Source organism: Citrus sinensis, chromosome 2, assembly GCF_022201045.2.
Source record: "Citrus sinensis cultivar Valencia sweet orange chromosome 2, DVS_A1.0, whole genome shotgun sequence".
In the NCBI taxonomy this organism is placed as follows: domain Eukaryota; kingdom Viridiplantae; phylum Streptophyta; class Magnoliopsida; order Sapindales; family Rutaceae; genus Citrus; species Citrus sinensis.
Window position 1 is genome coordinate 8,031,899 of NC_068557.1, and position 72,089 is coordinate 8,103,987.

Below are 72,089 nucleotides of genomic sequence, written 5' to 3' on the forward strand. Positions count from 1 at the left end.
TCCCTTTTCTATTTTCAATGTTTTCGGGATAATCAGTGGGATTTCAAGATATAATTCAAATCCTTTAAAACAACTCCAAAACTGGTTCTTCCTATTATAAGTTTTTCTGGGCATAATCAGTGGGATTTCAAGATTTAATTCAGGTCCCTCAAAACAACTCCAAAACAGGTTCACACTTTCTAATATTTATAACTTCACACACAGTTATCAGTTAAGTATTCTTCTCTAATTATGGGATCGCAGATTTTAATAGTATTTATAGAATTTATAGGTATTCATGTTAAAATACTAGTCTATTGAGTGGAGTGGCCTATCATTCTTATAAATTCAAGTAACTCCATTTTATTAGTCAACACATTTTAGTTACTTATAAATTTAAGTCCCTTTTATTAGCTAAGTCTTTTGTCACCATATTTTAGCTATTTATAAATTTAAGTAACTCTCTTTTACTAATTAAGTCTTTTGTCCCACACACCTAAACTGTTCTACTACCACATTCTGACTATTTATAAATTTAAGTAACTCTTTTTTACTAGTCAAGCCTTTTGTCCCACACACTTGAACTGTTCTACTAGCACATTATGGCTACTAACCTTTTGTCCAACACACTTGAATTGTTCTAATACTATATTCCAGCTACTACGGTCTGACTTTAATACCATTTGTTGACGGAGCATTCGTCTAGGATTTCTAAGTATTTATCTCAAAAGACTAATTTATTGGATAGAGTGACATATCCTACTTATAGCCTCAAATAACTCTCCTTTACTATTTAATATAGGACAACTCAACATGTTTATCTTCACCGTGACCTAAATTTATCTCTGTACTTAGTCTTGATTCTCTAAGTTCGTAGCCTGTTTAATCTTCCATAAAGAAACCCAATTCAAACATCGAAAGTGGTCTTTGTGTTCAATTTTCCAATGAAAAAAGTAACTTGAGGATTGTGCATGGTGTGTGCGCACCGTGCACGTGTTTGGATCTCCCTTTTCCGGGAATTTGGTAGCTCTGTCCCCTTGTTTCTCCTGCAACTAGTGAGCGTAACTTGATCAAATTCTCTAGCAAGCCTATAATTTGCTAGCCAAGCTTGAGGCTCGCCCATGGTTTGCATGCCATTTGCAGTCACACAGTAATTTCAACAAAGGTGCTGCAGTTATTCAGTTAATAATCTGCTACATTCCTGGAATTGTGATTCGAAAATGCTTTGCTGAGCAGTGCATTTTGCAAGCAATGAATTGATAATACAAAAAGAAAATAAGAAATTAATAGAGCCAGCAGAATCGAAATGAAGAGAATTTCACTGAAGGGCATGTTTATAATGTTTGTGCTTTCTATTTTTAATCTTGAAAGCACTGTACAGCTAAAATGTTTAATAAACAGCTAATGTTTATCAACTACCAATCACTTATATTTGATAGCTAGTGATTCTATTTCACAGCACTTGTGGATTCAAATGCACATCATCTCAATCCCAAACAAAACATACCCTAAATCTTTGAAAGGCGAAGTACATAGAAACCGGTATTACACTTCACAATTTCTTGTTCCCAAAACTGGAAGGCATTACCAGACTCGAAGAATAACATCTAGAGCCTACTGCATACACTGTATAATCGCGACACGAGATCAATTATCATGTCAATGGTAACCTCTTGAGAATTTGCCAATGGAATGGGATTATAGCGCTAATGCCGTGATGTTGGCTGCTTGTGGTTGTTACACAGTAATTTGAAGATACTATTTGACATTCTGCTATAACATCTGGTACTGGCTTGGGAAGAGGTTCCACTATTTCTTCTGTGATCTCTACTTTTCGCTCCTCTGACATAACTTTCATAAACTTCTCCAATGCCTCACGCATCCATTCATACCGGCACAGTTGAAAGGCATCTTGTATGTTTAACTGCAGAGTAAGATTGTCAGAAATATTGACATGCCTAAAGAATGAAATAGGAAGAGCCAGAAACTTGATGAAAAATTGTTAAATTTTCAGATGCTATAATTTGAAAAAGAAAAACAGTATGTACATCAATTTTTTGCATGGTTTCTAAGCAATTTATAAAACTGACCCATTTCCTGTAGCGGTTTTCCTGCTCTGGCCAGATTTCAAGCTCCTCAGTTACTTCTAATGAAAACATGTACCCCCTGCAGCCTCCTTCCAGGCTATGTAGGTCCTGTTTGCTCTTGCTTCTAAACTCCCAAATTCCCAATGGCTTTTCCTAAACAAAGATCAAATTTAGCCTATTATGACAACAGGTAAGCATAAGATGAATGATCTTTTCTTTCGGGGAGTACTCTCATCAGACTGTTATATTAATGACAAACGGTAATCATAAGATGAAGAGCTAGCTCTGAAGTCTTAATTGAACTACCAAGCAGCAGAAATTAAGAACCTACATTCAGTTTTCCTCTAACTCCTGCTTCCTCTAAGGCTTCACGACAAGCAGCTTCCATAACAGTTTCATCATTTTCCCATCCACCCTAAGAACAATCAGAACAAAACAATGTAAATTGATGGTTCAACTTTCATATGCAGGAAAAACAGAAATTTCTTACATGCGAGTCTCATATCAAGAGAAAAATATGTACCTTTGGGAACACTAAATCACTTCGATTAGGTGAAGAAACCATAAGGACTTCTATTCTGGTTTGTGTATCTTCATTTTCATCCTCAGCATCCTTTGTTAGCCTATAGGGAATACATCTGTTGTATGGAAAATATCAGTATACTATGCAACAATACACGATACATGGTGTGCTAATAAGCATCAAATATTGAGCATGTGGTGTTTGAATTTATGCAGAAAAAATGAAAGAACTTGATTCTAAAAAATTTCCCCATTGATCATTATCATGTTTTAGACATTTGAATACTGATTATTGAACTCAAGATCAAAAGATGATCATATTTCAGGTTTCTTAACTCAATATATCTGTACGCGGCATTAGTTTTCCGAATTGTCTTATCATTTTACAATCACACATCAAACATATAGAGGTGAAGCTAGAAACAATCTACAAAACATTTGTGCATATTACAAAAAGACATTGAAACGAAATTGGGTCAATTGTTGATTAAAACAATCTAGAACAGAACAGCCATTTAAGCCTTGAAAATAACATGCACCATCATGTTTCACGCCGGATCAAAGTTCAGATACTTCCCCATTTTTCCACCTACACCTGGCCCCCGCCTACCAAAGGAAACGCCAAAATAATAATTCATTCCAGCAAATTTTATAATGATTTAGGGAAGACAATTTCACATATAGGACAAAATATACCACCAGATTAAATTATAAAATTATATGTTTGCACGAAGTCAATGTCAATGATAAAGCCCACAGATAAGAGATAAACTATTGCAATGCAAATACTTTAAACACAACAAATAAGACAAATTTCTCATAGAACTAAATATTCTTCCCCTTGTCTAGAAACCATACGAGTTACTGATAAGGATTCCTCATTGGTCCAAAATTTCACAAACAATTTAGATTAAAATTTCCCCTACGTTCTCAGGATTTTGTTCTGAAAACTGTTTTTGGGAAACATCCTAATTAATTGTGTACAATCACAAGAATCCAATGAAGAATTAAACCCGAATGAAAACCAACATAAAAAAAAAAAAAAAAAAATTCAAGATTAAATACCCAGAAACAAGCCGAAAATTGTTATCATAACGTTGCCGGAGCCGGCCGGTTCTTGCTTCCACAGACATGGAATCTGCAGCAAGAACAAGAAATGATGAGAACCCAATTACAATAATAAATCAAATAATTCAGCAAAATGGTAACAACAGTTTAAAGGTAACAGATACCTACCAAAATATAGTTTAAACTTCAGGGGGAAAAACGAAAAAAAAAAGAAAAAAAAAGCTACAGGTTTTTTTGTTGGGTATAAAGAAAGTCTAGAAGATGAAAGGTTCAGAGTTCTGGCCTCGCTTCTCTAAAACTAAAAACTGGAAAGCATTGAACAGAAATTTTTGTGGTTGTATGAGAATGAATCAAGCAAAAGAAAGAAGGGAAAAGAAGACAACAAATGAAGAAGACAAAAACAATAACCAAGTCTTGCCTAAAAGCAAGGAAACCGAGAGTTTTGCGCGGGGCCGGTAATTAACGGCACCCCCTTTCATTCACTTTAATAGGGGACATCATTATTAATTTTTTAACCAATTTATTTATTTATTAATATTATTTTTAAAAAAATTGTTTTATTGATTGTTGGGAAAATTATGGAAACGACCAAAATCCAGGTCAACTTACAAAATAACCCACTTATTACATATATTACTTTTGCAGTAAAAGTTGCCATTTTTCGTACGATAATACCCTTAAGTAAGGTGAGAATTGAGTGGCCAATTCTTTATATTTGTTGTCGTGGAAAGCGTGGTCATTCTTAACACCTTCTCAAAGAAACAATTTTATCTTGTCAACACTATTGAGTTGATTTTCATACACAAATATATGTTGGACGATACCGACACTGTTTCAGTTATTTATTATTATTGACACTGTTCATCGTAATAGACAACATTTATATTCGTAATACGCTGTTAATATTATCTGCATATTTATTATTATTGACGTTGTTAATTCTATTAGACAGTGTTTGTTGAATGTTTGTTAATTGTATTAGATAATGTCAACACTGTTTCATCTATTTATTATTATTGACACTATTGATTGAAATAGACAGCATCTATATTCGTGTAAATTACGCTATTAATATTGGCTTGTATATTTATTACTACCAACACTGATAATCGTGATAGTTAATGTTTGTTGAATGTAGTGAATAATATTAACACCGTCTTGTCTATTTATTTATATCAAAGAAGCAATTTTATCTTGTCAACACTATTGAGTTGATTTTCATACACAAATATCTGTTGGGCGATATCGACACTGTTTTACTTATTTATTATTATTGACACTGTTCATTGTAATAGACAACATTTATATTCCTGATAGACTGTTAATATTATTTGCATATTTATTACTACTAACGTTGTTAATCGTGGTAGACAATATTTGTTGAATGTTTGTTAATTGTATTAAATAATGTCGACATTGTTTCATCTATTTATTATTATTGACACTGTTGATCGGAATAGACAGCATTTATATTCGTATAAATTACGCTATTAATATTGGCTTGCGTATTTATTACTACCAATACTGTTAATCATGATAATTAATGTTTGTTGAATGTAGTGAATAATATTAACCCTGGCTTGCTTATCTATTTCTATCAACATTGTTCATCGCAATAGAAAGTGTTTGATTGATCAAGTAGACTGTAGATAACTTTGACATTATCTTACATAAAAAAACACTTATTTAATGGCAACTAAAGTAGGAGGAAATGATAATTAAATTATTTTTGTAAATAAACCATACTTGTAGGTCCTAACTCTAATTTTCTCCAAATTTTTATTTTTGGGAATATGATTTTTAAGAAACGACGCATCGTGGATTGCCGGATCCGATTATTAATTTACTCCCTTGTGGGGTCATAATGATTTTCAACAAATCAAAGTCAACTTAAGGGGTGAATCTTATTGGGAGCTTCCAATGGTTTTGTTGTACTTAATATTTATTATTTTATTTTATGTTAAATTATAGTAGTTAGTTTCTGTCTTCAGATGCCTTCCAAGAAATTGTGCATTTATAAAAATCTTTTTACTGTTATTATTAGGGCTAGTTAATGTTCTTAAATTTAAATGTGTTTTCAGGTTTCTTCTTCTTTTTCATATTTTTTTTTTTGGACTATGGGTCAAGGGAAAGATTACGTGATTTGATTAGGAAATTAACAGCCTGCGGCTCCATATTGTTTTTAACTTATTTTAAACAATTTTTCTATTTTTATGTTTTTTTTTTCCTTTCTTTTGTCATATCTTCTAGAAAACAAATCCTCAAATTTTTCTCTTTGTCTTATTGTCAATTAGAATTGATTCTGAAGCAGATACGTTGAAAAATGACTTTACAAATATTTTAAAAATTTTTGATCATTCGCTATTAACAATTCATAAATTAAATTTACAACACAGTTAAACACATAAATGTGTTCTAACTGCGTAAATATATCATTATTTTTTTTATGGCAACATTTTTTTAATATCAGAGATTGTATAATTATATTTTTAGTTGTCCATCCCACACATAAATATAACCTATGATGTTTTAAAATTTTTCACAATAGTGACTTTCCGTATTAGTTATTGAAATTATTTTTCTACACTGAAAATCTAAACATATATAAAAAGAAAAGCACTATGATTATTCGTAAGAAACAGAACTTGAAAACGATAAAATCAAAGCTTTAGTTTTAATCTTTTGCTACATACCCATCAACCAACTGACTTATCCATTAAAAAGTAAAAACATATGAGAAACATTTTTGTAATCTTACTATCAAATTAACATCAATAATTAAATAATTATTTGTGTGATGAATTTACATTGGTATTATATTAGTTGAGATATAAATTTTATATTCAAATTTTATATGTGCATTGTTAAAAAATGATAAAAAAATTTAAACTCATTTTTAAATAAAGCAGTGACTCAAACAAAGGTTCTCTCATCCGAATATTTATATATTTTAAGATATGAATTTGAGATTAAAAAAACGTTACTCGATTATCAGTTACAATATAACAGTGTAGCTATGCTTTCAAGTAGTAATCCGCCTTTTCAAAAGTCGAACAATAATTAATAAAAGGAGACCGAAAAACGACATAATTTAAGCATATCTTCCGTTTTAATATATAATACTATATACCATATCAAAAGAGAAAAAGTAAAGAAAAAAAGTAGATAAAAAGGATTGGAATTATTAATCCATGAAGCTTCCTTGAAGTTCAATATGTCAAATGGTTCTCACTTTTCGTATCCCTACCCAAATTTTATGATAAATTGTCTCTTGAATATACATATTTATCATTGAAAGTCACAGTTTTAGCTCATTGGGATTAAGCGATTACTTTGTTATTTGCCCTTTCTTCTTTCGGCGGGGCCGGGGGGGGGGGGGGGGGGGGGGGGGGGGGAAGGATCATCAAGTGATTAATTTAGTGCACAGAAGTTAGTTAGTTACACTTTTTTACACAGATTCTCAATCATTTATTTTATCTAAAGCTATGGTGCTGGTTTAGCACGCAATTAGTCGCAACGATATATAACATTTTAACTATCTATACGTTTCCAAAAATACAAATATCAGTAGTATTGACAATATTATCTTCATTAATGGCGGAACAATGAAGAACGCGGCTAAACAAAAGGAGATTGAATTTCCTGCACTAAAGGTGGAACAATGAAGAAAACAGGCAGACAAAAGGAGATTGAATAAACTCATCAGATGAAGGTTACTCGAAATTTAATCCACCATAAAAAGTTTTACTTTTTTCATAACTTATTTGAGATCTGATATACCACCACCACATCACTTACATATAATTATCATCAACTGTCCTCGAATGAAACTTTTTGGAAGTTCTTTTTTTTTTTTTAATATTGTTATACTCAAATATTACAATTAATATTTACAAATAGATTATATAATTGGGACCTTTATCGTAGCATGTACTCATCTGAAGCACTGCCCAAATTCTTTAAATCCTCTTTAATATTTGAAGGGTGTCGAGACTGTCTCCACTCAATTATTTGATAATTGAAGGACTAAAACTAACCCGCATAATGTTTCCAAATTCTTTAAACCATCCACTCAATTATTTAATAATTAAAGAATTAAAACTAACCCCCATAATATTGCCCATATTCTTTAATTCCTCTCTAATATTCGAGGGGTGTCGAAACTGTCTCTACTCCCTCTCTAATATTTGAGGGGTGTCGAGACTGTCTCTACTCAATTATTTAATAATTGAATAAGGACTGAAACTAACTTCTATAATACTTTTATAGAGACTAAAACTATTATTCTTAATATTATAAGTGTAAGGACTCTCCCACTAGACCAAAGACCTATTAGTAAATTTTCTCAAAGTTTAATTAACTATAAAATTCTTCATTTTTCATTACTTGTGTACATTTTTATATAAAGAGTCTTTAAGTGATACTGACATGCATCACCGTTTCACCGCACAACATTATTATCAAATGAAGCTACCTCGAAGTTTAAACTAACTTAAATGTTCTTCTTTTTCATAACCTACATAAAAATTATGGAGAAAGTCTTTAATATTTGGTAATGCGGGTACCACTACATCACTGTATGCTATTATCATCATCAATGAAACTTCTTCAAATTTTAATCTACCATAAAAATTCTCTCCCATGTATGCAATGTGGCATACCACCAATTGTTTGGTAAACATTTATGTCGGTGGATTGACTATTATTTGAAAGAATAATTGTTTAAAAATAAATATAATATTTAATGGGAATTTTTTTTTTATTATAGACACGTTGTATATAATTTTTTAGTCTAAAATTTAAAAGTTTAAAAAAATTTGAAAAAACTTTAAAATTATGAAGTTTAACAACATTGCGAAATTAAAATTTAAGCTGCACAGATTAAAATTTTTTTTTTGAACTTACCTCCGCTATAAAATTTTGAATTAGAAAATGTTTATATATATTTTGACGTCTGGGGAACAATAAATCTGACAATAAATGTGAAAATGACTTGATGGGATACCCACGTGCATGCCGACATGCATGTCTTTATGGACAAATGTATCACATGCTCAAGACTTGTCGAACCAGGCCAAATTGATACGTTATACGTACATGCATACGTATATATTCTTGGTTGAGATCTTCAGTTAGAACTCATAGATTTTAAACATCATTTCTGAATTAAATGTGAACTTCATATACATAATAAAAAAATATAATTCCCCAGAAATATATATATTTATGCTCAAACTTGAAAGAAAAGTTAAATTAATAATCAGTTTTGTTGATCGACTGTGTACACATATTTCGCTGCGTCTAAACTGTTGACCAACAGCCACCATATTTGCAGTGTTCATAATGGCAATGAATTAATAACGTCAAGCCCATGTGAGAGCTTTCGGTTGGTTGGATGCTATCACCGGCCTATTAATTTCTTCCTCTCTACTTCATTCATTCTCAAAATATTATATTGAATTTAACAATTTTATATACCAAGACCAAGTCAAGATTCTACTGTTACAAGTCTTTGATAGGATCCATTTGCAAGTAATCATTCATAAGTTTTCTCTATTTCTGAAAGACTTTATGCCGTATGCTTTGCTTTGGCATCGATTCTTTTGTCTATGAATTCATGGAGCATTTCCATTTGGCATCTTTTTGTGGGACAAGTACTTATATTCAATTCTTCTTTACGTTATAATTTGGTCGATCAAGCACGGCTTTCAAAGGGATATATTCATGTTCTTCAATTTAATGTTCTTTTTTTCCTTCTTTTCAAATGACAATATATAATAAATTAAAAATATGCAAGAACCTTGATGATGCAGTCGAGATATCATGACTCACAATAAATTTCATGTACTTCTAAACATCTGAAAGAAAATTTACTCCCAATTTTACATACACGAGGACTTGATCCAAGCAAGAGGCAAATTGGATGATTCCCTTCTCTCAAAAGTTTTTTCATCGAAATATAACTATTGTACATGAATTTCGTACGCTTGTTTCGATTAAATTCTATGAAATGATTGTGTTATTTAATGAAATGATACGATGGTTTTATCGAAATCTTTTTGTAGTCTCGCTAAAATAGGGTTTAACAAAACCAAGCGTTAAAGCAGTTAGGGTTTCGAGTTGTATGGCTATGGCAATTAATTATGAAAAGAGATAGCTTAAAGAGGCAGCAAAGGCCTCAAAAAGCAGGCACGAGAGAAGCTAACTCACAAGGACAAAAGAGCGTGGTTCATCAATCATCACATCAAAACCTAAGAGTACTATTAGAACCACGCCTGCGGAGGGTATTTGAATGTGTTGAATTTTTTACTAACTTTTTAAAAAGATACAATTAGTAGTTACTAAATAAAAATATAAACTTAATTAAATTTTATTTATATATTATTATAGGAAAATTATCAATCATATATTCTTAAATGACACTCGTATCAAACATGTGTGAACACTTTTCAAGTGTATCACTCGTATACCCTAAGTTGACAAAATATTTTTGCCGTCCATCAATCTGTTAACTTCCGTTAGAAAGTTAACAGAATTATGGCAAATTGACTATTTTGCTCTTAAAACTCAAAATGAGGTAAAAAATAAATTTACTCTAAAAATTAACGTAAATTTTCAATACACAATTTTTTTTTTATTTTTTTATTAATAATACATTTTTTTATTAAAAAAATGAATTATTAATGGTACATATTATTAACAATTATCTATAAAAAAATATCTATATTATACCATAAAAAATTATTAACAACATATTATTTACAATTATACATATTGCACCATAAAAATTTTCAGTTGGAGTTTGGAGGAGTAGATCTTCAAAAATGTAGGTTAAATTTTGGAGGAGTAGATTTGGTTGTAAAGTATTTTTTTTAGCAATTATTAATAATTATCGGATAAATGGGATGATATGTCATTTTTATCAATATATATCATATGTCATGTCATTTTTTACTAGGCAAATGGGATGACATGTCATTTTTTTAATAAAAATTTCGTCAATCTTAAAAGACTAGATTACCCTTATGATGTCAGCACTTGCAAACGGAAGTTAACGGATTGGTGGACGGCATAAGTGTTTTGTCAACTTAGGGCATACGAGTGATACACTTGAAAAGTGCTCACACACGTTTGATACGGGTGTCATTTAAGGGTATAAGGCTGAAAATTTCCTATTATTATATATGTACGTATTATAAACAATTGATCACAATTCAGCTCAACATTAAATTCAAGAGAAATTATCAATCGTATACCCTTAGTTTACTTCTTATCAAATTTATCACAACACTTTCAGGGCATATCAGTTGTCCACCTTAAGTTGACAAAATGTATATGATGTCCACCAAACCGTTAGTTGCCGTTTAAATATGATGACGTTAGAGGGGTAATTTGGTCTTTTCATATGATACAAGTGATAATTTTAGGGTATATAAGTGATAATAAAAGATTTTAAAGGTATATAAGTGATAATTTTTAAGTGTAAAATCATCAATTCGCTACAACTCTGTTAACTTTCAAATGACAGCTAACAGTTTAGTGGTCGGCATATAACTTTTGTCAATTTACGGTAGACGATTGATGCACTCTTAAAAGTGTTATAATATTTTTAATAAAAGAATAAATTTAGCGTAAACCAATGATAATTTTCCTAAATTAAATCCATAATTGATATACATGATTGTTCAAGATAGCAAGTGATTCTAGATCGGTTTAATTAGTCTGGTGTACCTTTCCAAACCGGAATTTTGGGTTGGGTTGCATTAACTTTCTTGATGAAGAAACCAATTGGCACGTGACAGTTGATACTCGGCCAATAAACAAGTAGTAATTAACGGTTTGGTTTGGTTGGTACTGTGATTTGATGTGAGATCGTTGGTGCAAAATTATGATTTTGCCCCATATTTGAATTATAAAGAGTTAGAGCTATCAAAACAAGTCATCGGGTCGTGTTCATATCGTATTAAATTTAGGTCGACCCAAATCTGACCCATTTAATAATCGTGTCAAAATATTAAGACCCAAATCTGATACGGAAAAATAATCAAGTTACCCAATAACCCGCTTAATATATATACATTAAATAAAATTTATATCAAATATTTATATACTGTCATACATACATAATTTATCGATATTATAAAATGTACATATCTATCAAAATATTATACATTTACACTATTGAAGTTTTAATTACATATATTATATTATATTATATTATATTATATATCAATATTATAAAATATACATGTCTAACAATATTTTACACATTTACAGTATTGAAGCTCTAATTGTATATAAAATTTTATAAATAAAATACTATGTTTATGTTCATCTTTTCAAAAAATAAAAATAAAAGAGAGAATCATCTCTAATAGTTGAGTTTTGATAATAAGAACCTACAAATTATTTTAAAATAGAAAATATAATCAGGTCATTGATCGGGTAAATGGGTTAAGAACTTTAACCCTAACTCGACACGGAAAAAAATCGTGTCGATCCGGACCTAACTCATTTAATAATCGTGTTAAATTTGACAACCCATACCCATTTATTCGTGTCGGGTAATCGGGTCGTGTCAAATTTTTCTAGCTCTATAGGTAACAAACACATGATCGTCACGAATGATAACCCTAAAATTAATGAATTTGGATTTAGTTGTGTGTTGAGTTATGCTTTTTTTTTTAATCATCTTTTATCATACATTTCTTTATAATAATTTATGGCTAAGATATCATGTCATCAGGATATCAATTTAATAGTCTGATAAATTTTATATATAGAATAATAAATTTAGTATAAAATAAAAACCGTTTTGAAGTTTTTATTAGTGATTTGATATTTTTACCTTATAAAAATAAAATTGTCAAATTAAACTGATGTTAAAACAAATTTTAGTCCCTATTTGGTATTGAGATACGGTAACATTTAAGCTACATGTGCTCTAGGGAAAATTTTATGGGTATAAAACAAAAATTAATAATATGGAGCGAATACTATTTTTAAGTAATAATTTTAACAAAATTATTAAAAATAGCATAATTTTTTTATGATACAAATGTAAAATTAAATTAACTTAACTTTTAAATTATAGTAGTTAGTATTTATCAAATACTTTGATGTTATAGCTTTAAAGCTATAGATACCTAATATCAATTCCAGACAAAGACGTTAGTGATCAAATAGTTGAAAACCTAAGTCATTAGTGAAAAGAAAAAAAAAATTAAGAATGATTCAATTGATTATTTCTCCAAATTTTCTTCTTAATTTATTATTTTATAATTATTTTTTTAAAAGTGGGTGTGTGCTAAATGAAGCCTCATACGTGGTTGGGATGACAACTGGGCCCAGTGATTTTACTTATTAGTATTAGAGTTCAGATATTTGCGTAACTGTGGCCAACTTTTCTTCTCCATTTTTGTTTCCCCTCCCAAATCGTGGGCCACAAAAACGGCAACATTCTGCTTCCGCTGCAGTTTCTGTGGCTCCAGTAGGTCCTTTATGGATAAATATCATTATTCTTTTTAATAATCATTTTTGAGTATTGATCTCTTTATTTTTTTTAATACGAATATGTTTTTAAGTTATAAAATTTAATAAATTTATTTTTTAATAAAATATAAAATTATATAATTTAATAATATTACAAATTAACTTTTTAAAATTAAATATTTTAAAAATATATCCGTATAAAAAATAATATTATCATCCACTTCCACTATATCAAAAGACTTCCAAGATAAAAAGATAAACTTTAGTTCATATTTCAATTACATGATGATTAAGCAGTCAATTAGTTCATGAAATTATCAACATGATGGTGACGTTGTATCAAATTATTGGTTTCAATGGACACGTCTTCTCACTTCTTTAATAGTGTAAATAGGCATCACGAACGGATTCGGAGCATATTATTATTAGTGGTAGCCCAATCATTTACAAGTTACAGGAGAAAATGGGGTCATTTGGAATATCACCAATACATAAAACTCAGAAAAAAAAAAAAAACAGTGAGTCCAAATTTAAAATGTGTTTTCCCGAAACATTTTCATATAAAATTAAAAGACAAACTCATGGTATGGAATAATATTTCCCACTACAAGAAGCCAATTAAAGTTTCTGAACTTGGAACATTATAGCTTTTATAAAACTAGTATATTTGGTAAACATTTACAGCTGTTATTTGTAAACTAAATTAATTTGATGAAAGAGAAATATCTTTAATATCATGATTGTTTTTATCAAAATTATTATTAAAAAATAATATATTCATATTTAAATTTTATTTCATTACTCCAACTTTCTTAATTTAAAACTTCGACAACAAAAGGACCCTAAAAAGATCCTCATCCCTTGTCCCTACTTGGAAATGCAACAACCCCCATTCTCGCCTCCCCTGGGCACGCCTGGGTTAGCAAACAGTCACCAACTGGTGAACCAAATACAACTGCAGATGGAAATAGTGCTGCGGGGCTTCAGGCTACGATTCTATCATTGGAACAGGCAGAGGAACAAATCCAAAAGAAGACATTTTGATTCCAAACTAATTCTACTCATCCCGTAATTGACTTATATTGACCCAGTTGACCCCTTAATTTTAATTTTGCAGATTTGAAAGAATAAAGATTTTTGAGGACTAGAATAACATTGAACTAAAGGCATTAAGACATTTGACAGTCATAAATTCAATGCAATCAAATTTGTTTCATCCACGTTGGTTATCATTAAAGGAATTACCACTTACCAGTGCCCGGACAATCACATAAATTCAAAGGTAACCTGAGTGACGGCCACAACACAACACAGGTTTGTAATTCACAAAACCCAAAATTAATACAGAATGCGCATTGCTAATTACACTGGGCACTAGTTAAAAGATGCAAGCTGGTCCAACACTGTCAACAGAGATCCTAAAACTCATTCATAAACTTCAGCACAGATGGCGTTTCCTAAAGGGTTGGGTAACTTATGTTTACCTTTGCATATACGGACACGACATAGTCCATGAATAGTTGTATCCTCAATCAAGGTGTAAAAAATCAAAGATGGCATGATTAAAAAACATTCACTTAAAAATATTTTCTTCCAAACATAAGATCATCCACTACATCGAGTAAATTAAATTTGAAACAAAAGGTTAAAACACTGTCTAACCTTAAAACTTCTACCAAAATTAATACATCATAACCAAAATGAAAAGATCTATCATTTAGGCAACACTTAGTCACCCTTTCTTCTGAACGAGCATCCCTCAGTGAGTCTGGCACGACCACCAGTGGGCTGGCACAGAACGGATTGGCAGTTGCCACAAACCACAACAGTTTGAGAGTGGCTGAAAACAGTTGTTCTGCATTTACAGACAAACCAAAAAGTGAGAGTCGATATCTATTTATAAATTTAAATGAAAATATAAATAAAAACTCAAGATATTTACATGTTGAAACAACCCTGACATTTCACATCCTGCATCAATAATGTGAAAAAGGAAAAAAGCAGTCAGTCCGGCAAATAGTATAAATATGAAAAAGAATAAACCAACCAAACTCAGCTGAAAGAAAAAAGGCTCCACAGGTTATGACTTAAAGATAGAATTCACACCCATAACAAACATTTAATCTTAAAACAAATACTATATTGTTAAAATCTAATTGTTATCATCGTCACTCTATGAACAATTTGTTTATGAACAAGAAATTTGAGATTTTGTCCTTCCGGAAATAAAAATTTTAGAATTACAATATCACAACCTTTGCAAGAATTGGAAAATAAACCTATTACTATTTTAACAGAAGATACTAACACAGTAACAACAACAACAACAAATAGAACATTAAAAGAAGGCACATTACCATGAAAAAGGAATTGGGGGATTGAACAAGCCGCTTAAGCTTGTGCTTCTTCTTCTCAAGCTCAGCAGGAGGATTCAACAAATCAATATCGTTTTGGAGAACCTATTCACACATTCACAAACAAAAAGACAAAGAAGCAACATTATTACCCACCAAAAAAGAAAGAAAAATATCAACACTAAAACCAAATTATATTTGCAAGTTAATTTTTGGTTATAATGATCATAATAATCTAGTGCTTCTATTGGTATTATATATGTATGGTAGTAGCTAAACTCTTTGCAGAGAACTGGAAAGTCTAGAAAATAGCCACTGTAAGCTAAGTGCAACAATACTCATTTTGTATGACGGTACACACAATTCACATTTTTGTCCTCACAAATATTATACTCCACTCACATTCTTGTAGATATAGTTACCTCGATTCAGTTCTGAAATTGAGAGGGAAATGGAGTAACAACCAATGACAACACAACTAGAAAATCTTTTATAAATTTATTCTTTTACAAAGAGATGTGGTTTAAATTCATTGATTGGATAAAAATACAAAATAATAAAAATAAGTCTTTTAAGATGAGATTTATCTAATCCAATCAATTAAATTATGATATATTAATTTGTATAAGAATTTATAACTCTTATCTTGTTATAATCACTAACATGTTCTGAGACTTTAACTCCCACCATAAAGTTGTTTAAGGGCATGAGTTAACAACAGAGCCCATTAGCTAAGTTATAAACTTAACCATGAGTCAAAGATAAGTCGACATAATTCAAACATCCCGACTGCGAAACAGCGAAAGGCTGGGGTTGAACCTTCTAGGAACATGAATATGATAGTGTTACTGGAACACTATCTACAAAATGGGCGGTTCCAGCATTTCAACCGAAAATATATCGTAAACATCAAACGAGACACGGCCTCAAACTGATCCTTTTTTCAATTTTTATTTTTTTCCCTTTCCAGAGTTTTCTAGAAAGAGAAGTTAGAAGATAGAGAGATGAAAACGCAAGAGGCAAACATCCATGGCTGAATGGTTAAAGCGCCCAGCCTATAGCAACCTAATAAAGAGGCAAATTCGCCGATATCGATATGCTCTGCCGGAATATACAGATGGAACAGAATATGGATCGGATAAATCAGAACTAGATTTTATCAATTCCCAAAACTAGTTGATTTACATGAATCAATAGGAAAAAAAAAAAAAACAAAACAAAACACATACAAAATAGTAGCCTCGTAATAAAACAAGCACACAAGCATCATAAAATATGAAATATGAACTCACCATGCTTGCTAATTGCTATTGCCAGACGAGATTCAGGAGGAAACCCTAGAAATTCCTAGCAGAGAGTAACTCAGGAGGCTGAGAGGCTTGCAACGAAATTAAGATGGTTATATAAAAATAGGAATTGCGCTCTTCTTCACCGTTGGATTAATCAGTTGTGGATCCTGACCGTTCGCTGGGTTTTATTGCCTTGTTCTGGGGCCGGGCCTCTTGGGGCATCTTATGGGCTTCGTAAAAAATTGTACACCGAATATGTTTAAAACACACGTTAAAAGCATGCACTTATTCAGTCTGAAAGGTATTCTGTCTGCATCTTATTCATAATTTTATATAATTATCAATGTTCTTAAAAGAGTTTGGTGCATGGAAATCACCCGGCCATGGGGTATAGACTAACAAAAAAGTTCAAGTCCCCAGCTATGGGAGAATTAAAATTTTCTCTTGTTAATTACTATCTTTATATAGCGTATATTTTTCAGCTAAAAATATATTTAGTGCATGTTTGGTATGACTCGTTTATTAGATATAAGTACTCATTTAATGCCATAAGTTCTTTTCAATTTTTTTGTTGTTACTTGATTAATTTTTTAATAGAGTTTTTAAAAATTAGATAAATTATTTTACCTCTAACATTTCGAAACTCAAATTTTAAAATTTTAGTGATAGACGTTGAAAAGCATTTTTAAAATGTTAAATTATCTAAAAGTATCATTTTTATTTGACAATTTTATTTTATTTTATTGTTTTAATAACATAATGTTATAAAATTTACTTGTTAAATTCATTTTACAATTTTTAGTAAAAGTTTTCATTGACTATCAAACAACTAAAATATTTTTGGTGAAAATTCTACTCGTAAAAACTTTATTAACAAAGGCTCTATTTAAATAAATTTTATTCAGAAAACTACACTAAATAAAACCTTAGTAGTACGAGTGACTAATTATGTTATAATTGTATGAAATTAATCTCTCATAACTCGCTGATTGTAACGCCAACAGATTTTAAGTAATAAACAATTTGATGAAGAATTGAAGTGGAATCTTTTGCCATCATTGACAGAAATGATCTTCATACATCTTCACAGTAATAATTGATGCACAGAAAGGAGACAAGCATCACTTTCATGGCCACCCCACCCAGCATAAAAATATAAAAGAAGCAAGATAAATGAACATCAATGAGGGCCTAAAGATCAAATAGGAATCCACTTTAAATATTCCATTGAACAAAGTTGGCGGGGGCAGCCTGCTAGTTTAGAAAACAGGCACGACAGGTAAACCAGATAACTCCAGAAATGAAACTGATGCTGCAGAGTGCAGGCTACGATTATAGTATTGGAACAGACAAAGATTAACTTCTAAACTAGTTCCAAAGTAAACCTGCATCTCACTCCTTTAATTCCCACCCTTCAACAGAAGGAACAAATAAAATGAAAACATTTTAATTCCAAATTGAGTTATACTGATTCTGCTGACATCTTGAATTAAATTTTGCACATTCCAAATAATAAATAATTTGAGGACTACAAGCTATCCCAAATATAGTGTTACTAGTGCATGGACAATAATTCATTCTCATTCAATATAACCGGGGTAAATGTATCAGAACACAATAAAAGTACGTTATTCACAAAACTCAAATTCGTCAAAGCATATAACTAATTATATTGGAAACTGCTCACAAAACACAATTCCACCCTGTCTACAAGCACACATTGGTCATTCCCAAAGGGTTTGATGGCTTATTAAAGCACCTTTTCATATGTGGTCATCACGAAATCTATAAAGTAAAATCTGAACACATCAAAGGAATGGATAATAGATTAATTAATTACTTAAGTGGAGAAATTTATTCTAATATACTTTACAATTTTGTAGATTAACGATAAGAGAATGACCTTCATTTATATTAGTCTACCAACATTCGTAAAAGGGACTAATTTATCTTTCAAGCCTCTACCTTGTGGTAAGATAGATGCATCACAACATTGTCTTCTAGACAACATCTGGAATGTAAAGGGTGATAGTAGTAAGATCTTAGCAGCCTTAAATGCATTAACATTTTATTTTTCAAAAATTCAAAGCAAACCTTTGAGCAAGGATTTCAGTTTTTATGAGATCTACACCAGGTATCTATCTACTCAGTGGCGGATCCAGCTTGGGACCAGTTGGGACTTAAGTCCCCACTGAAAAAAAAAAAATCCTTTATTAACTAATTTAATTTATCAAAAATTTCTAATAAATTTTTTCCTAAGCCCCCACTAATTTATATTCAAACCCCTAACACATAAACATAATTACATACTTTAAGTTTTTAAAACAAATAAAAAGATATGAGCTTTACAAACTAAAATTAAGCCCACAAATATTAATATTAATCAAATTTTTAAATAACCCACAAACCCATTAATAATATTTTATTATTCTTTACCTTTCTCCAATTCCACTGCCTGCACCAATACGCAAATCTGAAACCCCTAAATCATCTTCTTGTTTCGGCATCTCCAAAAGCAAAACAGCAGTGACAGACAGTGGAATTTGCGTAAATCATCTTCTTCTTGTTTCGGCATCTCCAAAAGCAAAGTGGAAAGTGATTTCTCCTCCAAATTTCAAACAACCCCTTGTTTCTTCATTCAATAAAATTAAGGTACAAATTAATATTTTATTTGCTTTTTATTTTATTGTTTATAAATCATATATAATTATTTGTTGAATTGATGTAGTTGTTTTTCTTCCCCATTAGTTAGTGTATCATCGGGCTATTGGTGTATTTGAAAAATATAATGTGAATTATGTGATTGAGTGTAGATTTCATAAAAAAGAACACATATTATTAATTAAGAAAATAACAATTGCAATTAAGCATTTGCTTGTTTAGCTTTATTGTCTTGTAATGTTTGTTAATTAATTTATAGCATTAATATAATTATATAATAGGGGAATATGCTAAAAGTGCTACTAGCCTAAGTAAACTACTCAATATTCATAATCTTTATTTATATTTTGAAATAGGTATGGAAAGGTTTTACAAAAGAAAGGAGCCACAATTTTTAGAAAAAAATGATGATGCTTCAACAAGCAGAAGCATCCAAATGAGTTCTCTACAATTGATATCATGGTACTTGAGATTCAACTTGATACATATATTTTGGATATGGACACTAGTGGTGAGTTTTCACAATTAAAGGATATTGGTGATCTTGCAAAGCGGATGGTCGAGACTAAGAGACATAATGTATATCTATTAGTTTACTTGTTAATAACATTGGCATTGACTTTACCTGTTGCCACTGCGAGTGTAGAGAGAGCATTTTCAGCCATGAACATTTTGAAGAATCGGTTATGAAACCGAATGGGAGAGCAATGGATGAATGATAGTTTAGTTGTTTACATAGAAAAAGACTTATTTAATAATATTGATAATGAAGTTGTAATGCAACGTTATCAATGTATGAAAACTCGTAAAGGACAATTATAAACATATATTGAAGTATGATAAATCTTTCAAATTTATATATTTATTACTCTTTAAATTTTTTTATCGTCGTTGGGTAAGCCCCCAGTCAATCAACATGCTGTCTCCGCCCCTGTATCTACTTAACCTAAAGTTTTAAGAAAAAATATAAATTTTTACAAGCCTGACTATTAAGGATTTTATGATTTCAAATCAACCTTTGATGTTGCAAAACAACAAATTGGCTTGAACTTTTTCGTAACTCCTTTAGCAAGAGACATAGCTGCAATTTACTATATTTGTCTCAGCACCCATCACAATGTGTTTAAAATAGTGGATTTTTTTTTTAATGAAAATAGTGGATTTGTTTCATCTTTTGCTAACACTTTATATTTTTGCAATCATTTTGAAATAATGGTTAAAAAATTTTAAATATTAAATGACAGATGCTGAGATTTGTATGAAGAAAGAGATTTTCTAAAGGATAAACTCAAGATTTATCAACGCCAATAGCAGGCAAAGAAAAAAAACCTTTAACTCTACTGATTAAAGCAGACAATGAGCGCAGAACACTTAAACACAAGTGAGTTATAAATGAGAGAAAACAAAATCTTTTTCTTTACGAGTACTGAACTTTTAGGATCATTAAAGAACATCTAGCTAGAATGCAAAATGACAAAATAGAGTTCATTTAGAGTTTTCTCAAAGACCTCGTCAAACATAGCTATGAAACCCCAAGATTTGCCCACCAAACACCTGAACTTCTTATCACAGGGGAGACTCAACATGGCAATACTTAAAAGGTTTGCCCAAGAAGTAAAAAAGTGCCTCTAAAATATATAGAGACTGTAAGTGTCGTCTCACTTATAGTATTACAAAAGTTAGCATTGATATGGGATTATACAAACCAATAGAATTAAATTTCACAGATAAACCACTAATATTAACTTCGCAATTATTATTAGATTTTGATTTTCTTAATCAAGTTATTGTTCGAGACCTAAACCAAACAAATGCATTTGAAAGAAAGTTGGCATCAACGATGCTTAACTTAATGGTAATGGGAAAACGGTTCGTGGTGGCTGATTTCCAATCAAATGAACCGAAATTGAGATTCAAGTATGAAGTGTATTATGAATTTCAAGCACAACATTCTATTTTTCTCCAGGGATCTAACACCATTTGAGAACTTGGTAACTTAGAAAGATCAAATATACCTTAGATCTACACCACTAATTCCTTAACCAAGTAGATTAGACATTAGAGAAGCAAAATGATAGCAAGGGAATTTGAGATTAGAGAATTCACAGATCATCCAAAATTGATGCTGAAGCCTTCAATAAAAAAATATATTATCGCTAGAATATACCTGAAGTCTCTTTTATCTCGAAGACCACAAATAATCAACTCATGGATTTCTACCGAGGGCAGTATGAAGGAGATATCAAGGCATAAGATCTCTTATGGAAGATCAATAAAGCAAAGATGAAGATAATCGTAGAGATTTTTACAACAATCTAGATGATATTGAGGCCCACAATATTGACAATAAGTGATTAACACTACAAAGTGTACCTTTAATAAATGTTAAGAGTATCATTCTTTTACTTACAATGTTGATTTATGTGCTTATAACTTATGAATTATCCTAATGCTCCTTTAATATAATTTTTTATTAAATTAAATTGTGGTATGTTAATTTTACTTTAATTTTATATTGTAGTTATGTTTCAAGAATAAAGAAAAATCAAAGCCGAATGCCGAAGACAAAAAAGATAGATTGAATTGAAATAAAAAATAAAAAATAAAAAATAAAAAATGAGGAGCCACTTTGTTAATTGATAGTAAAGTGGCAGGTGGTTTCCATTTGACTATTAATAATTTAAAAGAATAATAAAATATTTAATTTAATAATAAAATAAAGACAAGGAATAGGCAGCTCCTGCCTGTAAAAAGAAGGGAAAGCAAGAATTGAGGAGACAGAGAAATGAGAAGATAAAAGGTAGAAAATAGAATTGGAGGATGAGTTAAAAAAAGGTAGAAAATAGAATTGGAGGATGAGTAAATAAAGAGCAGAATCAGAGAGAAAGCGAAGAAGTGCAGAAGAGGGGTGAGAAACGGAAGGTTTAGTTTTCAAAATTTTTTCTCTTTTCTTTTTCATTCAATTTTTTTGTAATTTATTTTGGAAGTTCGAATTTTAATTCATAAATAAATTTAGTTTTATCTTCAATCTTAGTTTCTTAATTATATGTAAATTAATTTTAACAATTATTTTTATTTCAATTATGCTTAGCTAAATAATAATAGTTAGGGTAAGATGAAACTCTTGGTAGAACAAATATGATTTAATCAAATTTTATTTTTGTTATACAAATTAAATTATTTTCTATCTAATTTTATTCATATTACATATATTGAAATTTTAATTTATTGTAAACAAATAAGGGAGTTTGGCACAATATATTCTTAATATCTTAGTATAAAATATAATAAAATGGTATTTTAACTTATTGTAAACAAAATGAATTACGACACATTAAGTATTTACTCCATAATAAAATTAATGGGAAAATAATAATAATTTATACAATTAATCTTTTTGGCGGTAAGCAAAATAAAAAAAAAATAATTTATTAAATTATATCTATTAATAGTGTATCCATATCCCTAACTAATTTATTTTTATAGTTTCTCTTAAATTAAATAGCGTGTATTTAAGATATATATTTAGTTCTCAGATAATTTAAAAGAAATTAACAAATTAAATCTTTTTTTATGGATCGATCGTAAACCCACTTAATTATATTATAATTAAACACTCTTACATTTAAGAATAATGAATACTTTTAAATTGTGTCAAGAGCAGGACTCAACAATGATCCAGCAAAGTGTCACCCTTCACTTACTACCTCTTTTAAAGCACAACTTTCAAAAAGGAAAAGTTATAGTGATTATTTTACTGACACTGCCTTTCGTCACGGGAAGATTAAAGAAGTATTTTGGTCCACACATGTGGAAAGTAAAAGATAAAGAAGCAACTAGGAAGAGCACAATAAATAAGAGTCTAGGGAAGATCGAGAAGACTGATTAGAGCCAAAAAAAGAAAAAAAAAGAGAGAAAGAAATCAAATCAAATCAAAATATAGAAAAATATCTTATAACAAGTTTCAATTTGCAAAAGCTCTTGTTCAATTTCTCATTTTATTTAAAAGTTAGTTCAAGTAAGTTATTTTATTCAACTAATATATTATAGCTAAGCTATCTTTTTTTTTTTTAAGTCTGTTATACACAGATATTACTGACGTTACACCAGACATTACTATTAATATTTACAATCATACTATATAACTGGGACCACCACCATACATTGACACACTGAAGTATATGTTCAGATATTTTAAACCCTTTCTAATATTCGAGGGGTGCCTGCTCCACTCACATTTCGTAAGGGAGAGACTGTCTCCACTCAATTAATTGATAATTGAGGAAGAACTGAAACTAACCTCCATAATACTCTTATGGAGGCTCGAACCCTTACACTCAATATTTTAAGTATAAGGCTTCTCCCATTGAACCAAAGGCCCATTAGTGTAGCTAAGCTACTTAGTTCTTCTTTAATAGAGAAACCCAGTCCTTTGCAAATTTCTATGTGCTTATAAATGAATGAATTTCATGTTATAGATCTTTCATTAAAGGTCAAGTATCCTTTTATTTGCTTATGACGAATGTTTCCTTTCTACGAAGAATAAAATCAGACTTTGTAACAAATCTTGGGTTTCTAGGAAAACCTAAATCCTTGAAGAAGGACCTCTGAGTGCCCAATTTTACTCCTAAGTATTGTTTTAGCTAAAGGAAAAGTATTTTGGGAAAGAAATGAGGTTTTGTGTTGGGATTTCCATGCCTCTTAAGAGAAGAAGGTTTTACGAAAAGTTTTGAGTTTTAATAGAAAAATTTTGATTTTATATTTTAAATTTTAGAAAGAAAGAGGAGGGGGAGAGAGGGTTACTATTTTTGTTAGTATTTGTAACAAAACACGTGATTTTCCAATCAATTTGACCTAGATTTGCAAAAGAATCGTGAGTATTTAATAGAGAAGAACAACTGTTTATAAGATCTTTTTTAAATCTAAAATCTAACTTGCATGCCTTTTAGATAATTATATTTGATTTACTTTACAAAATTGTTTTGTTGAAATGTTTCGTGAGTACATTAAACAAGCTGATAATTTAGGAATATTAGCTGTAATACAAAGCCATATAGATTGTAATATTAAGCTGAGGATATAATATAGGAAATAGAATAGGAAACATCAATTCTAAATGATTAATTTAGAAGAAATTATAATAGAAATATTATAAATAACTAGTCTTTAGCATTGTTTACATTTCGTTATTCCCAACTTAGAAACCTGAATTAGAAAAAATATTAGAATATCTTAAAAATACACATAAAATAACGCATGGAGAATCCCAATTACTGGAATCCAAATTCAAGCAGTTAGAGGGTTATTAGGAGAAATTTAGAAGTATAAGTCACTTAAGTTTATTAAATTTTTGTGCAATTTGTTAAGAAGTTTAGCAACTATAGCAAACTCGTTGTACCAAGAGTGGTATTAAGTAAGGTATGAATACCACTATTGTTACTCAAATACTCATGCAACTCACATCATATCAACTACACCCAAAGACCAAAATGGCGAGTAACAATTTTCCAATTATAGTGATACACATCTTGCCCTTCAAAATTGATACCATACTACCTTCTCTGCAACATAATATTTGGTCAAACAAATCAAGTTCATTCCGGTAAAATGAAGCCCATTTTCAAGCCTGACAACATTATGAATAACAACAAATGGCACAAGAAAGTCATCTTTGGTGAAAATAACAAATGACAACATTATGAATCAAAATGTAGCACAAATACGCCAGGGAATTTTGAGTGAATAAATTAAAACAAATAACGGGTTTTTGTAATCTCAAGGATAGTTCCTTTAAACAAATGATATTGTGACCTCAAGGACAGATCCTCTAAATAATGGCATCATTTCAAATTGCCATCAATTCGTATGCAGTTAAGAGAATAAAAATAACACTTTCTATTTGTACAAATTAAAAAAAAACTTGTTTTAGAAGAACAATTTCATATAAAATTGGAAGGAAAACTCAAGATGGGGACTAACATCTCTAGCTGTGAAAGAATAAATCATAATATGTTCACCAATCGATAATAAAAATGAACTAGAATTAAAATTAACTATACTCCTATAATGTGTTTACTTTTCTCTTAAAATTAAAATGAACAAAAAATGACCTTAGTTTATTATTATCATTTTTATTATTTGTTATAATAATTGTGATTATTATTTTAAAAAACTTATTGTTGTTAATAATAATAATAATAATAATAATAATATCACCACCACCATTGTTGTCATCGTCCAAAGTACATAACTCTGGAAATAAAAACAATGCTACAGGGTGCGGGCTATGACTATAGTATTGGAACAAACAAAGATTAACTTCTAAACTAGTTCCAAAGTAAACCTGCATCTCACTCCTTTCATTCCCACCCTTTAACAGATGGATTAAATAAAAATGAAAACATTTTAACTCCAAATCGAACTGTATTGATTCTGTTGACATCTTGAATTAAATTTTATACATTCCAAATAATAAAGAATTTGAGGACCACAGGTTATCCCAAATATAGAGTTACTAGTGCATGGACAATCATACATTCTCATTCAATATAACCTGGGTAAATGTATCAGAACACAATAAAAGTATGTTATTCACAAAACTCAAATTCTTCAATGCATCTAACCAATTATATTGGAAACAACTCGCAAAACATGATCCCACCTTGTCTACAAGCACACATTGGTCATTCCCAAAGGGTTTGATGACTTATTAAAGCACATTTTCATATGTGGTCATCACGTAATCTATAAAGATGAGTATCCTCATTTAAGAGTGCAAAAATCAAGAAGCCGGCATGCAAAACATTCGCTTAAAAATATAATCTTTTAAACATAAGAACATCAACCACACCACAAGTTCTATCAAAATTAATACATCATAACAAAAGAGGAAAAATGAGAGAAAAGAAAAAAAAAGGATGTGACAAAATTCTGCCATCATTAAGTAACACTTAGTCACCCTTTTTCCGGAAATAACATCCCTCAGTGAGTCTGGCACGTCCACCAGTGGGCTGCCGTAGAACGGACTGGCAGTTGCCACAAACCACGACAGTTTGAGAGTGGCTGAAAATAGTGGTTCTGAAATTTACCGACAAACCAAATAGTGAGAATCAATATGTATTTATATATTTAAATGAAAATATAAATAAAAACTCAAGAAACTTACATGTTGAAGCAACCTTGACATTTCGCATCCTACATCAATAATGTGAAAAGGAAAAAGCAGTTAGTGTCACTCCAAAAAATTGTATAATATGAAGAAGAACTAAAAAAACCAAACTCAGCCAGATGCATTGGCACTAATTTAGTAGCATTTTACTTAAGAAGAAAAAAGAGTTAATGACAAGTTATGACTCAAAGATGGAATTCAAACTTATAACAAACATTTAATTTTAAAACAAATACTATTTCATAGAAGTTTACTTCTTATCATCATTATTCTATGAGCAAGACATTTGAGATTTTGTACTTCCAGAAATAAAAACTTTAGAATTACAATATCCCAACCTTTGGAAGAATTGGAAAATAAGCCTATTATCATTCTAACAGAAGATACTCACACAGTAACAACATCAACAATAAAACATTAATAGAAGGCACATTACCATGAAAAAGGAATTGGGTGACTGAATAAGATGCTTAAGCTTGTACTTCTTCTTCTCAAGCTCAACCGGAGGATTCAACAAATCAATATCATTTTGGAGAACCTATTCCCACATTCACAAATAAAAAGAAAGGAGCAACATTATTGAATGGAAAATATAAATATATAAATACAAAAACAAAATTATATTTACAAATTAATTTTTGGTTATATTGATCCCAATAATCTTGTACTTCAATCAACATTATGTATGTATGGTAGTAGCTAAATATTTTACAGATAACTGGGGAGTGTAGGAAATAGTCGAACAATCCTCATTATTTGTCACAAATCTCAAATTCTCAGTTAGGCCTCCATGTCTTCTGTTGCTGACTTTTAAATTTGTGTTGTACATACAAATACAATCATATATCATATCACACACAAAAGCTACGGATATGTACACAAGATTTTAAGATGTAACAGAAAGTTCTAGATTACCTACAACTAATGCATATCTAAAAGAAAATCAAAAGTTAACAAGTTAAGATATAGCACTACAAAAAAATCTATATGGACATTTTATTTTTGCTAGAACTAGATTTTATCAATTCCCAAAAACCTACAAAAACTAGTTGATTTACATGAATCAATAGAAAAACAAAACACATACGAACTAGTAGCCTCGTAAAAAAAAAAAAAAACACACGAGCATCATAAAATATAACAAATAAAACAAAAAAAAATTGCTTTTTTTTAAAAGAATAATATATAGATCAATTTTAAATGACAAACACCCAGAAGATGTAAAGCCGAAAACGCAAAAGGGCTAGTAGTAGAAGAACGATATGAACTCACCATGTTTGCAAATGCTACAGGAGAACCAGAAGGAAACCCTAGAAAACCCTAGCAGCAGAGAGTAGCTCAGCAGGCGGTGAGGTTTGAAACAAAACTAAGACGATTATATAAAAATGGGAATTGCGTTGTTCGTCACTGTTGGATGAGTCAGTTGTGGATCTTGGCCGTTAGTTGGGTTTTAATGTTCTGTTCTCGGGCAGGGTCTTTCGGGTCATCATATGGCCTTTATATAAAATGTGTTTCACCGACTTTTTAAGTTTCATTTCTTGAAGTATCGCAATTAAATTTATAAAATACACAAGCCATGCGTTAAAATTAACCATGTTTCCATCAAATTTCACTTTTAAAATTTTATTTTTCTTAAATTTTTTATCTCGATAAATCTGAACTCTATTAAATTTTAAATGGTACTACAAAAACGAACATAAGACTTACTTGCACGGGTTTTTCACATGGTGGGATTCGCCTTCATTGGCCTCACAAACATGAGATCAGCCATAAGAACAAATTGGCTTCATAGCATATCTTCTTTATTGTAACATTGCTCTCACTTTTTCACTCCTTTTTCTTCTTAACAAAGTTCAAGTTGGATACTCATATAAAAGAATATTGGAAATAAATTTATATTTTTCAGTTATTTTAAGATATATTATTTGCAAAATATATATAAAATGATTTTTACGCTTGACTCTATTTGCTACTGGTTGTAATGCATTGGTTTGATAAGTTCAGCCTTCTTTCCCACTTATTTCAGATAACAATGTCAAGATTCTTACAGAAAGAACCTTCACTAATTACTCATAAGCACTTCTTATAAGAAAGCTTCGTTTTACAAACAAAACTCTATATGTAACCTACAATCTTTCCTTCCTAGCAGGCATTAGTTTTATCACCACTGTCGTAATGCTTGTTACTCGAATGCTCATGCAACTCACAGCATATCAGCTACAACCAAATGACAAAATGTCTAGCATAACAATTTTCCAAGTACGTGGATATACATATTGACCTTCAACATACATCTTGTCCTTCAACGTAAATAGCACACTAGCCTCTCTGCAACAAAATATTTGCTCAAACAAATCAAGTTCATGCTGGTAAAGTGAACCCCATTTTCAAAATTCTAAAACCCTTCTAAAACTACATAGTTACACATCTTATACTGTCACTTACCAAATGGCATAGGAAAGTAACATTTGGTGAAAATAACAAATGACAACATCATGAACCAGAATTTAGCACTAATACACAAGGGAATTGGAATTATTAATCAATGAAGCTTCCTTGAAGTTCAATCTATCAAATGGTTCTCACTTTTCGTATCCCTACCCAAATTTTATGATAAATTGTCTCCTGAATATACATATTTATCATTGAAAGTCATAGTTTTAGCTCATTGGGATTAAGCGATTACTTTGTTATTTGCCCTTTTTTTTCAGCGGGACCGGGGGTGGTGGTGGAAGGATCATCAAGTGATTAATTTAGTGCACAGAAGTTATGTTGAAAAGAAAAATATCATCGTCTAATTTTAAAAAGATAAAACATTGCTTCAAACATTTTTTAACTCTATAACACTGCTTCTGATTTGCTTATTCCAATGTCTAACATATGTGTAAAAGAAAATTTTTAGTTAGTTACACTTTTTTACACAGATACTCAATCATTTATTTTATCTAAAGCAATGGTGCTAGTTTAGCACGCAATTAGCCACAAAGGTATATTACATTTTAACTATCTATACGTTTCCAAATATACAAATATTAGTAGTATTGACAATAATATCTCCATTAATGGCGGAACAATGAAGAACATGGCTAAACAAAAGGAGATTGAATTTCCTTCACTAAAGGTGGAACAATATTGAAGAAAATGGGCAGACAAAAAGGAGATTGAATAAACTCATCAGATAAAGGTTACTCGAAATTTAATCTACCATAAAAGTTTTACTTTTTCATAACTTATTTGAGATCTGATATCCCACCACCACATCACTTACATATAATTAATTATCATCAATTTTCCTCGAAAGAAGCTCTCTCGAAGTTTAGTTTACTATAGAAGTTGTTCTTTTTTTCATTACCTGTGTACATTTCTACAGAAAGAGTCTTTAAGTGATGCTGACATGCATCACCCTGTCACCGCACAACATTATTATCAAATGAAGCTACCTCCAAGTTTAAACTAACTTAAATGTTCTTCCTTTTTATAACCTATATAAAAACTGGGGATAGCTAATTTGTGTCCGGGGTTTGGTACCCCAGTCCTTTGTCTTATAGTAAATGAGCCTTTGGATATAATCCCACGGCTACAGAAGTGACACAGAGACAATTGGAGGTAACTGGAAAAAAAAGGTAATGGGCCGGTAACGTAGAGGGGAAAGAAGAATTTGATAATGGGTCCAAGGTGAGTTAAGAAGACATGTATTGAAACAAACAGCAAACAGGTGGATGCAACTATTGGTTGAAAACAATTTGGTGGAAGCGTGCAACTCTGGGTTGAGCTAAGATGGAAGTGAAATTTTCAAAAAAAGTGACGGCAAATTTTTGGAAGAGACGAGGCAATGCATTGCGAAAGTAGGAAAGTAATTGGTGGGGAAAAAAGGGAAAAATTCCCTAACCCTGAGGTTTGAAGTAATAATTAATTTTAATTTTATCCATGTAGTTTAAATAGTAGGCCATGACACTCCCATAATAATAATAATAATAATAATAATAATAATAATAATAATAATAATAATAATGCTTAATATTATAATTATGACGATGATGATGGTGGTGGCTATGATAAATTGTGTAATAAAGAAAATTAAAAAAAAGTAAATCATCAACCAAGAAATGGAGGGTCTATTGAAATGAAGGATAAATTAAAAGAGGAAAAAAGGATGAGAAAAATATCATCGACACTGTATTTTAACAAGTTTCTTTGACAGTCCCTATTGATTATTGTAAGTAATAGAAACTATGAGTTGTTTAGTCCATTACAAAATAAGCCCCAATTAAACTGTAATAATTAAAAAATTAATGAAATTATATGACATGTTATTCAGAAGTCCTTATTTGTTTCGGTAAAGTGTTTAAAGTAATAAGTGCAAAATAAAAAATAATAGTTTTAGTAGACGGAGAAAATTGTGTTGTATATATGCATCCGTTTTTGGTGAGTCTGTTCTATTGTAAATCCTAATTTGTTAAGTATAAAACATATAATTCTCCTAATATAGTAACAAACGGAAGGTCTTGTAGCATGAATTAACCATTTTTCTCACTTTAAAACCACCAGCTAGGGGTGTTCAGAATCAAATCTAATCCGCTCAATCCGTCCGATCCTCAAAAATCCGATCCGTGCATTGGTGGATGAGATTGAATTGAAAATTTAAAAATCCACAATTAATGGATTGGATATGGATTTGTCTTTGTAAATATGCAAAAATCCGTAAAATCGGGAAAAAATATTTATTTAATTAAAAAAGAAAATTCGTAAATATAGCAATGCTACTTACTAATAAAAAAAATAAATTAAAGTATAGCTAAATTAACACAATATTATATCTTATTCGATAACAATATAAATAAAAAATAATTAAATAAGCAAATATAGCTTCGTAACATTAAAAAGTATAAAGTAAAACAAAAACTCTAAGGCAAACAAAATATTTTGGCATATAACACCAAATCTCTACCCCACCGCATGCACAAGCCATAAGTGTTTCACTTCAGCACTTGAGGTAAATAAGTTTAATTGCTTGCTTTCTTTTCAATCTCTTGAAGTTTCTTAATTTTTTCATGTTACATCAAAGCTCTCAAGTTTCAACATTTAAATTGATAATTTTAGTTAATGTTCATGTGTTGATCTGAACAAATGAATTTTTTTTCGGTGTGTTGTAATTTGAAAATTTGAATGTATTATCGTAGCTTTATTTTTATTTAAATCTTGTTCAATTTTGAATTTAATTGAAAGTAAAATTATTTTTGCATTAGATTTTTTAATTTAATAAATTAATTTTATATTATATTTTTTAAAATTTAATAACTTCGTAGATTGGATAACATAAAAAATTTTTAATTTGCAAATCAATCTAGCAAATAGCGAATTTGATATGGATTGAGTTAAATCCGCATATGATCCGTAGACAAATGAATTAGATTGGATTTGGATTTAGTTTCACTAATCCGTGATTGGATTTGATAGAAAATTTATAATTCACAAAATCGTGGATGAGATATGGGTTGATGTCCAATCTACAAAATCCGATCCGCGAACACCCCTACCACCAACACCAGATAGGTGGAGGAATAGGCATGGACCCCCACTGATAATCAAAGGTAAGTAAAAGATAAGCATCATGTGACGGGGGACGTGGAACAACATATGCAAATTAAATGAACAAGAACATCCAGTAAAGAACAAAGATTAACGATATATTTCGACCAATGACAAGAATGAAGCCCTCACTCTCGTCTAATGACAACTGCCCCCCGGAAAGTGATAAACAGTACCCATCAGACATCGAGATGTGATAGGAACGAAAGTCGACATCAATATGAAAATTGTAATATTTTCAAAACAGTAAATATGTGTTTGGTAGTGTCATTTTCGAAAACAACTTTACTAAATACTTAAATCATACTTATAATTAAAGAATAATTGTTTAACTAATACATACACAAACATATCATAAATAATTTAAACAAAATAATTATAAAAATTTAAATGATAATAAAATTTAATTATTAACATGAATTGAAAATAGTTTCATATTATCTTTATTTTTATACTATAATTAAAATATTACAATATCTATGATTTAAACAAAATAATTATAAAAATTACATGATGGGTATCATGCATTACCCAAGTAATCATGTTGCATGAAATTACAATTTTATCTCTTATATCATTCATCTCTACAATTTAGATTTCAAATCAAATCATTCATACAAAAGAATTAAAATAGAATAATAGTTTAATTTACAATATTCACTTTTAATCAATCAGGAATACAACAACAATCAGTTATTTACAAAATTAATTAATACAATGGAATCAACCCAATGAAAACATAGTGGCACAAGAGGAAAAAAAAGGACATCGGACAAACACGTATCTTAGTGAAAAGGTGATGACAAGAATCATTCATAAAAATGATCTAACAGGAAGTGTTTCCTGTGCAATAAATAAATGGCTGAGATTGAATGTATTGCCACAAAAATTGCCATGAGCACATGCTTTCGGTTATGATGCCCTACATCTTGCAATCTCAAGGTCTAGAGTTTGGGACCATGCCCTTAATATTGCCTACTGTGATGGAAGGTCCTGTTTCAATCTCACATGTCGTTGCAACTTCACGAAATTCATCCTTCTGATTCAAGGCATGAAATGGAAGATATAGTTTAGAAATTAAAACAGAATTATCATCATCAGCAAGGAAATGGGAGAATATATTGATCAATGATCGATCATAGAACCACTGAAACTACATTTGGGATTCAGGTACTTTGTCGAATGCAATAACTACCCATGAAGTGAGGATGGTTGATAGACATAAGCCATCAAGTAAAAAGTGCTTGTTCAACAAACAAGATGCAAAAACACAGCAGTTACAAACATAACTTGAAGCCAACATCAAAACAAAATTGTGCAAAACACAGAGCTGAAAATAATATATGGTATATATGTATACATAAGTTCCCAGTGTATTTCATATCCAATCACAACCATTTTGTTGTAATTTTAATGCATTTAGCAGAAATTAAAATGAAAAATGCAAATCATCAGATAATAACAAACTACATGTTCCTAGTGTATTATTTATACAATAAACCTCTAAAGCTTATGCAAGTACCTCGAAAAATAAACTTGTGATCGTGAAGACATAATGAGAATCAATATTATCATCATCATTACGATCACTTTTTAAAAAAACTCAGGATATGCAAAACCCCTAGTTGTAAAAAAAAGATTAATTCAAATGAGTATCTGTCCCTTAAATTAATCAAGCATGTTTGATAGAAGTCATTCTTTCTCTCCCCAGCCAATTCTATTTCAACTTTCAGCTATTTATCTGCCATTGCACTATTTTTTATAATCATCATCCCTCGTTCATCCAAATTCTTTGCAACCCAAGTGAATTAATGCGCTTATCTCTTATTCTCAATAACAAGACTTTCCAAATTGTCATTGCCAATATGTTAATTGCTTCTGAGTATGATATAATAAAACAAACGAATCATATGAGCTAACAAACAAATACCAATTTCTTTAATGATGGCTTCACTGATATTGCAGGCAAAGAAATTCCAGCTATTCCAATTGCAAGACACAAACAAGAAAGCAACTTGTAATACAACGTCTGTATCTCATACAGCTAAATTTAATATTTTATTTTTAAAAAAGGCAACCGTTAGATAGAGGTAGATACATCCAATGGTTAATATGCGTGATTACTAATTTTGGCTACCGGATATGCAGTTATTATTTCATCAATTAACTTATCTAAAAAATCACTGTCGTTGGATTGTGATGCCCCTCTCTCTCATAATATCAGCCTTTGTGTTTTCTCTCTGTTATTGTTCTCTCCTACATCCGAAATTTTGGATGAATGAAATTGGTATTCAAGAATATTCACCACCCATCACAGCAAAGAGCAAAGATATAGTTGAAGGAGTGCCATTTATTCGATCTGTCACTCTCGCTTCAATTCGTCGCTCAATTTCTCGCGCTCAGCTTCAATCTATCACTCTCAGCTTGAATTTTTCACTATCATGAATCATCTCTCTTGCTGTATCTCTCTCTTTGTCTTCCAATAATTTCGGTGAGCTCTTTCTCTCTCTCTAATTTAATATATGATTAAAATCTTATCATGTCATTAAATATGCTTGAATGTTCAGTTTAGCTTATGAATATTACTTGAAATTTCAGTTTCAATAATTTGATTTTACAATTGAGAAATTATTACTTGAAATATTGGGATGATTTCTAGGGATTGATAATTGAATGATAATTGCTAGGGATTGTCATTTTTTTCTTTTGAATAGATAGAGTTATAATTAAGTCATACTGCAATATTTCATCTTGAGATTCTGTTGTTCACAAAGAGGAAAAAAATCAGAAATAAAAAAAAAAAGAGTAATGATACAGTCACAAACTCTTGTACAAACTGACGTGGCATTAATTCATTGGTTGAATGAAAATATAAATTAATAAAAACAAATCATGTGGGCCAAGTGATATTTAATTCAACCAATTTTATCATGCCACATCAGTTTGTACAAAATAAATTTGTACAAGAGTTTGTGGCTGTATCATTACAAAAAAAAAAAAGGTTACATTATCGAGCATCAAGCAAATGAAAGTAATGGGGTTTGTTTTGATGAGCTGCGAATTGGGGCTTGTCATTTTATTGAATTATCTTCAATATAAGTGGAAAGTGATTTCTTCTCTCCAAAAAATTATTGTATATTTCCTTTTAAATTCTAGATTTGCATGTAGCTGATTTTTTATATTTGAATGATTTTATTAAATAATGTGCTGCTGCCAGTGGCATGAATTAATGTAGTCTCGCTAGTATTCGTGATTTGGGGTAATGATCTAATTGAACAATTATATTTCTATTATTCTTATATTTGAGTCCAATGATATTATGGTGGTTTTATGACAATATTCTATTGTTTTGTGCCGCAAATTGGCTAATGAGTTGTGTATGTGCTGGGTATATGCTATATGGGCTTGTTGTTGAATTTGCTTGACTTTGGATGTGATTCTTGTCATGTTTATAAGAAATAGACGCAGGTCTTTGTGTGGTAATGGAATTTTCTAAGTTGCCTTACGATAAATCTAGAGTCTTAAGTAACTATACTTTGTAACCTTAAACCTTTATGTGTAAGACTTGGTGTACTTGGTTGTGAAAGAATGTTAAATGTTGACCTATCTTCATTGGTGAAGATAAATGAAGTTACGATAGGTTTCTAATCGCTATAATCCTGACAATTTCTCTGGTGGACTTGTAATAATTTTATTCATGGCATGTAATTTGTTTTTATCAGGAGGCCCAGTTTGCTTGTGGTCTCAAATCTAGGGTAATATTTTAAATAAGTTTTGCAATATATGTGCTGCTATTTTTTTTCTTTTTATTTTAATTGGTTTTAATATTATTTGGAGGGGTATTATGATCTGCTGAAGCTTATCAAGCTGGTGCAGCAAGCAGGCCTTTATCTTAATCTTAGGATTGGTCCTTACGATTGTGCTTAGTAGAATTTTGTGTAGGTTACAATGAATATTTTTTTTGAAAAAGACCTGAGAAGACGCTCTATTTTTTTGCGTGTTTTTGAAATGAGTAAAACTTTTCTTTCTTATTTTCAGGGGTCCTAGTTTGCTGAAGTACATGCCAGGTATCAATCCCTCTAATATACTAACCCTTTATTAGGTGTAAAACATGATTTAAAACAATTCATAGCATGAGTTCTGTCATTATTGGTTTCAGTGCGTTGATTTTGATCTTGGTTACAACCCCATCAGCCCCTAGTCCTCATTCCCAGCAGCCTGTAATGCCTTTTTTTTTTTTTAAAGCACTGTACTTTGTTTTATGATGAAATTTGTTTGTATGACGCAAAATTGAGGAGATGGTAATAGTCATGATTTTAATGTATGCAGCAAAGGTCATTATGTTGAAATTAGTATGGGAGTTAGCATTTATACTTTGAATGTATTATATATTAGATCCAATTATTTGATTCAACTGAACCTTGTTTAAAAGTGCTTCTAAATTTTCTCATTACAAAGACTTAAGATACTGCGGCTTGCATGTTAAAACAGTGAAAGTGTTTCATGGATTTGATTAATTATGATCTTTGTTAGCATTGGTGATATACATATAGCATATGGAAGGAAATTAGAATTTTTTTTTCTTGTTTATGAATGCAAAGCTTCTTTTAGAATTTTGTAGATAAGACACTTTAAGATTATCTCTACTTTGTAGGTTATTATTCTTGTCAATTGCTTTGTTTGCCACACTACCAGGCTTTGCAGAGTACTTGTTGGTTTGTATGGATTGAGGTCTAGTGATTTTTTGTGATATTTCTTAAATTGTTAAGCATAAACATTTTGTTTGCTTCCTCAAACGGTATGAATGTTCTGCGTTCAACTTCCCTGTTCAATCATTCGTGTTACCTCTCTAGTTTTTCATTATTTTTCCTTTTGTTTCTTGAGTTTCCGTAGTCTTTAACTTTTCATTTGAAAGGATTTTGACCTGCTTGTTACAGCGTTCTTTAATCACGGTAGAAAATAAAAATACGACTTGAAGCAATAATTTATAGCGGGAATGGAAATGGTGGAAAATTAGAGATTGAAATTTTGTTATTTTAATTTGTTTATCTTTGTGGTTTTACTCTATCTTAGGAATTGTGAAGTTTTCTACTTTAATTTTCATATTATTTTTAACCAATTCTGTTCGTCTAAAGGTTCAATTATGTTTAAGTGGTAATATTAATGGGAACTTCTTTTAGAGTTTCGGCTTGTGTAAAGAAGATTTAGTTTAATTGAATATTTTTTCCCATGTAATTGAATAGCTTTTTATTTTAGTTAGGGGATATTTTAATGATCTAAAACTCACATAATCTTTAATATTTCAGTTGAATTATAGTTATTTGATTGTTAGATTTAATTTTGTTTGTTTTATTGTTTATTGGATTTTTCTGCTTGTCTTAATTCCTTGGATTGTAGTTGTAACATGTAATATAATTCTTTTGGGATTGATCTTGTTCGGTTATTTTGTTTATTGATGAGCTTCTTCTATTTTCACCATGAAAATATTATAGATAAACAATTTCATTAGTTGAGTTTTTAGGCCTGCGTAGATCCAACGAGGTTTAAATGGAGACTAGGATGTTGTTTGTGCATTATAATTGTGAGAGAACCTAAGGTTAAATGAGCTTTCAATTTTGTCAATTATGAACTCAATTAATGTTTCCATTTGTTCAACTATGTTTTTCTTTTGGGTTAAGCATAAAAATGACATGAAATGGTTAGATAATTTTCTTGTTGATTTTCCTAGCTGAGAGTGCTGATTACAATGTTATAAGGTATGATTTATTATTTTTGTATATTTCAACACTACTGGAATGATAGGCTTTCTCATTTTAGCTTGAAATTGTATTTGTGGATTTGTAAATTTGATTAAACAACGGATGGATTTGTTCAATATTCATTTGGATCGTACTCTTGTGCACATGTGTTGGTTTATATGGATTGAGATATGGTGTTGTTTATTTGCATTAGTTGTGTGATGACTTTGTTTTTTGGTTTCTTAATATTTTTGATTTGTCAAGCACAAACATTTTGTTTGGTTCCACAAATGATATGAATGTTTAGAGTTGATCAAGGCATCTGTTTAGTCGCTTTGCTCTTGCCTTTCCAATTTTTCATTATTTTTCCTTTTATTTCTTGAGTTGCTATCTTTAGTTTTTCATTTGGAGGATTTTGATTTGCTTGCTACCTTGTTGTTTGTTGCAGGAGTAAATGAAAATATTACATGAAGCAATAATTTGAAGCAAGAATGTAAATACAGAAAAATAGAGATTGAACTCTTGTTACTTGTAATTTCAATTTTTTTTTTGGGTACTCTAATCTTAGGGATTGTTGATTATTTTACTCCTATTATTTGTATTATTTTCCTTTGTCCAAATTTTCAATTATACTCCGGTGATTCTATTAGTAGTCCGGCATTTGTAAATGAAGATTCAGTTTAATTGAGTACTTTTACCAATGTGATACATTTTTCTTTAGTTACAGCTGATATTTTTCTTGGTCTAAAACCTGATTTTCCATTTTTTTTATTTGAAATAGAATTTTATTTTTCAAATTAGAATTTTTTTCAGAGAAAAACAAGAACAGGTCAATCTCTATGATTGTAATTCATAAATAATAACAATTGAAAGTGCTGATTATTTATATTGTTAAATTTTGATTCAAATTTGTGAAGTCTAATAAGTTTATGAAGTTTTGAAAAGTAAAGAGAGATGGAAATAAGTGCATCAATTTATTTTAAATATAAGTAAATACTATTAATTAAAATGATAAAATGAGAATAAATATGTATAAAGATTAGAAGTTCAGGTATAGGTACAATCAAGTTCAAAAGATCTCATGAAATAATGAAGATAAAAAGAAGGATACTCATTTAAACCAAAAGAAAAAAAAGATTGTTAACAAATTTCATGAGGCAAGATAGTAATAATAACAATTGTAGTAAGAGTAAAAAATAAATAATAATAGTGATAATAATACGAATAATATTTACAATTAATAACATAAGTTTTTTTGTTGAAGTAATTAGAAATTAATAAAACTAATTTTGAAAAGAAAATAGAGCGGTAAAAATTTAATTCGAATTCAAAAAATATTAATTCTTGATTTATTTTAGTTTAAAGATAAATAAATATAATTAATTGAATAATCAAATGGGCATAACATTTATAAACATCAAAAGTTAAGTATAAATATATTCAAGTTCAAGAAATTTTGACTTAGATCCCAAAAGAAAAATAAAAAAATAAATAAACACAAATAGATTAAGAAAGTATCAATTTTTGTACGTTTAAACATTTTATAACTTATGTTGTCATAAATTTTAAAAAATTAATTTTATGAGAAACACAGCAATTGCATGCACTCTTTATGTGCTATTTTTTATTTACTGTCGAAGTTTTCAATAGTTAAGGAAAATATTTAAAAAGTAAAGAGAAAGCTGAAATAAATATATTAATTTATTTGATGACTAAAAATAATCAATTAAAATGTTAAAATGAGAATAAATATGTATAAAGTTTAAAAGCTCAAGTATAAATATGATCAAATTCAAGAGATCTTATGAAGTAATGAAAATACAAAAAAAGGGGACTTAGATTATGGACCCAAAATATTAAAAAAAATTAAGGGTTGTAATAAAGATTTTTCATTATTATATGATAAGTTGATATTTGCTTAAATAGTAAGGGATCAAATATAATTCATCTTATTAATATTATCGTATTTGGTACGGGTGGGGTATATGCACTTCGCTATATTTGTAAATCCACCCCACTTCTAAAACATAATTATAATGAGTTCACAATAATTTTAAAAAATACAAACTAGTAAAAATTTTGTATAGTTAATCAATTAAATCATTATATTAAAATTTAATATAAGTTTAATTTTACTATTTTATTATTATGATATAAAAAAATTACCCAAATAAAATATGAGTTATTGTATCTAATAATTTAGATATTTAATTTTGTTACTTATAATCTAATATTTTTAAATAAAATCTAATTATTGTTTCACTACCCTTAAGTGTAAATGACATAAATTTGGTATTTAATAGGAATAACTGGAATTTTATTAAGTTAATTGGAATATTGAAAGCAAAACCAGTGGAATAATAGTTGAAACATATAAACTCATATGAGAGAAAGTATAAAGAAAATTAGGAACCTACTTAACCAAAAACAAAATTAGAAAAATAAATTTAATACTTAACCCGAATAATTGGAATCTTATGAAGTTAATGAGAATATTCAACACAAAATTAGAGGAATAATTAGCTAAAACACATGAACTAATAGCAAAGAAACTGCAATGAAAATTAGGAACTCATCTAACGGGAAATAAAAGTTAATTGGAATCTAACCCGAAATATTGGCACTTAATGAATTTAGTTGGAATATTAAACATAAAAGTAGTGGACTAATAAGTTGAAGTATATAAACCTATAAATGAAAAAGATTAACCAAAAGTAGGAACTAATCTAACAAAAAAAAAGTAATTTTGGTATTTAACCTAAATAATTATAATATTACTAAGTTAAATGGAATATTGTATGCAAAACCAGTGGAAAAATAATTGAAACGTATAAACCCACATATGAGAAACTATAACCAAAATTAGAGACTTGCATAACCAAAAATAAAATTATCAAAAACAAACTTGGTACTTCACCTGAATAATTGGAATCTTACGAAGTTAATGAGAATATTCAACGCAAAACTACAGGAATAATTAGTTGAAACACGTAAACCATTAAGAGAGAAAGTGTAACGAAAATAAGGAACTCATCCAACGAAAAATGAAAGTTACTTGGAATGTAACCCAAAATATTGGTACTTAACGAATTTAGTAGGAATATCAAACGCAAAACTAGTGGACTAATAAGTTGAAACATGTGAACCTATAAATGAAAAAACATAACCAAAATATGTGACTAATCAAACAAAAAAAATTAATATTGATATTTAACCCATATAATTGGAATCCTACCAACTCAATTGGAATATTGAACGCAAAACTAGTGGAAAAATAATTGAAACATATAAACCCACATATGAGAAACTATAACCAAAATTAGAGACTGACATAACCAAAAATAAAATTATCGAAAACAAACTTGGTACTTAACCTGAATAATTGAAATCTTACGAAATTAATGAGAATATTCAACGCAAAACTACAGGAATAATTAGTTGAAACACGTAAACCATTAAGAGAGAAAGTGCAACGAAAATAAGGAACTCATCCAACGAAAAATGAAAGTTACTTAAAATGTAACCCAAAATATTGGTACTTAACGAATTTAGTAGGAATATCAAACGCAAAACTAGTGGACTAATAAGTTGAAATATACGAACCTATAAATGAAAAAGCATAACCAAAATATGTGACTAATCAAACAAAAAAAATTAATATTGATATTTAGCCCATATAATTGGAATCCTACCAACTCAATTGGAATATTAAACGTAAAACCAGTGGAAAAATAATTGAAACGTATAAACCCACATATGAGAAACTATAACCAAAATTAGAGACTTACATAACCAAAAATAAAATTATCGAAAACAAACTTGGTACTTAACCTGAATAATTGAAATCTTACGAAATTAATGGGAATATTCAACGCAAAACTAGAAGAATAATTAGTTGAAACACGTGAACCATTAAGAGAGAAAGTGCAACGAAAATAAGGAACTATCTAACGAAAATAAGGAACTATCTAACGAAAAATGAAAGTTAATCGGAATATAACCCAAAATATTGGTACTTAATGAATTTAGTAGGAATATCAAACGCAAAACTAGTGGACTAATAAGTTGAAACATATGAACCTATAAATGAAAAAGCATAACCAAGATATGTGACTAATAAAACAAAAAAAATTAATATTGATATTTAACCCATATAATTGAAATCTTACCAAGTTAATTGGAATATTGAACGCAAAACTAGTGGAATAATAGTTGAAACACATAAACCAAATAGGGAGAAAGTTTAACCGAATTTAGAAACTTAACTAACGAGAAATAAATTTAATTGGAATTTAACCCAAAATACTAGTATTTAACGAGTTTAGTAGGAATATTAAACATAAAACTAATGGATTGGAAAGTGGAAATAAGCAAACCAATTAGTGAGAAAGTTTAACCGAAATTTGAAAATGTAAAAGTAACTTGGAACATCCACCTAATATATTGATATATAACCAAAAAAATTGAGACATAAGTATTTTACTTTTTTTTTTAACTTTTATTAAAATTAAAAATAATTTTCTCACTCAAATATTGTTTGTATTAAATATTTATAAATTTTCTTAATTTTTTTCATTTATTTTATTTTTTCTATATTAAATTATAATTTAAAAAAATTTATTAAATGAACAACCGGTAAAATACCGGTTGTTCAAATTGCCTTTTTACTATTAAAGCGGCTGTATTACATACAGCACTGTACTATAGGATGACTCATATTTATATTATTATTCCAAGGCGACTGACGCAGTCGCTGCTTCTAAGGGGGACAAGTGTCCCTTGTCTTTTTTGTACTTTATTAAATATTTTTATTTTACATTGGAGCCTCGTAAAACTAAGATAAAATACTTTTGTTATACAACCACCTTTTATATATTTATTTAATCTTTTTCTTAAGAAAATAAAAAACATATAGAGTCATTATTATACATTAAATTTATTAAACAAATTGTACAAGTAAAAATAATTTTTTACTCTAAGTCACTAAATTACATAACAAAAATATTGATATTTATAATAAAAAATTATTTGAATATACTAAATTAATTATACGAAATAGTTTGAATATCTAAATCAAAATTTAAGTTCAAAATAAGTTAAATTCACTCCATTAATAATTAAGAGGACATTCATCTCAAATTATTTATAAATATCATAATAAAAGATAGGGGTTAAAATAAGAATTGAAAAATAATAATGGTGCATTGGTGTTTCATTTTAAATCTTATCTCAGAAAAATAAAATTTAAAGTGAAAAAAATTATGTAAAGTTGTTAATTGTCATGTTAAACAAATGTTGCAGTCGATTTAAATTTTTAAATAAATATAATTTTTTCAAAAAAATTGAAAGAAATCATAATATAATAATTAAGCATAAAAATAAAGATTATTGTCAAGGCAAAAGACTTTTTTCATTACAATTGTATGGGTAAAAATAAAATTATAACTGTTACAAGGACTATAATTGATAATCCGTGCTACAAGTAAAAACTAAAACAATAACAAAAGCATTTAATAAAGTACAAAAAAGATAAGGGACACTTGTCCCCCTTAGAAGCAGCGACTGCGTTAGTCGCTCCCAAAGGCGACTGACGCTAGCACTGCTCATATATTTATATTATTATTGCTAGTATGGATGATATCATTGTTTGTTGTCTATTAACAACACAATGACAATGACAATTTGCGTATGGGCTATGATTGATATTTACTTGAGACCTAAAAATTATGAGTTATAATTTATACGATAATGAGAAGTACGTAAAAATCGAATGAAAACGGTGTGAGAATTTGTTTAATTCCGAAGAAACTTCCAAATACATTGATAGATACAGATATTGTTAAGATTTCGTCGTCATTTGGTTTTTTAGGGTTCATTACTGCATGTTTTGGTAAAAACCTCTTTTAGTTTATTTAATGCTTTAAGCCTTTAACCAATTCTTTCGGGTACCAAGCAATTTCTTTTGGTCCTTCAACTTAAATTGACTCAGTTGACATCTTAATTTTAATTTTGCAGATTTGAAAGAATAAAGATTTTTGAGGACTAGAATAACATTGAACTAAAGGCATAAAGACACTTGACAGTCATAAATTCAACACAATCAAATTTGTTTCATCCACGTTGGCTATCATAAAAGGAGTTACCAGTGCCTGGACAATCACATAAATTCAAAGATAACCTGAGTAACGGCCACAACAGAACACAAGTTTGTAATTCACAAAACTCAAATTAATACAGAATGCACATTACTAATTATGCTGGGTACTAGTTAAAAGATGCAAGCCGGTCCAACACTGTCAACAGAGATCCTAAAACTCATTCATAAACTTCAGCACAGATGCCGTTTCCTAAAGGGTTGGGTAACTTATGTTTACCTATCCATATATGGACACAACATAGTCCATGAAGATAATCAAGATGTAAAAAATCAAGATGACATTATTGAAAAACATTCACTTAAAAATATTTTCTTTCAAACATAAGATCATCCACTACATTGAGTCAATTAAATTTGAAACAAAAGGTTAAAACACTGTCTGACCTTAAACCTTCTACCAAACTCAATACATCATAACCAAAATGAAAAGATTTATCATTTAGGCAACACTTAGTCACCCTTTCTTCTGAACGAGCATCCCTCAGTGAGTCTGGCACGACCACCAGTGGGCTGGCACAGAACGGATTGGCAGTTGCCACAAACCACAACAGTTTGAGAGTGGCTGAAAACAGTTGTTCTGCATTTACAGACAAACCAAAAAGTGAGAGTCGATATCTATTTATAAATTTAAATGAAAATATAAATAAAAACTCAAGATATTTACATGTTGAAACAACCCTGACATTTCACATCCTGCACCAATAATGTGAAAAAGGAAAAAGCAGTCAGTCCGGCAAATAGAATAAATATGAAAAAGAATAAACCAACCAAACTCAGCTGAAAGAAAAAAGGCTCCACAGGTTATGACTTAAAGATAGAATTCACACCCGTAACAAACATTTAATCTTAAATCAAATACTATATCGTTAAAATCTACTTGTTATCATCGTTACTCTATGAACAATTTGTTTATGAACAAGAAATTTGAGATTTTGTCCTTCCGGAAATAAAAATTTTAGAATTACAATATCCCAACCTTTGCAAGAATTGGAAAATAAACCTATTACCATTTTAACAGAAGATACTAACACAGCAACAACAACAACAAATAGAACTTTAATAGAAGGTATATTACCATGAAAAAGGAATTGGGGGATTGAACAAGCCGCTTAAGCTTGTGCTTCTTCTTCTCAAGCTCAGCAGGAGGATTCAACAAATCAATATCATTTTGGAGAACCTATTCACATTCACAAATAAAAAGACAAAGAAGCAACATTATTACCCACCAAAAAAGAAAGAAAAATATCAACACTAAAACAAAATTATATTTACAAGTTAATTTTTGGTTATAACAATCATAATAATCTAGTGCTTCTATTGATGTTATATATGTATGGTAGTAGCTAAACTCTTTGCAGAGAACTGGAAAGTCTAGAAAATAGCCACTGTAAGCTAAGTGCAACAATCCTCATTTTTTGTCACAAATCTCAAATTCTCAGTTAGACCTCCAAGTTTTTTGTTACTGACTCTTAAATTTTTGTAGTACATACAATATATCATATATCATATAACACACAAAAGCTAAGGATATACAAATTTTAAGATATGACAGACAATTTGAGAGTACCTATCACTAGTCAACATCTCAAAGAAAATTGAAAATTAACAAGATAAGACATCGCCTAACCAAATAAAAAAAACTATATGGACATTTTATTCTTGCTAGAACTAGATTTTATCAATTCCCAAAACTAGTTGATTTACATGAATCAATAGAAAAAAAAAACAAAACAAAACACATACAAAATAGTAGTCTCGTAATAAAACAAGCACACAAGCATCATAAAATATAACAAATAAAAAAAAAATTGCTTTTTTTTTTCTTTTAAAGAATAACATATAGATCAATTAAATGACAAGCACCCAGAAGATAGAGAGATGAAAACGCAAGAGGCAAACATCCATGGCTAAATGGTTAAAGTGCCCAACCTAATAAAGAGGCAAATTCGCCGCTCTGCCGGAATATACAGATGGAATAGAATATGGATCGGATAACTCAGAACTAGATTTTTTCAATTCCCAAAACTAGTTGATTTACATGAATCAATAGAAAAAAAAAACAAAACACATGCAAAATAGTAGCCTCGTAATAAAACAAGCACACAAACATCATAAAATATAACAAATAAAACAAAAAAAAATTGCTTTTTTTCTTTTAAAGAATAACATATAGATCAATTAAATGACAAGCACCCAGAAGATAGAGAGATGAAAACGCAAGAGGCAAACATCCATGGCTGAATGGTTAAAGCGCCCAACCTATACAAACCTAATAAAGAGGCAAATTCGCCGATATCGATATGCTCTGCCGGAATATACAGATGGAACAGAATATGGATCGGATAAATCAGAACTACATTTTATCAATTCCCAAAACTAGTTGATTTACATGAATCAATAGAAAAAAAAAAACAAAACAAAACACATACAAAATAGTAGCCTCGTAATAAAACAAGCACACAAGCATCATAAAATATGAAATATGAACTCACCATGCTTGCTATTGCTACACGAGATCCAGGAGGAAACCCTAGAAATTCCTAGCTGCAAAGAGTAACTCAGGAGGCGGAGAGGCTTGCAACGAAATTAAATGGTTATATAAAAATAGGAATTGCTCTCTTCTTCACCGTTGGATTAATCATTTGTGGATCCTGACCGTTCGCTGGGTTTTATTGCTTTGTTCTGGGGCCGAGCCTCTTGGGGCATCATATGGGCTTCGTAAAAATTGTGATTCCAAGATGAGGGGAGCTTTTTATTATTGCTCTCACTCTTCACGTTTTTTCTTTCTTAATAAAGTTTGCCATTCATATAAAAGAATATTGGTAAAGTTATATTTTTAAGTTATGATAAAATATTATATCTGCAAAATAAAAATATAAAATGATTTTCACGCTTGCCTTTATTTACTACTAGTTATAATGCCTTGGTTCACCCTTCTTTCCCACTGATTTCATACAACAATATGAAAGCTTTTATAGAAAGAATTTAAAGGTTGTTTGTTAAATATCTGAAATTTGAAATTTTTTTAATTTCAGACTTTTTCTATAATATGCTTGTTTATTTTTTGGAACTTATATGTGATTTTTAGATATTAACATCTAAATAAAAAAAATAAACTTTTGTGACTTTATCTGAATGAAAAAAGGTATGAATGACAAGTAAATATTATATTCTAAAAATATCTCTAAAAAATAATTTATTTTCTAAATTATAAAATCTAATCCTCTTTTTTTGTTTTAATTTACAAGGACATAAATGTCAAATAACCAAATTTAAGATTTTTTTTATTGTGAAAACAAATAAAATGCCACTTATATTCAAATATTTTTAAAAAAATAAACGTGTCATTCATATTTTCATAATTAGATCCATTCAAACTTTAGAAAAATTCAAACATATTTAAATTTCAGACAAAAAAACGAATGATAACTTACTTTTGCTCTTCTTATGAGAAAACTTTGACAAACAAAACTCTTAAATAACCAACAATCTTTCCCGGCAGATGGTTATAAGAAAACAAACATTAGTTTTAAGAAAATGAATTTCTCACCACAAATAGCACAACATTAACAGTGAATTTCATAATATTTAAATTACAAATAGTTTTTAATGTTTTACAAATTAGTCAGTTACACTCCTATTTAGTACTTGAGCTTAAATTAAAAGGATAAGTGCAAGCGCATGAAGTGGTATTGGAGCATGGTTTCATTAGTTAATTCTAATTAGAAGATCCAATAGTTTATGAAGAAAATAGACTATTTAGATTTAGGGCTTGGTAATTACTATAATAAGAAGGTAACTTTAGATATAGATTGTAACATAGAAGGAAATTTTACACACAACCGATATATAGAAAATTCTCAGTTAAATAGTTTAGTAGATTTGTTAATAAATTTAGGTAGAAATTTAAAATTAAAATTTGAGAAGATTGATAAGAATCTTAAATTATTTTTAGTTAGTTTAAGAGAAAATAGAGCAAATTTTAAGAGTGTAGAAGAAAAACTAGACTTTATAAAAGATTAAAATAAGATTTCAAGGTTAGAAGAAGGAAAATTAAGACTAATGCAATTAGAAAAAAGCCAAAGATTTAGAAATTATACCCACTTCAGATTTAGAAGATTTGATATGAAGATTTGAAAAATTAAAATTAACACTAATATAGGAAAACTTCAACCCAAGAAATCTAAGAGCTATAGATATTACTAATGGATAAAGGTGAGCAGATAGTCAGTAGCAGTAAATTAGAAGATAATTATTTGAAAAGATTATTTAGTAGAAGTCTAGAAGTCTAGAAGAAAATAAGATGAGAATGTTAAAATAGAAAAGTTTAGGCGGGATAAATTAGATTTAGTTAATTCGAATATCATATATAAAAAATAGAATTTATTGAATTTATTTAATAAATCTTTGCTATATCCACATTATAGTGAAAGATATGTGCCATTACTTATGAAAATCAAATGATTAAATTAGATTTAATAGATAAGCATTCCTATAATTAGATTAGTAATAAAGACCTTAAATAAGCTCATTTAGGTTAGTTATAATAGGAGTAAAACGATTATATAGAGAAAATTTAGGTGCAAAAACTTTAGTTTGGCTTTATGATGATCAGTTTACAAATATAGAATAAGGACTTTTAGGAAGCATAGAACTAGATATGAACAATAATGGAGGAATAGTATATTTTACCCCAGATTATTTAGTAAAAGCTAATACTTTTGCAAAAATTTAAGATTGGGGATTAAAACTAAAGGCTGTCATATGAAAAGGATATTATCGTTTCATTACCAAAGTTATTATGACATTTCATATTAGTACTATGGTTTACCGAAAAGTGTATTTTACTACTAAACGTTTGCACAGTTATCATTTCACTACTATTCCATTAAGAAAACGTTAATGTTCAACAGAAATTATGTTAAAAGTCAATTTTACTCCTAGGAATGTTAAAGACAATTTTACCTTTAGAAACGAAAGAAATAATAAGAGCAAATACAAGAAATGCCCAAGAAAATAGCCGTTAGAACAAAAAATGCCTATTTTTTAGCTTATAAAAGCTAGAATTTTAGGCTTACAATCATATTAGGAAACCATTTTATCAACACCAGTAGCCTCACGATCATAATCAACACATCAACCTTATAAACACACTGGCAAACCCATTTGAAACACCCTAGCAGCCTCATTTGAATACTAACAACCCCATCTCAATAGCAGTAACATGATAAACACTACAACATGTTTTCAAACATACCACCTGCCTCACTTGAACACTAACAACCCTTTTTCAAACACACTACTAACCTAACTTAAACAACCCTTGCTTCAACATGTAAGTTTCTTGAGTTTTTGTAATCTTAATATCTATTTATAAATTTAAATAAAAATATAAATATAAATAGAAACTCAAGAAACTTATATGTTGAAACAACCCTGACATTTCACATTCTACATCAATAATGTGAAAAGGAAAAAGCAGTCAGTCCAACAAATTGTATAATACGAAAAAGAATTAAAAAAACCAAACTCAGCCAGATACATTGGCACTAATTTAGTAGTATTTTACTTAAGAAAAAAAAGAGTCAACGACGAGTTATGACTTAAAGATGGAATTCAAACTCATAACAAACATTTGATTTTAAAACAAATACTATTTCATAAAAGTCCACTTCTTATCATCATTATGCTATGAACAAGACATTTGAGATTTTGTACTTCCACAAATAAAAACTTTAGAATTACAATATAACCTTTGGAAGAATTGGAAAATAAACCTATTATCATTCTAACAGAAGATTTTGACACAGTAACAACATCAACAATAAAACATTAATAGAAGGCACATTACCATGAAAAAGGAATTGGGTGACTGAACAAGACGCTTAAGCTTGTGCTTCTTCATTTCAAGCTCAGCCGGAGGATTCAACAAATCAATATCATTTTGGAGAACCTATTCCCACATTCACAAATAAAAAGACAGGAGCAACATTATTGACCAGAAAATACAAATATATAAACAAAAATAAAATTATATTTGTAAATTAATTTTTGGTTATATTGATCACAATAATCTTGTACTTCTATCAACATTATGTATGTATGGTAGTAGCTAAATATTTTACAGAGAATTGGAGAGTCTAGAAAACAGCCAAACAATCCTCACTTTTTGCCACAAATCTCAAATTCTTAGTTAGGCTTCCATGTCTTATGTTACTGACTCTTAAATTTTTGTTGTAACAGAAAATTTTAGATTACCTATCATCTACCACTCTTCAATATCTCAACGAAAATCTAAAGTTAACAAGTAAGTTAAGAGACAGCATCACAAAAAATCTAAAGTGGTCAACATCATCAAACACATATCTTAACCTCAACCTATGCTTACCATCAGCCCTTGGTTTATACATATACACTTCAATATAATCTTTCAATTGAGTAGTGATCAAATTATAATATGAGTCAGATGTATTTGCCAATAATTGAGGATCTGTATCAATTGATTCGTTGTCAAAACTAGATCCCCCATCGTCCATAATTTGTGTATCTTCAACTATGTTTTAGTGATTTATATGACTACCATTAGTAGCAATTTCCTTGTCAAAATATGACAACCAATCATCATCGTCATCGTCATCAACATTCTGCTGAACATTCTCATTCCCAATAATTTATGGTTCATCTCGGCTTCGCTCTTAGAAGGTGATTCATCTTCATTAGCATCAGTCTCATTAATCTTACACCCAACATTCTCAGCAAGGTTTGCTTGTGGCCCATGTATGCATTCATGCCTAGATTGTGGTTCATTTCCACTTTCATTTACACATGCAACTTGCTCTGCAGATAGCTGAACTCCTGGCATGTAGCAGAGATTGTAGCACCCCACCAAGTGGTAAATCAAGATGTAGGGTTGGCAACACACTAACCTCATACACTGTCACTTCAAATCTGTCGTGTGCTGTGAACATAATCCGCAACATTGCATCAAAATCTACAATGACTTCCATATTACTCCTTGGGCTTGTGACTATTAATTGCACACTTTAAGGAGTGGTCAACCCATCTTCACCACCTTATTCTTCAGCTGCAGTAGACTGTATTCATCTGGTTCAATCAACTTTTACAATATTTTTTGTTTTTGTAGATTATATGTAGTGGTATTGGTAACATGATTTGCAAAAAGCAACCAGTGTAGTAAGATTGGTAACGTTAATTCTGGTAATATGAACATAACATAATTCACAACTTAACTATAAAAAGCAAACAATGAACAAAAATTAAATGCTTATATTGGTTACAAGATCTACAAAATCTACAAAAAATAAGGAAACATTCTCAAAGCTTGATCTTTAATAATAACACAATTAACACAAAATTAACAAATTTAACAAAATTGTAATGTCAGTACCTTGGAAAACGACAAGAACACAATAACAAAAAATTATACTACAAAATTAATATTATAATCTATGAAATTCAAGTATCATTCACAATAAAATAATAATAACAATTTAATTAACGAAAAAAACTAATGAATAATACGCCAGTAAAAAAGAAGAGTCAACAACTCACAGTGGAGAGCGCAAATAGTAGTGGAGTCGGCCGTCACTCAGCAGCAAGGGAGAGAGATCGGAGGCAAAGATTCCATAGTGAGAGAGAGGGCCGATCGATTTTGTTCTCAAATATTTTGCCAAAACGTAGCGTTTTGGCAGGTTCGGAATGTCTTTAATGCCCTAATATCTGGAAATATCTTTTATGCCCTTATTATATCAACAAGACATTAGCAAAATTTTAATGTTCTTTAATGTTATTAACGGAATGGTAGTGAAATAATAACCGCGCAAATGTTTGATTGTATAAAAATGGGAATTGCGTTGTTCGTCACCGTTGGATGAGTCAGTTGTGGATCTTGACCGCTTGTTGGGTTTTAATGTTATGTTCTCGGGCCGGGCCTTTTTGGTCATCATATGGCCTTTATAAAAAACGTGCTTCCACCAATTTAAATTTCATTTCTTAAAAGTATCTCAATTAAATTTATAAAATACAAAAGCCATGCATTAAAATTAACCATGTTTCCATCAAATTTCACTTTAAAAATTTTATTTTTCTTAAATTTTTTATCTCGATAAATCTGAACTTTAATAAATTTTAAATGGCCTTGCAAAAACGAACATAAGACTTGCTTGCACAGGTTTTTTAAGTGGTGGGATTTGCCTTCATTGGCCTTGAAAGCCTGAGATTAGCCAAAGAACAAATTTGCTTCATAGCATATCTTCTTTATTGTAACATTGCTCTCACTTTTTCACTCCTTTTTCTTCTTAACAAAGTTAAAGCTGGACATTCATATAAAAGAATATTGGAAATAAATTTATATTTTTCAATTATGTTAAGATATATTATTTGCAAAATATATATAAAATGATTTTTACGCTTGACTCTATTTGCTACTGGCTGGTTTGATAGGTTCAGTCTTCTTTCCCACTTATTTCAAATAACAATGTCAAGACTCTTACAGAAAGAACATTCACTAATTACTTATAAGCACTTCTTATAAGAAACCTTCGTTTGACAAACAAAACTCTATAGGTAACCTACAATCTCTCTTTCATGGCAGGCATTAGTTTTATCACCACTCTCGTAATGCTTGTTACTCAAATACTCATGCAACTCACACCATATCAACTATAGCCAAATAAAAAAATGTCTAGCATAACAATTTTGCAATTACGTGAATATACAGCTTGACCTTCAACATAAATCTTGTCCTTTAACGTAATAGCACACTAGCCTCTCTGCAACAAAATATTTGCTCAAAAAATAAAGTTCGTGCTGCTAAAGTGAACCCCATTTTCAAAATTCCGAAACCCTTCTAAAACTAAATAGTTACACATCTTACACTGTCACTTACCAAATGGCATAGGAAAGTAACATTTGATGAAAATAACAAATGACAACATCATGAACCAGAATTTAGCACCAATACACAAGGGAATTTTGATTAGAGACATTGAAACAAATAATGGGATTTTCGCAATCTCAAGGATAGTTCCTCTAAACAAATGATACTGTAATTGCAATCACAGTTCCTCTATCAAATGGTACTAACCCATCAGTATCAGACTTGACAGGCATTTGGAAATGAAACAGACATATCGATTTTGATTTTAAAAAAATAACTGCCAAAAGAATTACAAAACCGTTTCTTTTAAGAGGTTATTGTTTCATATGCTTTGTTATCATACAAATAATATGTGCAAATGCATATGCACTTGAAAGAAGCATCAAGCTGCCACCAGTAAAAGTCAATTTTGCTAGTTCAATGTATTTTATGATAAAAATTGTGCTTGTAATGTAATTGAAACAATAATATAACTAACTCAGTCATGAAAGCTTATTCTTCTCGTCTGTGTCTGTATCAAGAGAACATAAGAAAAAAAAAACCACATACAAAATAGTAGCCTTGTAAAAAAAAAAAAGCACACGAGAATCATAAAATATAACAAATAAAACCAAAAAATTCTTTTTTCTTTAAAATAATAATATATAGATCAATTAAATGACAAACACCTAGAAGATGTAAAGAAAAAAAATGTAAAAGGGCTAGTGGTAAAAGTGCAATATGAACTCATCATATTTGCAAATGCTATAGGAGAACCATAAGGAAACCCTAGAAAACCCTAGTAGTAGAGAGTCATTTAGCAGGCGGTGAGGTTTGAAACGAAACAAAGATAATTGTATAAAAATGGGAATTGCGTTGTACATTAAACATGCTGATAATTTAGGAATATTAGCCATAATAGAGAGTCATATAGATTGTAATATTAAGCTGAGGATATAATATAGGAAATAGAATAGGAAACATAAATCATAAATTATCAATTTAAAAGAAGTTATGATAGAAATATTATAAAATCTTTAAAAGTGTTCACATTTTGCTATTCGTAACTTAGTAAATTGAATTAGAAAAAATATTAGAATATTTTAAAAATAAACATAAAATAGTATATAGGAGAATCCCAATTACTGGAATCCAAATTCAAGTAGTTAAGGGGTTAATAGGAGAAATTTAGATGTATAAGTCACTTAAGTTCATTAAAAGTTTTTGCAATTTCTAAAGAAGTTTAGTCAATATAGCAAAAAGGTCCTCGTTGTACTAAGAGTGGTATTAAGTATGATGCGAATTTCACTATTGTTACTCAAATACTCATGCAGCCGACATCATATCAACTACAACCAAAGAACAAAATGTCGAGTAACAATTTTCCAGTTATAGTGATATACATCTTGTCCTTCAACATTGACACCATACTACTTTCTTTGCAACAAAATATTTGCTCAAACAAATCAAGTCCATTCCGGTAAAATGAAGCCCATTTTCAAGCCTTACAACAGTGTGAATAACAACAAATGGCACAAGAAAATAATATTTGGTGAAAATAGCAAATGACAACATTATGAATCAGAATGTAACACGAATACACAAGGGAATTTTGATTGAAGAAATTGAAACAAATAATGGAGTTTTTGTAATCTCAAGGATAGTTCCTCTAAACAAATGATTTTGTAACCTCAAGGATAATTCCTCTAAATAATGACGTCATTTGAAATTGTCATCAATTCGTATCATGTCAAGAGAATCAAAATAACACTTTCTATTTGTACAAGTTTAAAAAAACTTGTTTTAGAAGAAAAATTTCATATAAAATTAGAAGCAAAACTCAAGATTGGGACTAGCATCTCTGGCCGCGAAAGAATAAATTATGGTACGTTCATCAATCAATAATCAGAATGAACTTGAATAAAAATAAACTATATTACAATTGATGTGTTTACTTTTCTCTTGAAATTGAAATAAATTAAAAATGTCCTTAAGTTGATTATTATCATTATTAATATTAAAAAATTTATTATTTAGAAGAAGAAGAACAATAATAATAATAATAAACAATAAACAATAACAACAATACACCTCCACCACCACTGTTATCGTCGTCGTTGTCGTCACTAACGATCAACAACAACAAAAAAAACAACAACAACAACGGTAGCAAAATGAAAATTTTTATTTTTATTTTTTAAATATTTAAGAAGAATAAATGAGAATTTTAAAAATTTAGTGAAGTTAATATTATCTATAGAGGGAATGAGATTTTCATTCCTACGGTCCTATCACCCACATGAAAATAGAAACCACATGAAAATATAAGCTCTATTAATCATTCCCAATCCCGCCACTCTGATTCTAGGGAAATTTACAAAAATGGCCATAAAACTTTTACATTTTTCAACTTTAACTCCCTAAAATTTTTTCTATCATAACTAGCCAAACACCCTATTTTTAGACTAGATTACCCTCATCACTTTCATCAAATTTACAAAGGCATGCCACTTTTTCAATTCTAGCACAATTAAATACGGATCTTCCTTAACAACTTAACAAACCTTCACTCTCAATAAATCAACAAATTTCATCAAACAAACATTACATAATTGAAGATATAATCATCAATTGAAGAGCTTCTTAAAATTAGTTTATACTCTTACACAATGTAAATTTTTAATCCATTAATTTCATCAACTAAGTTTGAAATTAAAGTGGGTTTTGTTGCAAATGTTGTTATTTTTCATTCATAAAACAATGTAAATTGTTAAAGTACTTTGTTTGAGTTGAGAAATAAAGGAATATCATTGAAAACACAGAAAAATGGGGCAAAAAATAAAGTCCAAAAGAAGTGAGATATGTGCATGTCTCATATAAACGCATTGCATTTATGTGCGATAGACATATGTTCCATTGCCTGTCGCACAAAAACCCACATATTTTATGAATTTGATTTGATTTGTCTCTTCGTAAGCTTTGAAACGATATATTATACGCCTAAAACGAACACATGTAGCCCAAATTATGGCTTTCGAAACATATTTGAAATTTAGTGAGACATGCAGTGGGACATGTGCATGTCTCACTAAATTTAGTGAGACATGTGCATGTCTTACTAAATTTTAGATATGTTTCGAAAGCCATAACTTGGGCTACATGTGTCCGTTTTAGGCATATAATATACCGTTTCGAAGCTTACGACGAGAAAAATCAAATCCAAAATCATATTCTCCATAAAATCTATGAGTTTATGTGCGACAGGTTGTGGGACAGGTGCATGTCTCACATAAACGCATTACTTCGTTTTTTGCCCGATTTTTCTGTGTTTTCAATGATTTTTCTTCATTTCTCAACTCAAACTAAGTACTTTAACAAATCACATTATTTTATGAATGAAAAATAACAACATTTGTAACAAAACCTACTTTAATTTTGAACTTAGTTGATAAAATCAATAGATTAAAGGTTTACATTCTGTAAGAGCATAAACTAATATTAAGAAGCTCTCCAATTGATGATTATATATTCAATTATGCAATGTTTGTTTGATGGAATTTGTTGATTTATTGAGAGTGATAAAGTTTGTTGAGAGTGATGAATATTGATTAAGTTGTTGAGAAAGATCCGTATTTAGTTGTGTTGGAATTAAAAAAGTGGCATGCTTTTGTAAATTTGATGAAAGTGATGAAGGTAATCTAATCCAAAAATAGGGTGTTTGACTAGTTATGATAAAAAAACTTTAAGGGGTTAAAGTTAAAAAATGCAAAAGTTTTATGACCATTTTTATAAATTTCCCTTGATTCTAATTCCATTTTTCTTTAAAAGAAGTAAATACGTCACTCACTTTCATTTCTTGATTTCCATTACAGTTATTGATTAATAAACACACCAATAAAAGATTACCATCCCCAATCCATATTTGGAAATTCAAGAATCCCCATTGCAAAATCCAAGGATCCCATTCCCTACTCGTTTTACTTGAGAATGCAAACAATCCCTAACATGGGCAGCCTGCTAGTTTAGAAAACAGGCACAACAGGTAAACCAAATAACTCCAGAAATGAAAATGATGCTGCAGGGTGCAGGCTACGACTATAGTATTGGAACAAACAAAGATTAACTTCTAAACTTGTTCGAAAGTAAATCTGCATCTCACTCCTTTAATTCTCACCATTCAATAGAAGGAACAAATAAAAATGAAAACATTTTAATTCCATATTGAATTCTACTGATTCTGCTGACATCTTGAATTAAATTTTACACATTCCAAATAATAAATAATTTAAGGACTACAAGTTATTCCAAATATAGAGTTACTAGTGCATAGACAATCATTCATTCTCATTTAATATAACTTGGGTAAATGTATCAGAACACAATAAAAGTACGTTATTCACAAAACTCAAATTCGTTAAAACATATAACCAATTATATTGGAAACTGCTCGCAAAACAAGATCGCACCCTGTCTACAAGCACACATTGGTCACTTCAAAAGTAGGTGATGACTTATTAAATCACCTTTCATAAGTGGACATCACGTAATCCATAAAGATGAGTCTGTAATCCATAAAGATGAGTATCCTCATTCAAGAGTGCAAAAATCAAGAAGCCGACATGCAAAACATTCACTTAAAAATATAATCTTTCAACCATAAGAACATTAACCACACCACAAGTTCTATTAAAACTAATACATCATAACAAAAGATGAAAAAGGAAAAAAAAGATGTGACAAAATTTTTCCATCATTTAGTAACACTTAGTCACCCTTTCTCTGGAAAGAACATCCCTCGGTGAGTCTGGCACGTCCACGAGTGGGCTGGCATAAAACGGTCTGGTAGTTGCCATAAACCACAACAGTTTGAGAGTGGCTGAAAACAGTGGTTCTGAAATTTATCGAAAAACCAAATAGTGAGAATCAATATCTATTTATAAATTTAAATAAAAATGTAAATAGAAACTCAAGAAACTTACATGTTGAAGCAACCATGACATTTCACATCCTACATCAATAATGTGAAAATGAAAAAGCAGTCAGTCCAACAAATTATATAATACGAAAAAGAATTAAAAAAACTAAACTCACCCAGGTACATTGGCACTAATTTAGTAGTATATTACTTAAGAAGAAAAAAGAGTTAACGACGAGATATGACTTAAATAAGGTGTTCAAACTCATAATAAACATTTTATTTTAAAAAAAATATTATTTCCTAGACGTCCACTTCTTATCATCATTATGCTATGAACAAGACATTTGAGATTTTGTACTTCCATAAATAAAAACTTTAGAATTACAATATCACAACCTTCGGAAGAATTGGAAAATAAGCCCCTAAAATGCAAAAAGGGCTAGTGGTAGAAGTGCAATATGAACTCACCATATTTGCAAATGCTATAGACGAACCAGAAGAAAACCCTAGAAAACCCTAACAACAAAGAGTCACTCAGCAGACGGTGAGGTGTGAAACGAAACAAAGATGATTGTATAAAAATAAGAATTCAAACTCATAACAAATATTTGATTTTAAAACCAATATTATTTCCTAGAAGTCCGCTTCTTATCATCATTTTGCTATGAACAAGACATTTGAGATTTTGTACTTGCACAAATAAAAACTTTAAATTACAATATCATAACCTTCGGAAGAATTGGAAAATAAGCCCATAAAATGCAAAAGGGCTAGTGGTAGAAGTGCAATATGATCTCACCATATTTGCAAATGCTATAGAAGAACTAGAAGGAAACCCTAGAAAACCCTAACAACAGAGAGTCACTCAGCAGATGGTGAGGTCTGAAACGAAACAAAGATGATTGTATAAAAATAAGAATTCAAATTCATAAAAAAACATTTGAATTTAAAACCAATATTATTTCGTAGATGTCCACTTCTTATCATCATTATGCTATGAACAAGACATTTGAGATTTTGTACTTCCACACGTAAAAATTTTAGAATTAAAATATCACAACCTTCGGAAGAATTGGAAAATAAGCCCCTAAAATGCAAAAGGGCTAGTGGTAGAAGTGCAATATGCTCTAACCATATTTGCAAATGCTATAGAAGAACCAGAAGGAAACCCTAGAAAACCCTAACAACAGAGAGTCACTCAGCAGACGGTGAGGTGTGAAACGAAATAAAGATGATTGTATAAAAATAAGAATTCAAATCATAACAAACATTTGATTTTAAAACCAATATTATTTCCTAGAAGTCCACTTCTTATCATCATTATGCTGTGAACAAGACATTTGAGATTTTGTACTTCCACAAATAAAACCTTTAGAATTACAATATCACAACCTTTGGAAGAATTAGAAAATAAGCCCCTAAAATGCAAAAGGGCTAGTGGTAGAAGTGCAATATGAACTCACCATATTTGCAAATGCTATAGGAGAACCAGAAGGAAACCCTAGAAAACCCTAACAACAGAGAGTCACTCAGCAGACGGTGAGGTGAGAAACGAAATAAAGATGATTGTATAAAAATAAGAATTCAAATCATAACAAACATTTGATTTTAAAACCAATATTATTTCCAAGAAGTCCACTTCATATCATCATTATGCTATGAACAAGAGATTTGAGATTTTGTGCTTGTACAAATAAAACCTTTAGAATTACAATATCACAACTTCGGAAGAATTGAAAAATAAGCCCCTAAAATGCAAAAGGGCTAGTGGTAGATGTGCAATATGAACTCACCATATTTGCAAATGCTATAGGAGAACCAAAAGGAAACCCTAGAAAACCCTAACAACAGAGAGTCACTCAGCAGGGTGAGGTGTGAAACGAAACAAAGATGATTGTATAAAAATAAGAATTCAAATCATAACAAACATTTGATTTTAAAACCAATATTATTTCCTAGAAGTCCATTTCTTATCATCATTATGCTATGAACAAGACATTTGAGATTTTGTACTTCCGCAAATAAAAATTTTAGAATTACAATATCACTGCCTTCGGAAGAATTGGAAAATAAGCCCCTAAAATGCAAAAGGGCTAGTGGTAGAAGTGCAATATGAACTCACCATATTTGCAAATGCTATAGGAGAACCAGAAGGAAACCCTAGAAAACCCTAACAACAAAGAGTCACTCAGCAAACGGTGCGGTGTGAAACGAAACAAAGATGATTGTATAAAAATAAGAATTCAAACTCATAATAAACATTTTATTTTAAAACCAATATTATTTTCTAGACGTCCACTTCTTATCATCATTATGCTATGAACAAGACATTTGCGATTTTTTACTTCCATAAATAAAAACTTTAGAATTACAATATCACAACTTTCGGAATAATTAGAAAATAAGCCCCTAAAATGCAAAAGGGCTAGTGGTAGAAGTGCAATATGAACGCACCATATTTACGAATGCTATAGGAGAACTAGAAGGAAACCCTAGAAAACCCTAACAACAGAGAGTCACTCAGTAGACGGTGAGGTGTGAAACGAAACAAAAATGATTGTATAAAAATAAGAATTGCGTTGTACATTTAACATGCCGATAATTTAGGAATATTAGCCATAATAGAGAGTCATATAGATCGTAATATTAAGCTGAGGATATAATATAGGAAATAGAATAGGAAACATAAATCATAAATTATCAATTTAAAAGAAGTTATGATAGAAATATTATAAATAACTAATCTTTAAAATTGTTCACATTTCGCTGTCCGTAACTTAGTAAATTGAAATAGAAAACATATGAGAATATTTTAAAAATAAACATAAAATAGTATATTAGTGAATCCTAATTACTAGAATCCAAATTCAAGTAGTTAAGGGGTTAATAGGAGAAATTTAGATGTATAAGTCACTTAAGTTCATTAAAAGTTTTTGCAATTTCTAAAGAAGTTTAGTCAATATAGCAAAAAGGTCATCGTTGTACTAAGAATGGTATTAAGTATGATGCGAATTTCACTATTGTTACTCAAATACTCATGCAGCAGACATCATATCAACAACAGCCAAAGAACAAAATGTCGAGTAACAATTTTCCAGTTATAGTGATATACATCTTGTCCTTCAACATTGACACCATACTACTTTCTTTGCACCAAAATATTTGCTCAAACAAATCAAGTCCATTCCGATAAAATGAAGCCCATTTTCAAGCCTTACAACAGTGTAAATAACAACAAATGGCACAAGAAAGTAATATTTGGTGAAAATAGCAAATGACAACATTATGAATCAGAATGTAACACGAATGCACAAGGGAATTTTGATTGAAGAAATTGAAACAAATAATGGAGTTTTTGTAATCTCAAGGATAGTTCCTCGAAACATATGATATTGTACTTCCACAAACATGGTGAGTTCATATTACACTTCTACCACTAGCCCTTTTGCATTTTAGGGGTTTATTTTCCAATTCTTCCAAAGGTTGTGATATTGTAATTCTAAAGTTTTTATTTGTGGAAGTACAAAATCTCAAACGTCTTGTTCATAACATACCACCTGCCTCACTTGAACACTAACAACCCTTTTTCAAACACACTACTAACCTCACTTAAACAACCCTTGCTTCAACATGTAAGTTTCTTGAGTTTTTGTAATCTCAATATCTATTTATAAATTTAAATAAAAATGTAAATAGAAACTCAAGAAACTTATATGTTGAAGCAACCCTGACATTTCACATCCTACATCAATAATGTGAAAAGGAAAAAGCAGTCAGTCCAACAAATTGTATAATACGAAAAAGAATTAAAAAAACCAAACTCAGCCAGATACATTGCCACTAATTTATTAGTATTTTACTTAAGAAGAAAAAAGAGTCAACGACGAGTTATGACTTAAAGATAGAATTCAAACTCATAACAAACATTTGATTTTAAAACAAATACTATTTCATAGAAGTCCACTTCTTATCATCATTATGCTATGAACAAGACATTTGAGATTTTGTACTTCCACAAATAAAAACTTTAGAATTACAATATCATAACATTTGGAAAAATTGGAAAATAAGCCTATTATCATTCTAACAGAAGATTCTGACACAGTAACAACATCAACAATAAAACATTAATAGAAGGTACATTACCATGAAAAAGGAATTGAGTGACTCAACAAGACACTTAAGCTTGTGCTTCTTCTTCTCAAGCTCAGCCGAAGGATTTAACAAATCAATATCATTTTGGAGAACCTATTCCCACATTCACAAATAAAAAGACAGGAGCAACATTATTGACCGGAAAATATAAATATATAAACAAAAACAAAATTATATTTGCAAATTAATTTTTGGTTATATTGATCACAATAATCTTGTACTTCTATCAACATTATGTATATATGGTAGTAGCTAAATATTTTACAGAGAATTGGAGAGTCTAGAAAATAGTCAAACAATTCTCACTTTTTGCCACAAATCTAAAATTCTCAGTTAGGCCTCCATGTCTTATATTACTGACTCTTAAATTTTTGTTGTAATAGAAAATTTTAGATTACCTATCAGCTACCACTCGTCAATATCTCAACAAAAATCTAAAGTTAACAAGTTAAGAGATAGCATCACAAAAATCTAAAGTGGTCAACATCATCAAACACATATCCTAACCTCAACCTATGCTTACCATCAGCCCTTGACTTATACATATACACTTCAATATAATCTTTCAATTGAGTAGTGCGTAAATCATAATCTGAGTCAGATGTATTAGCCAATAATTGAGGATCTGTATCAATTGATTCGTTGTCAAAACTAGATCCCCCATTGTCCATAATTTTTGCATCCTCAACTATGTTTTAGTGATTTATACGACTACCATCAGCAGCAAATTACTTGTCAAAATATGACAACCAATCATCATCGTCATCAATATTCTGCTGAACATTCTCATTCCCAATAATTTATGGTTCATCTCGCCTTCGCTCTTAAAAGGTGATTCATCTTCATTAGCATCAGTCTCATTAGTCTCACACCCAACATTCTCAGCAAGGTTTGCTTGTGGCCCATGTATGCATTCATGCCTAGATTGTGGTTCATTTCCACTTTCATTTACACATGCAACTTGCTCTGCAGATAGCTGAACTCCTAAGGCATGTAGCAGAGATTATAGCACCCCACCAAGTGGTAAATCAAGACGTAGGGTTGGCAACACACTAACCTCATACACCGTCACTTCAAATCCGTCGTGTGACGTGAACATAATCCGCAACATTACATCAGAATCTACAATGACTTCCATATTACTCCTTGGGCTTGTGACAAGTAATTGTACACTTTCAGGAGTGGTCAACCTGTCTTCACTCGTAATCTTCACCACCTTATTCTTCAACTGCAGTAGACTGTATTCATCTGGTTCAATCAATCTTTTACAATATTTTTTGTCTTTGTAGATTATATGTAGTTGTATTGGTAACATGATCTACAAAAAGCAACCAGTGTAGTAAGATTGTTAATTCTGGTAATATGAACATAACACAATTCACAACTTAACTATAAAAAGCAAATAATGAACAAAAATTACACGCTTATATTGGTAACAAGATCTATAAAATCTACAAAAAATAAGGAAACATTCTCAAAGCTGGATCTTCAATAATAACACAATTAACACAAAATTAACACAAAATTAACAAATTTAACAAAATTGTAATGTCAGTACCTTGGAAAATGACAAGAACACAATAACAAAAAATTGCACTACAAAATTAATATTATAATCTATGAAATTCAAGTATCATTCACAATAAAAAATAATAACAATTTAATTAACGAAAAAAACTAATGAACAATAAGCCAATAAAAAGGAAGAGTCAACAACTCACAGTGGAGAGCGCAAACAGTAGTGGAGTCGGCCATCACTCAGCAGCGAGGGAGAGAGATCGGAGACAGAGGTTCCATAGTGAGAGAGAGGGCCGATCGATTTTGTTCTCAAATATTTTGCCAAAACGCAGCGTTTTGGCAGGTCCGGAATGTCTTTAATGCCCTGATATTTGGAAATATCTTTTATGCCCTTATTATATTAGCAAGACATTTGCAAATTTTTAATGTTCTTTAACGTTATTAACGGAATGGTAGTGAAATAATAACCGCGCAAACTTTTGATTGTATAAAAATGGGAATTGCGTTGTTCATCACCGTTGGATGAGTCAGTTGTGGATCTTGACTGCTAGTTGGGTTTTAATGTTATGTTCTTGGGCCGGGCCTTTTGGGTCATCACATGGCCTTTATATAAAACGTGCTTCCACCGATTTAAATTTCATTTCTTAAAAGTATCTCAATTAAATTTATAAAATACAAAAGCCATGCGTTAAAATTAACCATGTTTCCATCAAATTTCACTTTAAAAATTTTATTTTTCTTAAATTTTTTATCTCGATAAATCTGAACTCTAATAAATTTTAAATGGTCCTGCAAAAACGAACATAAGACTTGCTTGCACGGGGTTTTTAAGTGGTGGGATTTGCCTTCATTGGCCTTGAAAGCCTGAGATTAGCCAAAGAACAAATTTGCTTCATAGCATATCTTCTTTATTGTAACATTGCTCTCACTTTTTCACTCCTTTTTCTTCTTAACAAAGTTAAAGCTGGACATTCATATAAAAGAATATTGGAAATAAATTTATATTTTTCAATTATGTTAAGATATATTATTTGCAAAATATATATAAAATGATTTTTACGCTTGACTCTATTTGCTACTGGCTGGTTTGATAGGTTCAGTCTTCTTTCCCACTTATTTCAAATAACAATGTCAAGACTCTTACAGAAAGAACATTCACTAATTACTTATAAGCACTTCTTATAAGAAACCTTCGTTTGACAAACAAAACTCTATAGGTAACCTACAATCTCTCTTTCATGGCAGGCATTAGTTTTATCACCACTCTCGTAATGCTTGTTACTCAAATACTCATGCAACTCACACCATATCAACTACAGCCAAATAAAAAAATGTCTAGCATAACAATTTTGCAATTACGTGAATATACAGCTTGACCTTCAACATAAATCTTGTCCTTTAACGTAATAGCACACTAGCCTCTCTGCAACAAAATATTTGCTCAAAAAATAAAGTTCGTGCTGCTAAAGTGAACCCCATTTTCAAAATTCTGAAACCCTTCTAAAACTAAATAGTTACACATCTTACACTGTCACTTACCAAATGGCATAGGAAAGTAACATTTGATGAAAATAACAAATGACAACATCATGAACCAGAATTTAGCACCAATACACAAGGGAATTTTGATTAGAGACATTGAAACAAATAATGGGATTTTCGCAATCTCAAGGATAGTTCCTCTAAACAAATGATACTGTAATTGCAATCACAGTTCCTCTATCAAATGGTACTAACCCATCAGTATCAGACTTGACAGGCATTTGGAAATGAAACAGACATATCGATTTTGATTTTAAAAAAATAACTGCCAAAAGAACTACAAAACCGTTTCTTTTAAGAGGTTATTGTTTCATATGCTTTGTTATCATACAAATAATTTGTGCAAATGCATATGCACTTGAAAGAAGCATCAAGCTGCCACTAGTAAAAGTCAGTTTTGCTAGTTCAATGTATTTTATGATAAAAATTGTGCCTGTATTGTAATTGAAACAATAATACAACTAACTCAGTCATGAAACCTTATTCTTCTCGTCAGTCTGTATCAAGAGACGTCCCACTGTTTGTCAACTCAATAGTCAGCCATGTCAATCTAAATAGCAATTGGATATAGCAGCATAGTCAATATTCCAGTTCCAGGCTCTTTTTCATGGCTTCATAAACCATGTAAGTAATGCTGGCAGATGGAACAACTTTCAGCAGATTAGGGAACAACCCTTTGTAGAATCCCCTTAATCCTTCACTTTTAAATGTTCTCTTAAATACATTGGACATTCCTGTATAAGCGCTTTCTGTGTTCATGCGCTGAGCTTGCATTCTGAGACCAGAAGCGAAATTAGGCTCAGTGCACTGTGAGTGAATGAAAGCGACAAGGTATTCACATAAACACCACAACCACAATTTACCTTGTTCTGACAACCTGCAATGGGTATACACATGTTGCTCCTAAAGCTCCAGAAAAAGTTCCGCATCCCAGTTGCACTAGAGGACCGGGCTCTACAAAAAGGTATAAAAAGCATTCAAAATGAAGGCAAATCTGAGACGGGAAATGATATAAGACTGAAGAAAAGATAAGTTTACCGCTGTCATGAAGAATGTACTTCTTGGACATTTCTTTGAAACTTTCATATGCAGCTAGATCAATCCCAGCATAAGGGATGATCCCAAGAAGTGAAGGAACAAGGCCTCTATAGAATGCACGGGGTCCCTCTTGAACCAATATATCTCTCGACATTGCCCCTATTTTTGGAACTTTTCCTCCTTCACAAACATAAGTTTGTAACCAGGTTTTCACAAGATCCATCGGATAAATGGCTGTCTGTGCCACGGCACCTGCCAACCCACCAGCGAAAAGGCGCCCTGAGGCACCGATATTGGTCTTCTCTTCATCCCCTTAAACTTTGGCAATTAATTTTTTCAATCTTTCATAAGTGTAAAATTTGATAGCACTTTCAGGTGCCACTTTTAAGACATTCAATCCATTGCCTCGAAAAAACCGCAAGATACCTCCATCCCTCCATATATCCCTTATTGCTGGCATAATATGAGCTCTTGTTGTTTGTACTTGCAAAACAACCTTTAGACGATCAAGAGGAGCAGTTGCTGTCCGAGATGTTGCTCCAGCAACTCCTCCAGCAATCAAATATCGATTTGCATGCACATGCTTACTGATACCCTCAGGTATGGCAGCCTGTTCCCCAATATCAACAAGACACACCCTTTCTAAGTAATGATAAATGTTCTCCATAGTTGCCTCATGAGGATACAACAGAAGAAAGTCCCCCCACTCTTCAAATGTTATAACTCCATTATTATCCTTATCCACACGCTCAACAAAAGTAGCGAGCTCCTCATCATCAATTTCAATTCCTACAAGAGAGAGACTGGTGTGGCTTATAGACCAAACACAATCCGCGAAAACATAAAACCAATTTCTAACATTCTCACATCAAGTTGCTAAACTATGTACAAAAACAAATTTAACTTAATCTCATATCTACACAGCAAAAAAGTGGAAGAAAAACTAATGTTTCTTCATACCCATCACAAAATTATAAACAAATCTTATCAACAGAACCAAAATGAAGATAATTCACATACCCATCAAGCAATAATCAAGTTAAAACACGAAACAGACCTGCCTTGACAAGCGCATGATAAAGCTCTTCAGGCAAAATGCCACCATTGTGTTCAACATCGATGGCTTGAAAAATCCTGTAAAGCTCGAGCTCCTTATCATCCATATAGCGACGAAACTCTTGATAATCAACACGCCATCTTGATTAGAATCACAAACATTCAACAAATCCCTTGCATACTTGTACTCGGAGGGTATATTCAGCGAAGAGAGCCCTGCCTCTATCTTTGCATAATCTAAATACCCAGAATTATTGACATAAAAAAAATTAAAAAGAGCTCGGATTCTCTGATCTCTTTCTTCTTTACTCTCACCTAAAGCCAATAACACGTGCTCCATGGTTACACTAGTCCCCGCCTTTTTCACCGGATTGCTCCCATTGCTTTGCTGTGTCGCCATTAATAAACCATAAAAACAGAGGAACCCCGCGCGCGTGTTTTGAGTCAAAGATTTGAACAAATACTGAGTCTAAGTCGTCATCGGAGAGGACATTTTGGCCGTGATGGAATGGAATCAACGGCCAAATCTGCTTCCAAGAACGTGCCCATCGAAAGATAAAAATGTAATTTTTTTTTCTTGTTTTGTTTGTGTTGTTGTGAAGTGTATTATTTAATGAGTTGTGATTGTGAATTTGTGATCCATAGGGACAGGTAAAGGCAGAGAAGATTGTGGTCTTTTTTATTTTATTTTATTTATACTTTTTTTTTTAAAAAGTAAATTAATTTTGTTTCTGTTAATTAAAAAGTGTTTTTTTTATTTCCTTTTTCCCAAAGGGACTCATATTCTCTTTGGTATGCGTTGCTGTCTCGTGAGATTTGTGCGTCCAACCAGCTTCAAGATTCGAGGAATCAATTGTGAGGTCGGCTCCTGAGCTACTGGCCGAATGTATGCTTCACTTGTGGCTATGTCACCTATCATATCATAATTTACATAAATGTGACGCGTAATATGTTTTTATAGGCATACAATTGTTCACGTTAGAGTTAGAGCGAGCAATTTCCCATCTTTTTTTGGCATTGTTTGGTTAATCGCAGCATCAATGCTATTCCTTATCCACTAGCTCACCGTATAATTTTCTGTATACGTGACGGATTTATCATATGATTTTTGTGCCTATTGCCGAGTGAGATGCCATCTTCACCAGAGGCTTAATCAGATTGTTGTCCAGAGTCATGAAGAAATTAAACTGAGAATGGTAAAAGAAGAATTCAAAGTTTTTGACTCTTTCTACCTCATGAATTGTGGTAGAAGCTGAAAAGTTATCGTGCCTTGCAATATGGGACTGCATTTTACTTTTGATTGATGTTTTGAGACTATGCAAAATGCAAAGAGCCTACCAGAAGCTCCTTGTGCAAGCGAAGACCAAGAAGAGCATATGCAAGAATTTACAAACTCTTTTTTACATATACAGTGAGTTTCATCAGGTTACACATGCATGAGAGAGTTTTACATCACTTGCTTCCAACTTCCAAGTCAGCTAGACATTGCCTAAATTTACACACATAAGTAAGTTCTATGACTAATACAAAACATTATTTCCCATGCTGCCTCCTATTCTCTGATGCAACCTTCAGCAAAGTTTAGTATTTTTCTCATTGCGAAAATAGTAGCCTTCTCCGCTTCCTAGGATGCAACCCACAAACTTCCTGACTGCTGCACTGATAAATCTACAATTTACATAAACAAAAAAGGTCCATTAAATTACATATCAAGCAGGATAATCGGATTAGAGATCAAGAAAGATCAAATGCAACATTGCTGTTGAAGTTGGATTCTCGCCTTCTCCAATGCTGCCTTTGCCGCAAGAAGCTCCTCTTCCTTCTGCTTACAAAGTTCCAAAGCTTCCTCAGCTTTTTCCATGCTTTTCTTTGACTCCAACATATCTCTAGAAATAACATCTACGCGAAACTTGTGCTCAGAAGTCTCAGCTTGACAGCAGGATACTTGGTTCTCAATTTGAGAAAGCTTGTCCCTCAGACGTGAAGCCTCTTCTTGCAACGATTGTCCACGCTCAATAGATGCTTCCAAATCAGTAACAGCCTTTCCATAGAGTTTAGAAATATCAGCAAATCGATCTTTTTCTTCATTGTATGACTCAATAAGCTCTTCTAGGGAGTGTTCATTACAGACGGACCGCTCAATGGTACCAAATCTTAAGTTAGAGTCAATATATTCCTTCAGACTCTTCGTAACTGGGTTACTCGCAATTGACTCACAAACAGAAAACAGTTCACTAACCCCCGTAATTATGGAATCAGGATCAGATTGATCGGTCGAGTTCTGATTCATCAAAATCTGATGAAAACGCAGTGCTGTGTCCCGAAGAAATCTTTTCATTGTGCTCCTTACGTTTTCATCCATGGTAGTGGAAGAACGTTTGAGGGCTGATGATTTTTGAAGATCACCATTCCAAAGTTGCAGATCTTGCCTAGGAGTTGATGGTGATACTTTGTCATCATCCGTATTGGAAACGCAACATGACAAGTCAGCTGAGCCTTCGGGAAATAGGGTGGCTCCATCTTGAGGGACAAAGATGGGATTGAAAGACGGGAAGATTACTATAAAAATATGGTGGCAGTCAGAATCCAAAAATGGATGAAAATTATCCAGCTAATATATGTGTGAAAACATACCACAAAAGAATGGAGCAGGCGGACGATCTGTTAAGCATCGCGAAGGAGGAAAAGCTAGCCTGCCCAGCCAACCAAGAATATGCAGAGCTAAACTTTGATAAACTATATCTGTAAACCAGAAAAGAGTAAATGCATAAAAATGAAAGATTATCTCAATAATTGGGTATGATACAAAACAGAAGCATGATCTGTTTACGTGAATTAATAGTCATTACGAAAGAGTGGAAAGAAGAAAACTACACCTCTGTTTGTGGCTGCAGCAAAAGAAATCTCCCTAAAGAACTCCGTCTGATAGCAGTGAATCACTGAACGGGACATTAAACGAACAACTGCTGCTTTCCCCACCATTAAATCCCATGACTCTGCCTCCTGCACGACTAGGTTGCCTTTAGCAGAATCAAGGACAGAATTTTCATTCTCAGGTGCCACAAATGGCGATGGATCATGTTGGTTCGCAGACAAACTGTCTGAATTTTTACCAGATCCGTGGCTCTCTGTCAGCAATACATCATCTTGTGCAGACAACATAGGACTAATAGTAGAATTCGAGAAAATATTAGCGTTGTCCACCTTCGGTAACCCAAATTCCAGCCTCTCAGGGTGCTCAACACTCAAATTGTCACTCTTGCATAAGTCATTGTTCACAATATCAAAGGTTTTATGGCTATCACCCGCAGATAGAGAAGCGCTATACCCTTTGCTTTCATCTCCATGCTCATTAACTTTAGTATCTGATTGGGTATCCTCCCATTGAAAGAATGGACAAGCTCCAAGTCCCTAAGTCAAATTCACAATACTTAGATCAGAATCCAGCGACATCCATATATAAGCTGCAAGTTCTATAACATATGTTATCTACACCAAGTACTCCACAGTTAAAGCATTCGATCGACGATTGAAATGTTTCCTTTAAAACTAATTTCCTATTATGCCAATAAAATGAATAAGGTAAACTGCAATTTGAAATATAAACAGATACTTTAAGTTACAAAAGTCAGCTGGAACTGGAAAATGCTAACTAATGACTACAACATTAAATTCCCAAAAGATTAGAATGACAACCAGGGCAGAGACAAAAACCCATCTGTAGCCATCTGAAGAATGGCATCACCAACTGCAAGGATAGAAGAAATGCTCATAAAAGACATAAATTCATGAAGGGAATCATATAGAGACTCGATCCCTCCATTCATTTGGGTAAACTCATACAGTGGCTCGGAGCTTAAAATTACTGCCTTTGAGAGAGTTTAAAGCATCGGCATTACTTGAGTCAAACAAAAAGCTGTATCGAGAATGTGAATACCCTTAAGTTGCACTAAAATCAGTAGACTACAGATAAAAAACATAGCGGCTACCAACCACTACAAATAATTAAAGGACAAAGGCTATCTATACCTTCTTGATAGGGCAAACAAAGTAGCTACGACCTGCATTCGGCCCACTAAATTTCTTTTCCTTTTTACAGGTTCCAGCTCCACAAGAACACTTGGGATACGGTTTCTGACCAGCATCTTTCATTTCATCAACCCACTTGAAAAATCTACAGCGTTCAGTACCCTAAAGATGTAAACAAAATGAACCCAACTTTAAAAAAATAAAATCGGAAGTTACTGTAGCATTTTCAGCTCATAAACCATCAAGACACTAACCTGTACAGGGCAAGAGTAGTACCTCCTGCCAGGGTTGTTCACAGAATTAGAGACTTTTACAACACAGGGCCCTTTACCACAACGGCACTGAATCTCCGGATAATCACGACTGTTGCCGGCGGCGGGAGGCGGTGATTTTCTTGGAGATATAGAAGGGCAAGATCTTACCCAGAGGCCTTGCTTGCCACAATTAAAGCTCAAATCATTCTGCATTTTCTGATAAAGAGCCGTTGGTGGGGTGAAACAACAGGGGTTGAGTTTCAAAACGCGGTTTGGCACGTCGTTTTGGTATCTGGTTTATGGAGGCCAAAGGAAAGTGACAGTAAATAATGTGACAGTGAATAATTAATGAATAAAGTATACACAATGAACACGAAGTAGGCTAAACAATAAAAAGTATCTGGTTTCTTGATGTTTTGGTATCTGGTTTCTTGATGTTTTTACCCGTTATATTTTTTTCCTCATTTTTTTCTCCATACTTATATAGTGTAATGAAGAATAATCTGCAGATAATGGAAAAGCCTCTCGCAAATAAGCAATCAAATATTGGAGTCCTAGGAATGATTATCAAACTATTACAGGGTAAAGCGACCTAAA

The 72,089-nt window shown here is 30.9% G+C and overlaps 5 protein-coding genes and 4 long non-coding RNA genes across 12 annotated transcripts; 2 read left to right on the forward strand and 7 right to left on the reverse strand.

The window, feature by feature from the left end:
• Nucleotides 1-1,277: 1,277 nt before the first annotated feature.
• LOC102609253 (nudix hydrolase 12, mitochondrial) lies at nucleotides 1,278-4,123 on the reverse strand. Of its 2 annotated transcripts, none has more exons than XM_006468869.4 (6): nucleotides 3,825-4,123; nucleotides 3,654-3,726; nucleotides 2,590-2,704; nucleotides 2,398-2,481; nucleotides 2,070-2,219; nucleotides 1,278-1,903 (listed from the first exon to the last, which is right to left on the reverse strand). In XM_006468869.4, exons 2-6 carry the CDS (start codon nucleotides 3,719-3,721, stop codon nucleotides 1,634-1,636), a joined length of 687 nt encoding a protein of 228 aa, XP_006468932.2. In that variant the 5' UTR covers nucleotides 3,722-3,726; nucleotides 3,825-4,123; the 3' UTR covers nucleotides 1,278-1,633. The 2 variants fall into 2 exon arrangements, with proteins under 2 accessions (XP_006468932.2, XP_024951461.2); XM_025095693.2 differs by having other exon boundaries at nucleotides 4,075-4,098.
• Nucleotides 4,124-14,707: 10,584 nt separating this feature from the next.
• Nucleotides 14,708-46,710, reverse strand: LOC127898633 (40S ribosomal protein S27-2). Of its 3 annotated transcripts, none has more exons than XM_052435622.1 (4): nucleotides 46,597-46,710; nucleotides 15,506-15,607; nucleotides 15,091-15,119; nucleotides 14,708-15,003 (listed from the first exon to the last, which is right to left on the reverse strand). In XM_052435622.1, exons 1-4 carry the CDS (start codon nucleotides 46,597-46,599, stop codon nucleotides 14,877-14,879), a joined length of 261 nt encoding a protein of 86 aa, XP_052291582.1. In that variant the 5' UTR covers nucleotides 46,600-46,710; the 3' UTR covers nucleotides 14,708-14,876. The 3 variants fall into 3 exon arrangements, with proteins under 3 accessions (XP_052291582.1, XP_052291581.1, XP_052291580.1); XM_052435621.1 differs by lacking the exon at nucleotides 46,597-46,710 and adding an exon at nucleotides 27,893-28,001; XM_052435620.1 differs by lacking the exon at nucleotides 46,597-46,710 and adding an exon at nucleotides 16,795-16,956.
• On the forward strand, nucleotides 15,086-44,978 carry LOC127900465 (uncharacterized). The gene is made up of 2 exons (XR_008052647.1): nucleotides 15,086-15,227; nucleotides 44,905-44,978. It is a non-coding gene; the product is annotated as an uncharacterized LOC127900465 (long non-coding RNA).
• Nucleotides 18,212-21,860, reverse strand: LOC127900464 (uncharacterized). Its single transcript, XR_008052646.1, has 3 exons — nucleotides 21,620-21,860; nucleotides 19,228-19,423; nucleotides 18,212-18,982 (listed from the first exon to the last, which is right to left on the reverse strand). It is a non-coding gene; the product is annotated as an uncharacterized LOC127900464 (long non-coding RNA).
• Nucleotides 32,821-34,208, reverse strand: LOC102610250 (uncharacterized). Its single transcript, XR_008052648.1, has 2 exons — nucleotides 34,140-34,208; nucleotides 32,821-33,248 (listed from the first exon to the last, which is right to left on the reverse strand). It is a non-coding gene; the product is annotated as an uncharacterized LOC102610250 (long non-coding RNA).
• LOC127900462 (uncharacterized) lies at nucleotides 34,366-38,655 on the forward strand. The gene is made up of 3 exons (XR_008052643.1): nucleotides 34,366-34,700; nucleotides 36,248-36,276; nucleotides 38,396-38,655. It is a non-coding gene; the product is annotated as an uncharacterized LOC127900462 (long non-coding RNA).
• Nucleotides 44,399-46,744, reverse strand: LOC102608967 (40S ribosomal protein S27-2). The gene is made up of 4 exons (XM_052435619.1): nucleotides 46,597-46,744; nucleotides 45,180-45,281; nucleotides 44,769-44,797; nucleotides 44,399-44,681 (listed from the first exon to the last, which is right to left on the reverse strand). The coding sequence occupies exons 1-4, from the start codon at nucleotides 46,597-46,599 to the stop codon at nucleotides 44,555-44,557; spliced, it is 261 nt and encodes an 86-aa protein (XP_052291579.1). The 5' UTR covers nucleotides 46,600-46,744; the 3' UTR covers nucleotides 44,399-44,554.
• An 18,646-nt stretch (nucleotides 46,745-65,390) lies between these two features.
• Nucleotides 65,391-68,085, reverse strand: LOC127900461 (calcium-dependent mitochondrial ATP-magnesium/phosphate carrier protein 3-like). The gene is given in 5 exon segments (XM_052435618.1): nucleotides 65,391-65,890; nucleotides 65,979-66,069; nucleotides 66,154-66,942; nucleotides 67,211-67,345; nucleotides 67,348-68,085. Coding segments are annotated over 5 exon segments (1,473 nt in total). The 5' UTR covers nucleotides 67,610-68,085; the 3' UTR covers nucleotides 65,391-65,694.
• Nucleotides 68,086-68,586: 501 nt separating this feature from the next.
• Nucleotides 68,587-71,931, reverse strand: LOC127900460 (uncharacterized). Its single transcript, XM_052435617.1, has 6 exons — nucleotides 71,493-71,931; nucleotides 71,239-71,400; nucleotides 70,086-70,620; nucleotides 69,844-69,951; nucleotides 68,990-69,768; nucleotides 68,587-68,877 (listed from the first exon to the last, which is right to left on the reverse strand). The coding sequence occupies exons 1-6, from the start codon at nucleotides 71,703-71,705 to the stop codon at nucleotides 68,803-68,805; spliced, it is 1,872 nt and encodes a 623-aa protein (XP_052291577.1). The 5' UTR covers nucleotides 71,706-71,931; the 3' UTR covers nucleotides 68,587-68,802.
• Nucleotides 71,932-72,089: the final 158 nt, after the last annotated feature.

What these genes read in the sequence shown, in the direction of transcription:
- LOC127900460 (XM_052435617.1), bottom strand. Translation starts at nt 71,705, where the DNA reads ATGCAGAATGATTTGAGCTTTAATTGTGGCAAGCAAGGCCTCTGGGTA. An exon ending in TGCTGCAGCCACAAACAGAG is followed by an intron (nt 69,952 to 70,085) that starts GTGTAGTTTTCT and finishes TCTGGTTTACAG; the next exon opens with ATATAGTTTATCAAAGTTTA. An exon ending in CAAAGGCAGCATTGGAGAAG is followed by an intron (nt 68,878 to 68,989) that starts GCGAGAATCCAA and finishes TGTAAATTGTAG; the next exon opens with ATTTATCAGTGCAGCAGTCA.
- LOC102609253 (XM_006468869.4), bottom strand. Translation starts at nt 3,721, where the DNA reads ATGTCTGTGGAAGCAAGAACCGGCCGGCTCCGGCAACGTTATGATAAC. An exon ending in GAGTTAGAGGAAAACTGAAT is followed by an intron (nt 2,220 to 2,397) that starts GTAGGTTCTTAA and finishes ATCTTTGTTTAG; the next exon opens with GAAAAGCCATTGGGAATTTG. An exon ending in AAAACCGCTACAGGAAATGG is followed by an intron (nt 1,904 to 2,069) that starts GTCAGTTTTATA and finishes CTTACTCTGCAG; the next exon opens with TTAAACATACAAGATGCCTT.
- LOC127898633 (XM_052435622.1), bottom strand. An exon ending in CCCCCAATTCCTTTTTCATG is followed by an intron (nt 15,120 to 15,505) that starts GTAATGTGCCTT and finishes TTATTGATGCAG; the next exon opens with GATGTGAAATGTCAGGGTTG. An exon ending in TGTCAGGGTTGTTTCAACAT is followed by an intron (nt 15,004 to 15,090) that starts GTAAATATCTTG and finishes CTGTAAATGCAG; the next exon opens with AACAACTGTTTTCAGCCACT.
- LOC102608967 (XM_052435619.1), bottom strand. An exon ending in CCCCCAATTCCTTTTTCATG is followed by an intron (nt 44,798 to 45,179) that starts GTAATATACCTT and finishes TTATTGGTGCAG; the next exon opens with GATGTGAAATGTCAGGGTTG. An exon ending in TGTCAGGGTTGTTTCAACAT is followed by an intron (nt 44,682 to 44,768) that starts GTAAATATCTTG and finishes CTGTAAATGCAG; the next exon opens with AACAACTGTTTTCAGCCACT.